The sequence below is a fragment of the Erythrolamprus reginae genome, chromosome 10 (genome assembly GCF_031021105.1).
Source record: "Erythrolamprus reginae isolate rEryReg1 chromosome 10, rEryReg1.hap1, whole genome shotgun sequence".
NCBI classification, from domain to species: Eukaryota; Metazoa; Chordata; class Lepidosauria; order Squamata; family Dipsadidae; genus Erythrolamprus; species Erythrolamprus reginae.
In genome coordinates this window covers 9,922,605-9,991,931 of record NC_091959.1, presented here as the reverse complement: position 1 = coordinate 9,991,931, position 69,327 = coordinate 9,922,605, and the positions used below count along the sequence as shown (strand labels likewise).

Genomic DNA, 69,327 nt, shown 5'->3' with positions numbered 1-69,327 from the left:
AAGGCGGTCCGGAGATATTCTAGCCCGATGCCATGAAGGGCTTAAAAGGTCATAACCAACACTTTGAATTGTGACCGGAAATGGATCAGCAGCCAATGCAGACTGCAGAGTGTTGGTGTAGCATGGGCATACCTAGGGAAGCCCATGATTGCTCTTGCAGCTGCATATTGCTCTTGGCTCCCTTTTTAAAAAACAACAACACTGCACATTGACAAAAACCAGCAGTCCCCATAAAGCCAATAAGCCCATTGCAATTCCACTCGACAGCAGGGAAATGTTTAATTTACACTGCTCAAAATAAAGGAAACGCTTTAAACAACACAATGTAACTCCAAGTGAATCAAACTTCTATGAAATCAAACCTAGGAAGCAACACTAATGACAATCAATTTCACCTGCTGTTGTGCGCATTCAACCTTGTACAGAACAAAGTACAGTGATCCCTCGAGGTTTCGCGATCTCGATCTTCGCGAAACGCTATATCGCGATTTAAAAAAAATATTAATTAAAAAAAAACCACTTCCGCGTTTGGCTTCGGGAGTCAGCTGGGAAGCGGCGTGGCTGTTTTAAAAGGTCGCAGCCGGCCTGGGGGGCTTCCCAGCACCCCCCCGAACCCCCAACCTGGGTCTTCCCGGCCGCCCACGCAAAGGGGAAACCTCGGCTCCTCGCTGATGCCCACCGCTCGCCGCCCGCCAGCAAGAGGGGGAAGACCCAGGGAAGGTTCCTTCGGCCGCCCAGCAGCTGATCTGCTCGGTAGCGCAGCAGCAGCGAGGAGCCGAATCGGGGTTTCCCCTTTGCGTGGGCGGCGGGGAACGCAAACTCCACCATCTACGCATGCGCGGCCATAGAAAAAAAGGGCGCGCATGCGCAGATGGTGTTTTTACTTCCGCAACCCTACATCGCGAAAAATCGATTATCGCGAGGGGTCTTGGAACGGAACCCTCGCGATAATAGAGGGATCACTGTATTCAATGAGAATATTTCATTCATTCAGCCCTACGATGTGTTCTTTGAGTGTTCCCTTTATTTTATTTTTATTTTGAGCAGTATATGTATGTTCCCTATCAGGAATCCGCCCTTCTGGTTTGAGCAGGCAACCGGAATCTTAAATGTGATCCCGGTCTCCTGCCTTGAGCACACCCCTAGGTGGTGACAGACGCACATGCCTCCTGATTTCTCCGTCCGCCCCTCACTCACAAGGCAGCAAATGTGACTGCGGTGCCTCTCACCCACACGCGGAGAATTAACATGAGAAAAATGCATGTGATGGGGAGGGCAATCCACATTTCCTGGGGGGAGAGAGAGAGAGAGAGAGGTCGGAGAAACCTTGTTCTTGCACGGTGCAAACAAAACACACACTCCCGCTAGTTTTTGCAGAGTTGTGTTTTCACAGCTTGTTTGGAAATCTATCTATTTGTCAAACAATTATAGTATTTATTTATTTATTTATTTATTTTATTTATTCATTTGTCCCAATACACAAAATACATAGGAAGAACAAAAAATTCCTCTCTCTCTCTCTCTTCCTCCCTTTCGCTCTATTTCTCTCTCCCTCTTTCTCTCCCTTCCTCTTTTTTTCTCTATCTCTCCATCCCTCTTTCTTTCTCTCTTCCTTCTTTCCTCTTTTTTCTCTCTTTCTCTCTTTCCTCCCTACCTCCCTCTATGTCTTTCTCTCTCCCACCTTCCCTCCCTCTCTCTCTCTCTCTCTTTCTTTCTTTCTCCTCTCTTGCTTTCTTTCTCTCTTGTTCTCTTTCTCTCTCTCTTTCTTTTTTCTCTCTCTCTCGTTCTCTTTCTTTTTCTCTCTTGCTTTCTTTCTCTCTCTCTCTCTTTCTCTCTCTCTCTCTCTTGCTTGCTTGCTTTCTCTCCCTTTTGCTCTTTCTTTCTCTCTCTCTCTTGCTTTCTTTCTCTCTCTTTCTTTCTCTCTCTCTTGTTTTCTTTCTCTCTCTGAGCTTTGCGGCACACCTGACCATGTCTCACGGCACACTAGTGTGCCGCGGCACACTGGTTGAAAAAACACTGGTCTGGAGGACAGAAGGAAAAGGGGGGACATGATCGAAACATTTAAATAAGTTAAAGGGTTAAATAAGGTTCAGGAGGGAAGTGTTTTTAATACAAAAGTGAACACAGGAACAAGGGGACACAATCCTGAAGTTAGTTGGGGAAAAGATCAAAAGCAACGTGAGAAATATTATTTCACTGAAAGAGTAGTAGATCCTTGGAACAAACTTCCAGCAGACGTGGTTGGTAAATCCACAGTAACTGAATTTAAACATGCCTGGGATAAACATATATCCAGTCCTAAGATAAAACACAGGAAATAGTATAAAGGCAGACTAGGTGGACCATGAGGTCTTTTTCTGCCGTCAGTCTTCTATGTTTCTATGTTTCTATATGATAGGTGAAAGAGAGGAAAGACAATTGGACAGGGGAGGAAAGGCACACCAGTGCACTTATGTACGCCCCTTACTGGCCTCTTAGGAACCTGGAGAGGTCAATCATAGAGAGTCTAAGGGAGAAGTGTTGGGGGTTAGGGGTTGACACAATTGAGTCCAGTAATGAGTTCCACGCTTCGATAACTCGATTGTTGAAATCATATTTTTTACAGTCACGTTTGGAGCGGTTCGTATTAAGTTTGAATCTGTTGCGTGCTCTTGTGTTATTGCGGTTGAAGCTGAAATAGTCATTGACCGGTAGGACGTTGCAGCATATGATCTTGTGGGCAATACTCAAATCGTGGTTTAGGCGACGTAGTTCTAAGCTTTCTAGGCCCAGGATTGTTAGTCTATTTTCGTAGGGTATTCTGTTTCGAGTGGAGGAGTGAAGGGCTCTTCTGGTGAAATATCTTTGGACATTTTCAAGGGTGTTGATGTCTGAGATGTGGTATGGGTTCCAGACAGATGAGCAGTAGTCTAGGACGGGTTATAGAAGTAGTTATAGGATGGTAATTTGTACAAATAAAACATTAGATAAGTAATGATAAAAAAGAAATGATAGCAGACAGTAGGACAGGGATGGTAGGCACAATGATGCGCTTATGCCCCCAGGAGTTCCTGAGTACGCTGATGATACCCAGCTTTACATCTCCACCCCATGTCCAGTCAACGAAGGCAGTGGAAGTGATGTGCTTAGTTCTAAGTTGCTTCTCTCCTTGTTTAGTTTCCACCCATTGCTTCTTGTTCTACCCTCAGGTGCTTTGGAGAATAGTCATAGAAATGACTCCCTCTTGTTTGGGGGGAAACCCCTGAGATACTGAGATTCATCAGGAAAGACTTAATGAACTCAATCTGTATAGTCTGGAGGACAGAAGGAAAAGGGGGGACATGATCGAAACATTTAAATATGTTAAAGGGTTAAATAAGGTCCAGGAGGGAAGAGTGTTTTTAATAGGAAAGTGAACACAAGAACAAGGGGACACAATCTGAAGTTAGTTGGGGAAAAGATCAAAAGCAACGTGAGAAAATATTATTTCACTGAAAGAGTAGTAGATCCTTGGAACAAACTTCCAGCGGACGTGGTTGGTAAATCCACAGTAACTGAATTTAAACATGCCTGGGATAAACATAGATCCATCCTATGATAAAATACAGGAAATACAGTAGTATAAGGGCAGACTAGATGGACCATGAGGTCTTTTTCTACCGTCAGTCTTCTACGTTTCTATGGAAGACTGCTATCCTGTCTCCCCTGGTCCTTCTTTTCATTAAACTAGCCATGCCCAGTTCCTGCAACCATGCTTCATATGTTTTAGCCGTCCAGTCCCCTAATCATCTTTGTTGTTCTTCTCTGCATCTCAATATCCTTTTTGCATCGTGGTGACCACGCTGTGTGACCTTACCCAGGCCTTATAAAGTGGTCTTAACACTCCGTGTGATCTCGATTCTTCCCCTCTTTTTATGCAGCCTAGAACTGAAAGGCTTTTTTTAAAAAAAAAAATCCCTCTTCCTTTCACATGTGTAGCACCCTGTGACTTAGAAAACAGTGTGTTATTATTAAGTATCTCCTCCCACACCCCAAGCCCACTCACTGGTGCCTCTAGCTAGGTAAGTGAGTTTCCTTTGATGTTTCTGCTTCTTTCCCTTTCAAAGGAGAGAATAGGAGACCTTTTTAGCGGAAGAAATTGCTTGCCTTCAAGTAAAACCTGAACGGGTTTTTTTTCTGGGATCATGTGAAGCTTCGCAGGGTATTTATTTTATTTTGTTTTTATTTTACATAATGAAGGTTAATGAGATTAACCATGTCGAATATACAGGGGGTGGACCAAAAAATGGAAACACTTGACTTTTTGGCATCATAATGTTTGAACATGTTCAAATCAATCAAAACGTGACACATTTTAATGTTTTTTTGATTCTGTTATTTGATATGTTTTTTTTTTAAACCACCATAAATTTAAGGAAATTGGTTATCACCTTCTAGAAATGGCAGACCTCTCAGACTTTCAAAGAGGCCAAATTGTTGGTGCTCGAATGGCAGGCGCTCGTGTAACAGAAAGTGCCCGAATGTTTGGCGTTTCAAGAGGTCATGTCTCAAAAGTAGTGACTGCTTTGGAAAGAGAAGGGAAAACGTCCTCAGTCAAGCACAGGTCTGGTCAAAAGTCGAAGTTGCCTGAGAGAGACTGTCGGACGCTAAAGCGAGTCTTCGGAGAGGGGTGGCATACAAATCTAATACATTGAAAATTGAATTGAATTGAATTGTTAGAGCGGATCGCAAGACCGCAGCTCCTAAAATCACTGCAGAGCTCAATAGACATGTACAGAACCCAGTTTCCACAAAAACTGTTCGAAGGGAGGTTCACAAATCTGGATTCCACGGAAGAGCTGCAAGGAGTTTCCATTTATTTATCCACCCCCTGTATATCAAAGAAAGGAAAGGAAAGGAAAGGAAAAGAAGGAAGGAAGGAAGGAAGGAAGGAAGGATGGATGGAAGGAAGGAAGGAAGGAAGGATGGATGGAAGGAAGGAAGGATGGAAGGAAGGAAAGAAGGAAGGATAGGAGTGAAGATATAAGAATAAAATGCAATACATCAATGGAGGATAGAGAAAGAGATATATGAGTGGAAGAAAAGAAATATGAGATATAGGAGAGACAATTGGACAGGGGACGGAAAGCACCCTGGTGCACTTATGCACGCCCCTTACTGACCTCTTAGAAATCTGGAGAGGTCAACCGTGGATAGTCTAAGGGGAAAATGTTGGGGGTCAGGGCAGGGTTGCCACTGTGGAGTCCGTTAGTGAGTTCCACACTTTGACAACTCGATTGCTAAAGTCATATTTTTTACAGGCCAGTTTGGAGCGGTTAATATTAAGTTTGTATCTGCTGCGTGCTCTTGTGTTGTTGTGGTTGAGGCTGAAGTAGTCGTTGACAGGCAGGACGTTGCAGGGTAGGAGTAACCTGTCATGTTAAAAAGCGTCCCCTTTAATTCCAGAGCCACTGGGGATCCCGAATCTGAGCTTCAAACCCAGTTGAACGTTCACATCCCTTGTCCCCCACCCGCCCACAACCTTGTCACGTTGCCCACTCAGGTTGTGCCAGCATGGCAACTCCTTCCGCTTCCGTCCAGGTAGTAGACATAGGATAGCCTTGAACTTCTGGAAAGAATGCTTAGTGGCTGCACCTGCTCTCTCCTGAAAATCACCCCTCCCACGTTCCCATAAACATCAGGTCTTCTAGACTAGAGCAGTGTTTCCCAACCTTGGCAACTTGGAGATATTTGGACTTCAACTCCCGGAATTCCCCAGCCAGCAAACGCTGGCTGGGGAATTCTGGGAGTTGAAGTCCAGATATCTTCAAGTTGCCACGGTTGGGAAACACTGTTCTAGAGATAGTATGACAACCTGTTAATTTATCGCCAACTTCTGCACTTCTGGCTTGACAACAATGTTGTCCCCCCCCCTCACCCCAAGGTTTTCTACTAAGGACTAAATTGGGTTTTGAAAGGAGAAAGGCTTAAAGGGGCCGTTGTTGCCTTGAATCATCCCTCTGCGGGCTTTTGCTGGGAAAGATCCCAAGTTCAACGTCTTTCATATTTTTAGATTTGAAGACAGAAGGTGACAGATGCTGGCGGGTGGGGGTGGGAAGAGACACCTTCCATTAGCTCTGCGACCTTCCTAGATAGAGAGGGGTGGCTGTTTCAAGCAGTCTCAATCTTCTGGCTGCTTTCCCCATCACAAAAAGAAGAAGAGGAAGAAAGAGGAGGAGGAGGAGGAAGAAGAAGAAGAAAAGGAGGGAGGAGGAAGAAGGAAAAAGGAGGAGGAGGAAGAAGAAGGATAAGAAAAGGAGAAGGAGGAAGAGGAAGAGGAAGAGGAGGAGGAGGAAAAGAAGAAGAAGAAGATGATGAATAAGTAGAAGAAGAGGAAGAAAGAGGAGGAGGAGGAAGAAGAAGAAAAGGAGGGAGGAGGAAGAAGGAGGAAGAAGGAGAATAGGAGGGAGGAGGAACGAGGAGGGAGGAGGAAGAAGGAATAAGGAGAAGGAGGAAGAGGAGGAGGAGGAGGAGGAAAAGAAGAAGAAGAAGATGATGAATAAGTAGAAGAAGAGGAAGAAAGAGGAGGAGGAGGAGGAAGAAGAAGAAAAGGAGGGAGGAGGAAGAAGGAGGAAGAAGAAGAATAGGAGGGAGGAGGAACGAGGAGGGAGGAGGAAGAAGGAAAAAGGAGGAGGAGGAAGAAGAAGGATAAGAAAAGGAGAAGGAGGAAGAGGAAGAGGAGGAGGAGGAGGAGGAAAAGAAGAAGAAGAAGATGATGAATAAGTAGAAGAAGAAGAAAAAGAAAGAGGAGGAGGAGGAAGAAGGATAAGAAAAGGAGAAGGAGGAAGAGGAGGAGGAAGAAGATGAGGAGGAAAAGAAGATGATGAATAAGTAGAAGAAGAAGAAAGAGGAAGAGGAGGAGGAAGAAGGAGGAAGAAGAAGAAAAGGAGGGAGGAGGAAGGAGGAAGGAGGAAGGAAAAAGGAGGAGGAGGAAGAAGAAGGATAAGAAAAGGAGAAGGAGGAAGAGGAGGAGGAGGAGGAAAAGAAGAAGATGAATAAGTAGAAGAAGAAGAAAGAGGAAGAGGAGGAGGAAGAAGGAGGAAGAAGAAGAAGTAAAGGAGGGGGGAGGAAGGAGGAAGGAAAAAGGAGGAGGAGGAGGAAGAAGAAGAATAAGAAAAGGAGAAGGAGGAGGAGGAAGAGGAGGAGGAGGAGAAGAAGAGGAGGAGGAGGACAAAAGGATAAAAGGAGGAGGAGGAGGAAGAAATTCCAACCATTATTATCTACTCCTTCCAGCTTTGATCACGCTCCAAACAGAGTCCTTTATTTTATTTTATTTTGGGGGGGGGGGGTGGAAATATAAAATCATGCCGATAACCCCTGGGATAAAGCTGCAGGGTTCCTCCTTCTCCTCCCCTCCCCTCTCATTGTACCCTCCCCTTCCCCCTCTCTTTTCTCTCCCCAGGTGCCCTTCCGTCTCCCTCCCTAATGCCTGCCCTGGGTTGCCGTTTCCGAGGATGCGATTGTGCTTTATTGAATCCCCAGCTCAGGTCGTTGGGCTTCCTGTGCGTCGTTGTTGTTGCTGTGTTGTGTCTAATCTTGCTTTTCCCAGTAAATTTGATCGGCGCAGGAAGTGGCATCCTAGATGGAATGGAAAGTCGATTGAAAGGAGCTCTGTTTCCTTAAAGAGAGAGAGAGAGACAGAGAGAGGGAAAGAGGGAAAGAGAGAGAGAGAAAGAGAGAGAAAGAGAGGGAAGGAGGGAGAGAGAGAAGGGGGGGGAGAGAGAGGGAGGGAGGAAGAGAGAGAGAAAGAGGGAAGGAGGGAGAGAGAAAGAGGGAAGGAGGGAGAGAGAGAGAGGGAGGGATGGAGGGAGAGAGAGAGAAAGAGAGAGAGAGGGAGGGAGAGAGAAAGAGAGGGAAGGAGGGAGGGAGAGAGAGAGAGAGAAAGAGGGAAGGAGAGAGAGGGAGGGAGGGATGGAGGGAGAGAGAGGGAGGGATGGAGGGAGAGAGAAAGAGAGAGAGAGGGAGGGAGAGAGAAAGAGAGGGAAGGAGGGAGAGAGAGAGAGAAAGAGGGAAGGAGAGAGAGAGGGATGGAGGGAGAGAGAGGGAGGGATGGAGGGAGAGAGAGAGAAAGAGAGAGAGAGGGAGGGAGAGAGAAAGAGAGGGAAGGAGGGAGGGAGAGAGAGAGAGAAAGAGGGAAGGAGAGAGAGAGAGGGAGGGAGAGAGAAAGAGAGGGAAGGAGGGAGGGAGAGAAAGAGAGAGAGAGAGAGAGAAGAAACACAAAAAACCCCTCCTCCAGTTCATCGTTATTCTCCTCCTCCACCCCCTCCCTCCATCTTCCCCCCAAGGGCTTCATATGCTATGAATTAATGCCTTTTCTTTATGCTGAGCTCCAGTTACTGCATTGCAGAAACGGCAAACTCTCTCCCTTTCTTCTCCAGCAAAATATCTATATCTCTCTCTCTCTATATATATATATCTGAATTGCATCTCGTGCCAAGGATGCCTTCTCTCCATCACCACCACCGCCCGCCCCGCTAGCTACCTCCGGCACAGTGAAAAGCTGCCCCTTTGCCAAAAGTCACATTTTGGATGGCTACTAGTTTCGCGTATTTATGGTGCCTGAGTCATCAGCTCCCCTTCCGATTGGCTGCGGACTCAACACCCCGGGGACTGCCAGTCAGTTACAGCCATTCTCCGCTTCATTCACAGGTTTCTTTAGCTTGTGCACAGTGAGATCCATTCAGAAAACTTCATTCATAAAAAGAAGAAGAAGGAGAAGAAGGAGACGGGGAGGAAAAAGCCACGTTCTTTCTCTAACATTGCTGCCCTAACCGGGAAGGTGGGAAAAGAGCAAAGAGATGGCTCCAGGGAATGATGGAGAGACTTTTCTCTAATGCTTCCATTGATGGATGGTTGTTGCGAAGATCCGAAGTCCTGCTGTGACAGACTATCAATCTCTGCGGAGTATTCGAGGGTGACTATGCTACTGAGGGGTCTTTAAGGATGAGCGAGGGGGGGGGGGGTTTGTGGACAGAAATGGAGTTTTGTTCATAGAACACGTTAACCTGGACTTTTATTTCCTCCCCTTTTGAGCTGCCTTTTGTTGGATTTTATTTTAATTTCAGAAAAGTGCTTTTTCCCCACCTCAAGTCATTGATAACAATGAACTCGGAACAAGGCTACTGTCAGCGTTCCAAATAACATCAGGGAAATAAAGTCATCCTTTCGAGTTAGAGACTTTGGCCTGCCAGCTACTTTCTTTTCTTTTTTAAAAATATCTTGCTGTTGTTTTTCAAGAAGGAGATTTCTCGCTGGGTCTTTGTCCTAAATACTTAAAATATATTTTTAAGGTCTTTAACCCAGAATCATGGCATTGAAGGCTGAAAAGCTAAGAAGAATTTGGAGTTTGCTTGCTTGAGATTATTCAGATTAAACAGACGCAGCTTTGGGATCTGGGCTTCGTCTGTGTTTCTACTTTGATTTAATTTCGAATGATCAAATGACCGGACAAACTGAAACGGCGTTTATGAAGAGGAAAAAACATTCCGGAGATGTTTTGAGAGCACCTACAGTGACCAGAAACCGTGTTTTCTTATTTTTTCTATTCAAAATTATTTTGATCTTCCTGGTTCCGTATTTGTTTTGGTCATTCCTAAGAAGGCAGCTAGGTTAAGGGTGGAGTGGGGGTGGTAGGGGACGAGGAGATTGAGTGTCAAAACTTTGCGGGCTATGAGAGAACCTACTCTCTGTTGCTTGAGTGCACAACTACTGGATGTAGGATTCTTAAGAGGACCAGGGATGCTCCACAGGACTAAATATAGTCGTTTCAGAAATGAATCCCTCAGCTCACTGGAGGAAGACACGTCGAGTGACCTTCTTCGTCTGAAGGCCTCGTCGGCTTCTCCTTCCACTACATCTAACACACTCACTGAAGATGTCCCAGTTGGTACCTCGGACAGCTCCGTTTCTTTGTGCACTTTGGTACCCCGCATGGCCAACGTTAAACTGGCCAACCCATCCGCCTTGCCAACCTTGAAGAACTTCTGCTTACGGACCAAAGAGGTGCCAAGGTTTAAACTCACGGAATGCGTCACTGTCCAGGCCAGCCCCACCGTGCCCGAAATCAGCAGCTCCTTGTCTTCTGCTTATTCCCTGGGGGGCCCAGACAAGACGTTTCGACCCAAGCCAAACACCCAAGAGAACTGTGTTTTGTTAGCCGTGGGAGACTCTGCCTTCCTGTCGAAACCAAGCAAGGATGTTGGACAAAAGGGCGAATCCAGCTTGGAGACTGGGATATCCTACGCTGCCCGGGTAAGTAGCTTTCCTTCATCTTTTTTCCTCGTTCCGATTTGATCATCTGAATGAATACATTTAACACGATGTCTGTAAGAAGCTCCTTTGGAATTCATGCAATGTATTATCAGAGGCAATCCTTAATGCAGTCTTAATGGTTTATCAACTATGCAATACGTACCGATTCCTCGTCAACGGGAGAAGCTGGTTTTGCTTAACAACCGTGGAGAGCTTTATGAGATAAGTGGTCAAAGCAATGGAAACTGCAGTTAAATGTTTCCAAATGTAAAATGATGCACTTGGGGAAAAGGAATCCTCAGTCTGAGTATTGTATTGGCAGTTCTGTGTTAGCACAAACTTCAGAAGAGAAGGATTTAGGGGGAATTGATTTCTGACAGTCTCAAAATGGGTGAACAGTGCGGTCAGGTGGTAGGGAAAGCAAGTAGAATGCTTGGTTGCATAGCTAGTGCTAAAGCAAGCCGGAAGATATATTTTATATTTTATGTTTGGTATGTATGTATGTGTTGTTTGGTTTTAAGTATGATAGGGTTTTATAAGCTTCTTTTTTAATATTATATTTGTTTTGCTGTAATATTGTTTTTATTATTGTTGTGAGCTTCCCCGAGTCTTCGGAGAGGGGCGGCATACAAATCTAATACATTATTATTATTATTATTATTATTATTATTATTATTATTATTATTAAGAGGGAGATTGTGATCCCATTGTATACAGCACTGGTGAGACCCCATTTGGAATATTGTGTTCAGTTCTGGAGACCTCACCTACAAAAAGAGATTGATAAAATTGAACGGGTCCAAAAACAGGCTATAAAAATGGTGGAAGGTCTTAAGCATAAAACTTATCCAGAAAGACTTCATGAACTCAATCTGTATAGTCTGAAGGACAGAAGGGAAAGGGGGGGGGGGACATGATCGAAACATTTAAATATGTTAAAGTGTTAAATAGGGTTCAGGAGGGAAGTATTTTTAATAGGGACGTGAATGCAGGAACAAGGGGGCACAATCTGAGGTTAGTTGGGGCAAAGATCAGAAGCAATGTGAAAAAATATTATTTGGCTGAAAGAGTAGTAGATGTTCTCTTATTTGATGTGTGACACCCTATCTGAACTACCTTGTAAAAAACGTGGCGCATGATGTGTAGAGACAGCATGAAGAAAATACGATATCTAGCTAAGTCTTTAGCATGTTGAGGAAATGATTCTTTATTATTATTATTTATTAAATTTGTATGCCACCCCTCTCCGTAAACTCGGGGCGGCTCACAACAATAACAAAGACAATGTAAGAACAAATCTAATAATTTAAAAAACACTAAAAAACCCATTATTAAAAGCAAGCATACACACAAACATACCATGTATAAACTGTATAGGCCCGGGGGAGATGTCTCAGTTCCCCCATGCCTGACGGCAGAGATGGGTCTTAAGAACTTTTACGAAAGGCAAGGAGGGTGGGGGGCAGTTCTGATCTCCGGGGGGAGCTGGTTCCAGAGGGTCGGGGCCGCCACAGAGAAGGCTCTTCTCCTTGGTCCCGCCAAACAACATTGTTTAGTCGACAGGACCTGGAGAAGGCCAACTCTGTGGGACCTAACCGGTCACTGGGATTCGTGCAGCAGAAGGTGGTCCTGGAGATATTCTGGTCTGATGCCATGAAGGGCTTTATAGGTCATTTAAAAAAAAAAACACCCAAAGAGACTTGTGCAACACACTGAATACAAACTAGCGATCCTTAGGTTAGCCTAACTATCATTCGAACGCAGTCCATGTGCTTTCAGTTCATTGGGCAGTGCATAATGCAAACCTGTTAAAATTGGGTCAATGAGAAAAAAACAACAATGCTTCAGTTAATCATGGGTAGAAAGCATTTCATAAAACATGCAGGGCTGCCACTGGCCTACGCAAATTTTTCCACTCACAAGTTTTTAAAAGAACCAAAAACACCCCAAGAAGATTCATTCCAGGATACAAAAGGCAACCTGAATGACTAGGATAATATAGAAAACAAAGTTAAATTTGTTTAAACGAGGACTGAGTAGCTTTTGGGGTTTTTTTTCAAAGGGACCTTACATTATAGGGAAGAGAGGCAGAGATGTCACTGGACAGAATAAAACTGAATTTTGGGGGCCTTTGTGTTTAGAAGTCTATGGAGAAGTTGTAGAAAATAGGTATATGAAAAAAAGCTTAGCGTGAGATTGTGTTGCTTCTATTGAAAAAAAGAAAGAGAGGTGAAAGAAAGAAAGAAAGAAAAAAAGAAAGATATGAAAGAAAGAAAAAAGAAAGAGAGATGAAAGAAAGAAAGAAAGAAAAAAAGAGAGATGAAGGAAAGAGAAAGAAAGAAAGAAACTGAAAGAAAGAAAGAAAGAAAGAAAGAAAGAAAGAAAATTGCCCCATGGAAACCTGTCCCTGTATTATACCATAACAACAGGAACATTTCTTTATTTCTTTATTTATTTTGTCCAATATACAATGAGGGTTTTAGTGGGTATATATCTATGTACACATAGTAAAATACATGATGAAGGTTATAGAGATACTCATAGTAAAATATATCTAAGAAATAATAGAAAAGATGATATAGTAATAGAACATATCAATGAAAGAATAGAAGAAGACATATAGGAATAGAAGAATGGTATAGGAGATATAGGAGAGCAATAGGACAGGGGACGGAAGGCACTCTAGTGCACTTGTACTCACCCCTTACTGACCTCTTAGGAATCTGGATAGGTCAACCGTAGATAATCTAAGGGTAAAGTGTTGGGGGTTTGGGGATGACACTATGAAGTCCGGTAATGAGTTCCACGCTTCGACAACTCAGTTACTGAAGTCATATTTTTTACAGTCAAGTTTGGAGCGGTTAATATTAAATTTAAATCTGTTGTATGCTCTTGTGTTGTTGAGGTTGAAGCTGAAGTAGTTGCCCACAGGCAGGACGTTGCAGCATATGATCTTGTGGGCAATACTTAGATCTTGTTTAAGGCGTCTTAGTCCTAAATTTTCTAGGCCCAGGATTGAAAGTCTAGTCTCGTAGGGTATTCTATTTCGAGTGGAGGAGTGAAGGGCTCTTCTGGTGAAGTATCTTTGGACATTTTCATTTGGACATGGACAATCACATCTTAGTGCTTCCTTGATGGCGCAGTGGTTAGAATGCGGTATTGCAGGCCAATTCTGCCCAATGCCAGCAGTTCAATCCTGATTGACTTAAGGTTGACAAAGCCTTCCATCCTTCCGAGGTGGGTAAAATAAGGACCCAGATTGTTGGGGGAAATATACTGATTCTATAAACTGCTTAGGGAGACTGTAAAGCAGTTGAAACAGTATATGAGTCTAAGCGCTATTGCTATTCCTTGCTGCAGGGAGATAGTTTGTGATTTTATTATCTATTTTTGGCTAAATTGATGTTTGCAATTCCTCCTCGCCTCTCCTCTTTCCCCATCCTCTGGAAGAAACGTATCAACCACTTTGGCACTCCTACCAGCAATGATCTTATTTCTCATATCCAAATTAATCTGATTCAAATAATAATTAAAAAAAAAAAAAGGATTGGGCATCTCACTTAGAAAAAGGTTAGATTGATGATGTGTTATTGCCGGTACAAAATAACCTGAGTTAGGTAGCAGGTGAGACGGCTTTTCCTAGGCTATATCTGCACAAAACAAGCCAAAGCTATTGTGCTTAATGTGTTGTGAAGTCAACAGCGATGAGCTATTCAGTAAAAGCAGTTTTAAGCAAACATGGAATTTCTTGCCTGTGCAATGCCATCTCAAATGTGCATCATACAAGATTCCAGCTTATATTCTTATGTGTTAGAAGACGGATTCATGTGGAAATGCAGGGATCCATTATTACGCCCCTCTAGCCTTTGTTTTAAACATGCACTATCCTTTTTCTGTACCAGAAATATTACAGGCTAGGAATTCTTACCTTTTATTTTACTTGTGGTAGGTCATTCAGGGTTATTGAGAACTGGACAACATTTATTTATTTATTCATTCATTCATTCATTCATTCATTCATTCATTCATTCATTTATTGGATTTGTATGCCGCCCCTCTCCGGAGACTCGGGGCGGCTAACAGCAACAATAAAACAGTGCACAATAGTAATTCAATACTAAGAACGATTAAAAACCCATTAATATAAAAACCAAACATACATACATATATACATACCATGCATAGAATTGTAAAGGCCTAGGGGGAAAGAGGATCTCAATTCCCCCATGCCTGACGGCAGAGGTGGGTTTTAAGTAGCTTACGAAAGGCAAGGAGGGTGGGGGCGATTCTAATCTTTGGGGGGAGTTGGTTCCAGAGGGCCGGGGCCGCCACAAAGAAGGCTCTTCCCCTGGGTCCCGCCAACATCCAAGTTTAATACAGGAAACTATTACATGCTAAACATGGCAAACCCAATCTGTATTTCAGCTGATTTTTCTCTGCAAAAAGTGTAATAATATAACCCATATTGAATTTCTTATGGTTCTGATCTCTAAACGTAAAATATTTTTCTTTAGCCCAGGGGCAGCATGTTCATTAAATATCATTTTGTTTAATTAAAAGCAAATAGCAAACATGATGGGTTTTTGTTAGGGACACTAATGCTTTCTTCTTTCTATCATATTACAAAAAGAAGTGTGATTTTTTTTTTTAAAAACCCCATTTACTGTATATAAACAGTGAGAAATTGCTAGTGGAATTCCCCATTTCAACACCACCACTACCCCCCCAAAAAAACCTCAGCACCTGCTGATTTGGCCAACTTTATTTATATGCAAACACTCACTTTCACTTCCTGGTAAAAGAAAGATTTTTGTTGCATGGGTGATATTTGTCTCTTTTTCTTGAAAACCGCATTTTCCACACCTTACCGGTGTATTTTGACACTTCCTGCTTGCTTTGAGTTCTTTCTGTCCTAAACCCCCAAACGCATCCTTCAAGGCTTTTAAAACGGTGTGGGTTGTAGTTGGTGGAAACATTCAACTATGTGCAATTTTTAAAAATAGTAATCCACCTATGTACTTTTGATTGATTGATTGATTGGACTTCTATGCCCGAGGAACCGGGGCGTCTCACAACATATAATAAAAACAATACATAACATTTCAGGTCCAATTAATTAAATATAAAATCTAAAGAAAAAAAGAGCATAAAAAACCAGTCATTCCCATTCAATCTATTTCTCTCAATCCATTCGTCGGCCAGGGGGCAAGAATCTAATGGCCCCAAGCCTGGTGGCATAAGTGAGTATTAAGCCCTACATGGCATTGGACCAGATTACCTACAAGATCATCTTATGCCTCATGTATCCCAGTGACCGGTTAGGCCCCACAGAGTTGGCCTTCTCCAGGTCCCGTCAGCTGGACAATGTTGACTGGCACGGCCTAGGGGAAGAGCCTTCTCTGTGGTGGCCCCGGCCCTCCCTCCAGAGATCCATACTGCCCCCCCTCTCCCCACCTTCTGCAAGGCCTTAAAGACCCGCCTTTGCCGACAGGTTTGGAACCACTAACTTAACATTCTTTTCTTTCTTTATTCTTTTCTTAGATTTGTATGCCACCCCTCTCCAAAGACTCGGGGCGGCTCACAACAACAATAAAAACAGTATAACAATGGAACAAATCTAATAATAAAATTACATTAAAAAAACCCCCACAGTTTAAAAACCATACAACACATACATACCAAACATAAAATATAAGAAAGCCTGGGGGAGATGTCTTAATTCCCCCATGCCTGGCGATATAGGTGGGTCTTGAGTAACTTGCGAAAGACAAGGAGGGTGGGGGCCGTTTTAATCGCCGGGGGGAGTTGATTCCAGAGGGCCGGTGCCGCCACAGAGAAGGCTCTTCCCCTGTGGCCCGCCAAACGACATTGTTTGGTCGACGGGACCCAGAGAAGGCCAACTCTGTGGGACCTTATCGGCCACTGGGATTCGTGCGGTAGAAGGCGGTTCCAGAGGTATTCTGGTCCAATGCTATGAAGGGCTTAAAAGGTCATTACCAACACTTTGAATTGTGACATCTAGCCCCAGCCGATGAATGAACTTATACATTTGATTGGGTGAATGCGAGCGACTGGTTTTAAGTAAATGAGGGCTTAGGGTGTTTTTAGATTTAGATTTCTAGATGTTGTATTTTTTCTTGATGTGAGCCGCCCTGAGTCTGAAGAGAAGGGTGGCATAGAAATCTAATTAATAAATATTTTCAGGATCTTCTCCAACATCTGTGGCCGAAAGCATCAGTATTCCTACCCTGCTTTTCCAATCTTTCATTCTTGTATCCTAAAATTTTTCTTAATATTGCTTCTTCATTGCTTATTTGACAATCATTAAGTGTTGCACCTCATGATTCTTGACAAATGTCTCTTTTCTTTTATGTACACTGAGAGCATCTGCACCAAAGACAAATTCCTTGTGTGTCCAATCACACTTGGCCAATAAAGAATTCTATTCTATTCTATTCTACTCTATTCTATTCTATTCTATTCTATTCTAGGTGTGTCGTGGATCATACATCACAGATTTAACTATATTTTATTTGACTATAAATGCCGTCTGGCGGGGCCCAGGGGAAGAGCCTTCTCTGTGGCGGCCCCGACCCTCTGGAATCAGCTCCCCCCGGAGATTAGGACTGCCCCCACCCTCCTTGCCTTTCGTAAACTCCTCAAAACCCATCTCTGTCGTCAAGCTTGGGGGAACTGAGACACTTTCCCCTTGCCTATGTAGTTTCTGTACACAATATGACTGTATGTATGCTTTTGTTATTGGGGTTTCTCTTTTAGATTTTTTATATGTATAATTACTATTTTAGATTCTAATTATTAGATTTGTCATTATGTATTTTTTTATCACTGTTGTGAGCCGCCCCAAGTCTACGGAGAGGGGCGGCATACAAATCTAAATAATAATAATAATAATAATAATAATAATAATAATAATAATAATAATAATAATAATATTTTGTAACTTGCAGGACATAGAAACATAGAAGTCTGACGGCAGAAAAAGACCTTATGGTCCATCTAGTCTGCCCTTATACTATTTTCTGTATTTTATCTTAGGATGGATATATGTTTATCCCAGGCATGTTTAAATTCAGTTACTGTGGATTTATCTACCACGTCTGCTGGAAGTTTGTTCCAAGGATCTACTACTCTTTCAGTAAAATAATATTTTCTCATGTTGCTTTTTATCTTTCCCCCAACTAACTTCAGATTGTGTCCCCTTGTTCTTGTGTTCACTTTCCTATTAAAAACACTTCTCTCCTGGACCTTATTTAACCCTTTAATATATTTAAATGTTTCGATCATGTCCCCCCTTTTCCTTCTGTCCTCCAGACTATACAGATTGCTTTCATGAAGTCTTTCCTGATACGTTTTATGCTTAAGACCTTCCACCATTCTTGTAGCCCGTCTTTGGACCCGTTCATTTTTGTCAATCTCTTTTTGTAGGTGAGGTCTCCAGAACTGAACACAGTATTCCAAATGTGGTCTCACCAGCACTCTATACAGCGGGATCATAATCTCCCTCTTCCTGCTTGTTGTACCTCTGGCTATGCAGCCAAGCATCCTACTTGCTTTCCCTACCGCCTGACTGTACTGTTCACCCATTTTGAGACTGTCAGAAATCACGACCCCTAAATCCTTCTCTTCTGAAGTTTTTGCTAACACAGAACTGCCAATACAATACTCAGATTGAGGATTCCTCTTCCCCAAGTGCATTATTTTACATTTGGAAACATTAAACTGCAGTTTCCATTGCTTTGACCATTTATCTAGGACTTATGGCTGCTCTCAAAAGTACAACTCGGTGGTGAATTTCTTGACTACTTCTTCTCTAAAAATGTTGCCTTCCGCTTGCCTTCGCTCTTGCCCAGCCAAAAATGCCGACACCCATACGAAATAGGCCCTAATCCAGAGTGCACAACTGCTCTGAGGGATTGTTCTGCATGCGAATGAGTCAATATGCAAAACTTCCTACACCTGTTTTCCACAACCTTCCCACAAACATCTAAAAATAAAGGTCAGAGAGATGTTTCAGCCTCACAAACCCTCAGGGGGTTCTCCTTTCCTCCCGCTGGTGGTTCTTAGACTGAAAAATAAATAATGTCTGAAAATGAAGAGCTGGGACCTTGGGAAGAAAAAAGGGTGATCTTAGCTTCCTTTAGAACAGAACAGAACAGAACAGAATAGAATAGAATTTTTATTGGCCAAGTGTGATTGGACACACAAGGAATTTGTCTTGGTGCATATGCTCTCAGTGTACATAAAATAAAAATACAGTGTTCCCTCGATTTTCACAGGGATTGCGTTCCGAGACCGCCCGTGAAAGTCGAATTTCCGCGAAGTAGAGATGCAGAAGTAAATACACTATTTTTGGCTATGAACAGTATCCCAAGCCTTCCCTTAACACTTTAAACCCCTAAATTACAATTTCCCATTCTCTTAGCAACCATTTAGATTATTACTCACCATGTTTATTTATTAAAGTTTATTTAAAAAATGTTTTTTAGAGGCAGACGAAAGTTTGGCAACAACATATGACGTTATTGGTTGGGAAAAACCATGGCATAGGGGAAAAAACCGCGAAGTATTTTTTAATTAATATTTTTGAAAAACCGTGATATAGACGTTCCGCGAAGTTCGAACCCGCGAAAATCGAGGGAACACTGTATACATTTGTCAAGAATCATGTGGTACGACACTTAATGATTGTCATAGGGGTCAAATAAGCAATGAAAAAGCAATATTAATAAAAAAATCTTAGGATATAAGCAACAAGTTACAGTCATACAGTCAACATGGGAGGAAATGGGTGATAGGAATGATGAGAAAAACTAGTAGAATAGAAGTGCAGATTTAGTAGAAAGTCTGACAGTGTTGAGGGAATTATTTGTTTAGTAGAGTGATGGCGTTCGGGGAAAAACTGTTCTTGTGTCTAGTTGTCCTGGTGTGCAGTGCTCTGTAGCGATGTTTTGAGGGTAGGAGTTGAAACAGTTTGTGTCCAGGATGTGAGGGGTCAGTAAATATTTTCCCCACCCTCTTTTTGACTCGTGCAGTGTACAGGTCCTCAATGGAAGGCAGGTTGGCAGCAATAGTTTTTTCTTTAGTTCTGATTCTCTTCTGAAGTCTGTGTCGGTCTTGTTGGGTGTCAGAACCAAACCAGGCAGTTATAGTTCCAAGTTCCAAGTTCCTAAGAGGTCAGTAACGGGCATACATAAGTGCACCAGAGTGCCTACCGTCCCCTGTCCTATTGTCTCTCCTATATCTCATATATATTCTCTTCTATCCCTATATCTTTTTCTGCTATTCTCTCATAGTTATATTTTATTCCTTTATTTTCTCCTCTATTCTCCCTTTAATTCATTCTTCCTGATTATATCATCTATAACCCTCATTGTGTATTATTATGTATTGGACTAACTAACACTGTTGTGGTTAGCTCTGGCCCAGCTTCTGCCCCAAGGAATGTGCAGGTGGATGTGGGGGAAACATCCACATGCCGCAGGCCTGTTTTGCTCCCGATGGAATCTGCCGACGAAGCCTCCTCTGACCAAGAAAGCATGAGTGACAGGGAAGAGGGGAGTTTGGCAGACAGCTCAGAAGGAGATCAATCATCTGTATCATCCTTGGATTCTGAACAAGAATTAATGACACATCCATGCATGTGTAGAATGATGCATAGGAGACAACAACTGAAGGATTATTACAAGAGAAAATGAGGCCACCTGTGGTTGGGTGGGGCTGTTGTAATTAGTGCTACAAATAAAAAGAACAACGTGCTGGTTTAGCCTTGTGGCAGTTTATCTGATTCATTGCTTCGTCAAGATCATGGTTTTTGTGCTGTTCAAGATTGTGTGTGGACTCTCTGGACTTTAGAATTGGACTCAATTTCCCAGTTATTGGGTGAGCAATTGGATTGCATTTAACCTGTGCCTTGTGTGTACCAGAAAATCCCTTTGACATTTAAAAAGGGAGCTGTTTCTGTTTTTCTGTTTATAAAAACTTTTGGGGTTTCCTTTTATCGTGTGGTGTGTGTCTTCCTGGACAAATTACCCTGTAATTACGGGCGGTTGAAACACGCAGGCAGAACATTAACTAACTAACTAACTATCTAACTAACTAACTAACTAACTAACTAACTAACTAACTAACTAACTAACTAACTAACTAACTAGATGAATGGATATTTATTTATTTATTTATTTATTTATTTATTAGATTTGTATGCCGCCCCTCTCCGTCCGTAACAGTTCCTGACAAATCTAATAATTTACAATTTAAAATTTAAAATAGTTAAAAAAACCCATTTTTAAGCAGACATACCTACAAACATACCATACATAAATTATATAGGCCCGGGGGAGATATCTCAGTTCCCCCATGCCTGACGACAAAGGTGGGTTTTAAGGACTTTGCGAAAGGCAAGGAGGGTAGGGGCAGTTCTAATCTCTGGGGGGAGCTGGTTCCAGAGAGCCGGGGCCGCCACAGAGAAGGCTGTTCCACTGGGGCCCGCCAACCGACATTGTTTAGTTGACGGGACCAGGAGAAGGCCCACTCTGTGGGACCTAATCGGTCGCTGGGATTCGTGCAGCAGAAGGCGGTCTCGGAGATATTCTGGTCCGATGCCATGAAGGGCTTTATAGGTCATAACCAACACTTTGAATTGTGATCGGAAATTGATCGACAACCAATGCAGACTGCAGAGTGTTGGTGTAACATGGGCATACCTGGGGAAGCCCATGACTGCTCTCGCAGCTGCATTCTGCACGATCTGAAGTTTCCGAACACTTTTCAAAAGTAGCCCCGTGTAGAGAGCATTACAGTAGTCGAACCTCGAGGTGATGAGGGCATGAGTGACTGTGAGCAGTGTGTCCCGGTCCAAATAGGGCCGCAACTGGTGCACCAGGCGAACCTGGGCAAACGCCCCCCTCGCCACAGCTGAAAGATGTTTCTCTAATGTGAGCTGTGGATCGAGGAGGACGCCCAAGTTGCGGACCCTCTCTGAGGGGGTCAATAATCCCCCCCCCCCAGGGTGATGGACGGACAGATGGAATTGTCCTTGGGAGGCAAAACCCACAGCCACTCCGTCTTATCCGGGTTGAGTTTGAGTCTGTTGACACCCATCCAGGCCCCAACAGCCTCCAGACACCGGCACATCACTTCCACTGCTTCGTTGATTGGACATGGGGTGGAGATGTAAAGCTGGGTATCATCAGTGTACTAATGATACCTCACACCATGCCCTTGGATGATCTCACCCAGCGGTTTCATGTAGATATTGAATAGATAGATAGATAGATAGATAGATAGATAGATAGATAGATAGATAGATAGATAGATAGATTTGTATGCCGCCCCTCTCCGTAACAGTTCCTGACAAATCTAATAATTTCCTAAGAGGTCAGTAACGGGCGTACATAAGTGCACCAGAGTGCCTACCGTCCCCTGTCCTATTGTCTCTCCTATATCTCATATATATTCTCTTCTATCCCTATATCTTTTTCTGCTATTCTCTCATAGTTATATTTTATTCCTTTATTTTCTCCTCTATTCTCCCTTTAATTCATTCTACCTGATTATATAATCTATAACCCTCATTGTGTATTATTATGTATTGGATGAGCTAACACTGTTGTGGTTAGCTCTGGCCCAGCTTCTGCCCCAAGGAATGTGCAGGTGGATGTGGGGGAAACATCCACATGCCGCAGGCCTGTTTTGCTCCCGATGGAATCTGCCGACGAAGCCTCCTCTGACCAAGGAAGCATGAGTGACAGGGAAGAGGGGAGTTTGGCAGACAGCTCAGAAGGAGATCAATCATCTGTATCATCCTTGGATTCTGAACAAGAATTAATGACACATCCACGCATGTGTAGATTGATGCATAGGAGACAACATAGATAGATAGATAAAAGGATGCTGATTTCTCTCCTGGAGCATCCAACGAACTTCTATGAGTCAGAGCTTCTTGGACTCATCTATGAAGCAGGAAGCAAGAAAGTGGCCTTTTCTGCATCTCCCCCTAGATTTGCTCGCCTGTGTTGGATGCAAAGGTTTAATTATAACAGTGGAGAGTTGGGGAGGCAGTAGGACCGGATTATTTGTGTTTTCCTCAGAGACCTTGGCAGCTCTGAGTCTTATGGTGGAGGGGGGAGAAGGGGGAGGAAGGGGGGAGGTTAGCTGCTCCCTCCACTTCCTTTGTAATTACTCTCCATGAGTCATGAGGCCTGACCTCTGTGCAAAAGGACTGGCAGTTGTGTTGAGAACCGGGCTTTCTGACTAAGCAACCAGCCTGCAGAACAGCTGTGGGAACTCTGAATAGTTTCCCCCGGAGATATTTTATTGCCCACAGTAACTGAACATCCTTTTGTCACTCTCAGCAAACATAGGGATGCATTTCGTCTTTCTCAAAATCCCGATTTAGGGAGCAGAACGGAACTCCTGAGGACACCTCCCCCCAAAAAGAGTTTAACCCTTTTTTGCTCGCTACGATGCAAAAAGGATGTTGAGACTCTAGAAAGAGTGCAGAGAAGAGCAACAAAGGTGATTAGGGCAGTGTTTCCCAACCTTGGCAACTTGAAGATATTTGGACTTCAACTCCCAGAATTCCCCAGCCAGCTGGCTGAGGAATTCTGGGAGTTGAAGTCCAAATATATTCAAAACACCTTGTTCCGACCTTTTTATTCATTCATTTTTTTATTTATTTAATTTTGTGCAATACACAGTAATACACAAGGAAGGCAGTAGAGGACACCTCCAAGGGGGGGGAAAAGAAAAGAAAATTAAAGAGGGAATAGAAGAGAGAGTATAGGATAAGATAAATTAAAGAGAGAATAAAAGAAAGATAAAGGGATTGAAGAGAAGATATATGGGATATAGGAGAGACAATAGGACAGGAGTCGGAAGGCACTCTAGTCCCCTTTTACTCGCCCCTTACTGACCTCTTAGGAATCGGGAGAGGTCAACCGTGGACAGTCTAAGGGTACAATGTTGGGGGTTAAGGGATGATACTACGGAGTCCGGTAATGAGTTCCACACTTCAACAACTCAATTACTAAAGTTGTATTTTTTACAGTCAAATTTGGAGCGGTTAATATTGAGCTTGAATCTGCTATGTGCTCTTGCGTTGTTGTAGTTGAAGCTGAAGTAGTCGTTGACAGGCAGGACGTTGCAGCATATGATCTTGTAGGCAATACTTAGATCATGCTTAAGGCGGCGTAGTTCTAAGCTTTCTAGGCCCAGGAGTGTAAGTCTAGTTTCGAGTGGAGGAGTGAAGGGCTCTTCTGGTGAAGTCTCTCTTCTTCCACATCAAAGCGTGGGACTCATTACCGGACTTAGTAGTGTCAACCCCTAACCCCCAACATTTTTTCCTTAGACTATCCAGGATTGACCTCTCCGGGTTCCTAAGAGGTCAGTAAGGGGCGTACATAAGTGCACCAGTGTGCCTTTCGTCCCCTGTCCAATTCTCTCTCCTTTATCTCATATATCTTTTCTTCCTTTCATATATCTTTTCCTCTATTTTTATATCTTTTTTTCTATCCTTTTCTTTATATACATTACTACATGTCTATTCTCTTCAATATGTATTGTGTATTGGATAAATAATAAAAATAAATAAATAAATAAATAAATAAAATAAATAAATAAAATAAATAAATAAATAAATAAAATAAAATAAAATAAAATAAAATAATTTTTTGAGGGTGTTAATGTCTGAGATGCAGTATGGGTTCCATAGAAACAGAAGACTGACAACAGAAAAAGACCTCATTATTATTATTATTTATTGGATTTGTATGCCGCCCCTCTCCGCAGACTCGGGGCAGCTAACAACAGTAACAAAACAGTATACAATCCAATACTAAAAACAGTTAAAACCCATTATATGGTCCATCTAGTCTGCCCTTATACTATTTCCTGTATTTTATCTTAGGATGGATCTATGTTTATCCTAGGCGTGTTTCAATTCAGTGACTGTGGATTGACCGACCACGTCTGCTGGAAGTTTGTTCCAAGCATCTACGACTCTTTCAGCGAAATAATATTTTCTCACGCTGCTTCTGACCTTTTCTCCCTCCACTAACCTCACATTGTGTCCCCTTGTTCTTGTGTTCACTTTCCTATTAAAAACACCTCCCTCTCCTGAACTTTCCCTTCCAAACAGATGAGCTATATTCCAGCTTTTCTGGCCTTAACGGAGCGTCCGATAAAATGAACCTCCAGTCGGGGCCATTGATGGCAACTCTTCCGTATTGATTTCTCTCCTCTCTCCCTACTTTCCCTCCTCTCCCCCCCCCACCCCACCCCGCAAGGCTCTGCTCAATTGAGCCTCCCACGCAGATGCTGAGGAGGGAAGCTTATTCACAGTCATATGATCTCAGCCTGTGACTCACCTCCTCCTCCAAATCTTTGCCTTCATCAAGGGTGGCAAAAACCACAGCCAGCCGGTTGCAAGATTACTGTTCTTCAGAGGAAGACGAGGGGGGGAGAAGAAGGCCTGAAAAGCCCCCAGGCGTTTGCAAAAAATACAGCTATGCACCCTCCCTTTTCCAAGCGGAGACCCGTAAACGCTGATTAATGGATATCTAACCTTGAAAGGGATTTTCAAAGACTTGATTTGCAACCTACATAGAAACATAGAAACATAGAAGACTGACGGCAGAAAAAGACCCCATGGTCCATCTAGTCTGCCCTTTTACTATTTCCTGTATTTTATCTTACAATGGATATATGTTTATCCCAGGCATGTTTAAATTCGGTTACTGTGGATTTACCAACCACGTCTGCTGGAAGTTTGTTCCAAGGATCTACTACTCTTTCAGTAAAATAATACTTTCTCATGTTGCCTTTGATCTTTCCCCCAACTAACTACATAAACCTTCAAGCCATTATCTTCCCCCCCCCTCTCTTGTAATTGACTACTAATGGTTGGCCGAGACTTATGGTAACTACCGTGTTGGTCATTAAATACCGGGTAATATATACTGCACAAAAAATAAAATAAAGAACACATCTTAGATCTGAATGAATGAAATATTCTGATGGAATACTTTCTTAAATGTGCACAACAGCATGTAAAATTGATCGTCAATCAGTGTTGCTTCCTAAGTGGACAGTTTGATTTCACAGAAGTTTGATTTACTTGGAGTTATATTGTGTTGTTTAAGTGTTCCCTTTATTTATTTATTTTTGAGCAGTATTTTATTTTATTTATTTATTTATTTATTGGATTTGTATGCCGCCCCTTTCCGGAGACTCGGGGCGACTAACAGCAATAATAAGACAGCATATAATAATAATCCAATACTAAAAACAATTAAAAACCCATTATAATAAAAACCAAACATACATACAGACATACCATGCATAAAATTGTAAAGGCCTAGGGGGAAAAGGTATCTCAATTCCCCCATGCCTGGCGGCACAGGTGGGTTTTAAGTAGCTTACGAAAGGCAAGGAGGGTGGGGGCAATTCTAATCTCTGGGGGGAGTTGGTTCCATAGGGCCGGGGCCGCCACAGAGAAGGCTCTTCCCCTGGGTCCCGCCAAGCGGCATTGTTTAGTTGACGGGACCCGGAGAAGACCCACTCTGTGGGACCTAACTGGTCACTGGGATTCGTGCAGCAGAAGGCGGTCCCTGAGATAATCTGGTCCGGTGCCATAAAGGGCTTTATAGGTCATAACCAACACTTTGAATTGTGACCGGAAACTGATCGGCAACCAATGCAGACTGCGGAGTGTTGGTGTAACATGGGCATATTTGGAAAAGCCCATGATTGCTCTCACAGCTGCATTCTGCACGATCTGAAGTTTCCAAACACTTTTCAAAGGTAGCCCCATGTACAGAGCGTTACAGTAGTCGAGCCTCGAGGTGATGAGGGCATGAGTGACTGTGAGTATATATATATATATATATGTTCTGCTTGCGTGTCCCAACCGCCCGTAATTACAGGGTAATTAGTCCAGAAAGACACCACACCACACGATAGAAGGAAAACCAAAAGTCTTTATCAACAGAAAAGCAGAAAAAACTCAATTTTTAAATGTCAAAGGGATTTTCTGGTACACACAAGGCACAGGTTAAATGCAATCCAATTTCTCACCCAGTAACTGGGAAATTGAGTCCAAATTCCAAAGTCCAGAAAGTCCACACACAGTCTTGAACAGGGAACAGCAAAACCACGATCTTGACGAACTATGAATCAGATAAACTTCCACAAGGCTAAACCAGCACGCTGTTCTTTTTATCTGTAGCACTAATTACAGCAGCCCCACCCAACCACAGGTGGCCTCACTTATCTCCTGTAATAATCCTTCAGTTGTTCTCTCCTATGCATCACTCTACGCATGCGTGGATCTGTCATAAGTTCTTGTTCAGAATCCAGGGATGATAAGGATGATTGATCTCCTCCTGGGCTGTCTGCCAAACTCCCCCCTTCCCTGCTACTCACGCTTCCTTCGTCAGAGGAGCCTTCATCGGGAGATTCTATCGGGAGCAAAACAGGCCTGTGGCATGTGGATGTTTCCCCCACATCCCCCTCCACATTCCTTGGGGCAGGAGCTGGGCCAGAGCCAACCGCAACATATATATATGATCATCTTTCAAATAATTACTATGCAATTGTCTGCAAAAATTAGACCCGATTATTCTTATTGCTATCAGAAGTACCAATTGCTATTATATTGTAGCCTTTACATTATTAGGAAATAGCGACCGCTATCGTAATTCCTCAGAATGGATATTCAAAAGTCCTTCACCTGCAGTCTTGTAGGAGAGAGGGAAAGAACTTTAAATGTAATCACACAGATGGAAATATATATTTTTTTCAATTTGTGCCTTACTGGGTCCAGTGACTGGTCAATTTATGGCTTATATGTCCTTGCAATCTTTTACCCCAGGAAAAAAAAAAGCCCAGTTCTTGTTCTCAATAATTCATTGTAGGGATGTGAGGACTTTATGGCAGTGTATAGCAAAAGCAATAGCATTTAGACTTATTTTACAGTATCCAATATATTGCCTCCAACAATTTGGGTCCTCATTTTACCCACCTTGGAAGGCTGGAAGGCTGAATCAACCTTGAGCTGATGGTGAGATTTGAACTGCTGAACCCCAGCTTTTGATAGACAGATAGATAGATAGATAGATAGATAGATAGATAGATAGATAGATAGATGGAGGAAAGAGAGAGAGAGAAAGAGAGAGAGAGAGAGAGAGAGAGATGGTATCATTTAGACTTATATACCGCTTCATAATGCTTTTACAGCCTTCTCCAAGCGGCTTATAGAATCAGCATATTTTATTTTATTTTATTTTATTTATTTATTCATTCATTGATTCATTCATTCGATTTTTATGCCGCCCTTCTCCTTAGACTCAGGGCGGCTTACAACATGTTAGCAATAGCACTTTTTAACAGAGCTAGGCTATTGCCCCCACAATCCGGGTCCTCATTTTACCCACCTCGGAAGGATGGAAGGCTGAGTCAACCTTGAGCTGGTGATGAGATTTGAACCGCTGACCTTCAGATCTATAGTCAGCTTCAGTGGCCTGCAGTACAGCACTCTACCTGCTGCGCCACCCCGGCTCTCTATATTGCCCCCCCCCCCCAACAATCTGGCTCCTCATTTTACCCATCTGGGAAAGATGGAAGGCTGAGTCAACCTTGAGCCGGTGGTGAGATTTGAACTGCTGAACTACAGCTAGCAGTTAGCTGAAGTAGCCTGCAGTCCTGTGCTCTAGCCACTTGGTATCTCAATCTTGGTGACTTTAATATACGTGGACTTCAATTCCCAGCGTTCCCCTGCCAGCGTGCTGGGAATTGAAATCCATGCATCTTAAAACTCTCAAAAGTTAACAATGGCCTCTCTGTGGTTTACATGAGCGCTAGGAGGCAGATTATTTTAAAAGAATCATCGGATAAGATTTTATGGGCCGGATCCACCATCTTTTAAATGAAGCTTATTAATTTCTGTCTATTTTCATTTCGCATTTGTATGGTGGTAGTATGTTTTATCTCTGCTACTGTAAGTCACATGGAGTCTCTAGTGGTGCATCAGTTTCAGTAAATATATTATGTCCCGATTAAACAGCTGGGAGATTGTTCCAGTAGTCCATGAAAGATTTATCGTTTGGCCCTTCCATCTTATCAAGGAAGTGATAAAAAAATATTCCCAGTTTCGTGATGGAATGAAACTCCAGTTTTCTCAATCTAGGTTGAATTCTCCAGGTCTCATTGACAATGTCGTCTGGCGGACCTTCAGGGGAGGGCCTTCTCTGTGGTTGCCCCGGCCTTTTGGAACCAACTACCCCCGCCCTACCCTGATGTCCGTACTACTCCCACCCTATTGGCCTTCCGAAAGGCTGTGAAGACCTGGCTTTGCCCGGAGGCCAGGGGGTCGTGAATGTTAACACCTAGGCACCGCTGAATGGCGATTGACTGCTATCTATGTGTGTTTTTGACTGGATAATTTGTCAGGTTTTTTTAATTGTTTTTATTATCTATATATGACGTCTACATCTTTGTATTGTTTCATTTGCTGTTGTAAGCTGCCTTGAGTCCCGTGGGATTGGGCGGCATAGAAGTCTAATAAATTAAATTGAATTAAATCTTGTCCATTTGTAGGAATAATTGAAAGTTATAAAAATCAGGAAGTACCGAAAGGCTTGAAAACTATCATTTTAAACAGCGAGGTCTTCCCATTAGGGCATCATTCTCTTTGTTTTTGTAATTTTTCAACGCCTGCGATTAATTCTCATAGAAACATAGAAGTCTGACGTCAGAAAAAGACCTCATGGTCCATCTAGTCTGCCCTTCTACTATTTTCTGCATTTTATCTTAGGATGGATATATGTTTATCCCAGGCATGTTTAAATTCAGTTACTGTGGATTTATCTACCACGTCTGCTGGAAGTTTGTTCCAAGGATCTACTACTCTTTCAGTAAAATAATATTTTATCACGTTGCTTTTGATCATTCCCCCAACTAACTTCAGATTGTGTCCCCTTGTTCTTGTGTTCACTTTCCTATTAAAAACACTTCCCTTCTGGACCTTATTTAACCCTTTAACATATTTAAATGTTTCGATCATGTCCCCCCTTTCCCTTCTGTCCTCCAGACTATACAGATTGAGTCCATAAAGTCTTTCCTGATAAGTTTTATGCTTAAGACCTTCCACCATTTTTGTAGCCCGTCTTTGGACCCGTTCAATTTTGTCAATATCTTTTTGTAGGTGAGGTCTCCAGAACTGAACACAGTATTCCAAATGTGGTCTCACCAGCACTCTATATAAGGGGATCATAATCTCCCTCTTCCTGCTTGTTATACCTCTAGCTATGCAGCCAAGCATCCTACTTGCTTTCCCTACTGCCTGACTGCACTGTTCACCCATTTTGAGACTGTCTGAAATCACTACCCCTAAATCCTTTTCTTCTGAAGTTTTTGCTAACACAGAACTGCCAATACGATACTCAGATTGAGGATTCCTTTTCCCCAAGTGCATTATTTTACATTTGGAAACATTAAACTGCAGTTTCCATTGCTTTGACCAATTATCTAGTAAAGCTAAATCATTTACCATATTACAGATGCCTCCAGGAATATCAACCCTGTTGCACACTTTAGAGTCATCGGCAAATAGGCAAACCTTCCCTACCAAACCTTCCCCTATTATTGAATTATTCTCTCTCTCTCTTTCAATATTTAGTATATGGGCTGCATTGAAGTCCTGCAATCAATGAGGTCTTTGGATTTCGGCACTCGGACTCAAGTAACCAGGTAAGTTACACCATCCTATTCAAACCTCCTATATCTCTACGCAGACAGAAATATAGTTTATTTGCTTCTTCCTCTCCCGATTTTAAACATCAGATCTTTCTGGATTGATTTTCTTGGCTTTGTTCTGCTTGGAGTTGCAGGTCATCAGTCAATCAATGAGGTTTTTCTATTGATCAGTTTGAATGGATGGTTTCCCTTTGTAGGGTTTTTTGCTGGTTGAGGATGTTCGGAAACTTCAGATCGTGCAGAACGCGGCCGCGAATGCAATCATGGGCTTTCCCAGATATGCCCATGTCTTGTCAGCACTCCACGGCCTGCATTGGCTGCCGATTAGTTTCCGGTCAGAATTCAAAGTGTTGGTAATGACCTATAAAGCCCTACATGGCATCGGACCAGAATACCTATGGGACCGTCTTCTGCCGCACGAATGCCAGCGGCCGATTAGGTCCCATAGAGTTGGCCTTCTCTGGGTCCCGTCGGCTAAACGATGTCATCTGGTGGGACCCAGGGGCAGAGCCTTCTCTGTGGCGGCCCCGGCCCTCTGGAATCAACTCCCCCCGGAGATTTGAACTGCCCCTGCCCTCCTTGCCTTCCGTAAAATGTTGAAGGCTCACCTTTGTCGCCAGGCGTGGGGGGATTAATCTCCCCCCTCCTTTTTTCGCTGATGTTTATTATGTCCATGTTCAGTCGGACTGAGTGTGTATGATTGTGTAACAGATAAGTTTTTATAACAATGTATTTTAAATTAGTTTTTTAAAAAGTTTTTAACATTAGATTTAGATTGTAATGCTGTTATGTTGTGAGCTGCCCCGAGTCTTCAGAGAGGGGCGGCATACAAATCTAATAAATTATTATTATTATTATTATTATTATTATTATTATTATTATTATTATTATTATTATTGAATTATGGGCATGGGCACTCGCGCAGGCGTGATAGCGTGTACGCACACTCTTTTATTGAAACCCACCTATGCCGCCAGGCTTGGGGGACATAACTGACCCTTAGCTGATGGTATGACTGTTTTTACAATGGATTTTTATAATTGTTTTTAATAGTAGATTTGTGCTTTGTATTTTGTTGTGAGCCCTTCCGAGTCTTCGGAGAGGGGTGGCATACAAGTCTAATAAATTATTATTATTATTATTTTGGCACCCGAGGAAAAAAAGGTTCGCCATCACTGTTTTATAGACAGACAGACATACCTGTATGCAAAATTATATTCATTATATATTGTTTTTAATTGGTATATCCCTGCTTGAGGACTGAATTGTTAATGAAAAGTTAGAAGTTATATGTAGGTAAATAAGTAAATAAATATAAATTCTTATACACAAAAATAAAATTTTTCTCCAGCTTTCTGCTGAGGAGAAATTTATTGATTTCTCCCCCTGGATAATCTTCTATTGTATTGCAATTAGTGATGGGTGAACCCAACAGTGTTCGGGTTCGGCAAGCTCGGATGAACTTTACGCAAAATTTGGCCGAACCCGAACCAAACCCGAACTCAAACCCGAACGGGGAATCCCTCCCACGAAGAGATTCCGGGGGCGGAGCTTTGACGTCACCGGCAGGTTGCTAAGGATGCCAAGGTGATCATTTCCTGGATTCCACCGTTGGGTTCGCCCATCACTAATTACAATACATTAGAAGATTATCCGGGGGGAGAAATCAATAACCCTAACCCTAACTCTAATATTTATATTTATTTACTTATTTACCTACATATAACTTCTAACTTTTCATTAACAATTCCATGGAATCCAGGAAGTGATCACCTTGGCGTCCTTAGTAACCTGCCGGTGACGTCAAAGCTCCGCCCCCGGAATCTCTTCGTGGGAGGGATTCCCCAGCTCCTTCAAAGGGAGGTCTTCACGTAAAAATAAACATTGTTATTTTTATGAAAAAGGACACCGCAGCGGCGCTGCAAGCAAAGGGCGGTCCTTTCACGTAAAAATAAACATGTTCACTAATTGTAATGCATTTATGTATAGAATATTATGAACGAGTCTTCTCTTTTTTTCTAATTTAAAGATTTCCTTTTTCTCGGGACATTCACAAATGTAGCCCCATCTGTGCTCGGTATTAGACTAATAACACATCACACACAAAACCCCCCAGAAAAGAATGTAATCAGTTGTTTTTCGTTTTACATAAAACATGTTGGTTTAATTATAACTGTGTCTCATGTTTTATTAAATTGCTCTCGGGCTGAAAAAGCAGCTTTCTGGAACTAATTGTCAATTTATCAATGTCATGACAGATAATATAAATAGAACCCCATCCCTGTCCTTATCTCAGTTCAGGCTAATAAATATCTAATAGTTAGGAAAATAAACGATTGCATTGCCCGGTTATATGAAGCAGAACATGTACTGTATATATTATTATTTTTATTATTATTTATTGGATTTGTATGCCGCCCCTCTCCGTAGACTCGGGGTGGCTAACAACAGTAGTACAAAACAGCATGTAAATCCAATACTAAAACAGTTAAAAAACCCTTATTTGTAAAAACCAAACATACATACAAACAAACAAACATACCATGCATAAATTGTAAAGGCCTAGGGGGAAAGAAGGCTGAGTCAACCTTGAGCCGGTGTTGAGATTTGAACCGCTGACCTTCAGATCTACAGTCAGCTTCAGTGGCCTGCAGTACAACACTCTACCTGCTGCGCCATCCTGGCTCTCTTTATTTATTTGTTTGTTTGTTTGTTTGTTTGTTTGTTTGTTTGTTCGTTCGTTCGTTCGTTCATTTATTTATTATTTATTTATTTATTTATTTATACATTCATTTATTCATACATTCATTCATTCATTCATTCATTCATTCATTCATTCATTCATTCATTTATTTGGCGGCAGAGGTGGGTTTTAAGGAGCTTACGAAAGGTGAGGAGGGTGGGGGCAATTCTAATCTCTGGGGGGAGTTGGTTCCAGAGGGCCGGGGCCACCACAGAGAAGGCTCTTCCCTTGGGCCCCGCCAAACGACATTGTTTTGTTGACGGGACCCGGAGAAGGCTCACTCTGTGGGACTTAACCGGTCGCTGGGATTTGTGCGGCAGAAGGCGGTCTCGTAGATACCCTGGTCTGGTGCCATGAAGCAGTGATAGCGAACCTATGGCACAGGTGCCACAGGTGGCACGCGGAGTCATATCTGCTGGTACGGGAGCCGTTCCCCTAGCTCATCTCCTGTGTGCATGTATGTGCTGGTCAGCTGATTTTTGGCTTGCACAGAGGCTCTGGGAGAGCGTTTTTGGCTTCCAGAGAGCCTCCAGGGGGATGGGGGAAAGCGTTTGTACCCTCTCCTGGCAGTGCAAAAACGGGCGCTTCGCTGGCAACAGAAGTCCGGAGGCGGGGCATCCCAGTGGCGGCGGCTTGGGTTTGCAAGGTGAAAATAGTTTGGAAGAAGAGGCAAAAAAAATCTTAAACCCCGGGTTTGTATCTCGAAAAGTTTGTATGACGAGGGGTTTGTAAGACGAGGTATCACTGTATATCCATCCTAAGATAAAATACAGGAAATAGTATAAGTGCTCACAGTCACTCATGCTCTCATCACCTCAAGGCTCGACTACTGTAATGCTCTCTACATGGGGCTACCTTTGAAAAGTGTTCGGAAACTTCAGATCGTGCAGAATGCAGCTGCGAGAGCTATCATGGGCTTTCCCAAAAATGCCCATGTCACACCAACACTCCGCAGTCTGCATTGGTTGCCGATCAGTTTCCGGTCACAATTCAAAGTGTTGGTCATCACCTATAAAGCCCTTCATGGCACCGGGCCAGGGTATCTACGAGACCGCCTTCTGCCGCATGAATCCCAGTGACCGGTTAGGTCCCACAGAGTGGGCCTTCTCCGGGTCCCATCAACAAAACAATGTCGTTTGGCGGGGCCCAGGGGAAAAGCCTTCTCTGTGGTGGCCCCGGCCCTCTGGAACCAACTCCCCCCGGAGATTAGAATTGCCCCCACCCTCCTTGCCTTTCGTAAGCTCCTTAAAACCCACCTCCGCCATCAGGCATGGGGGAACTGAGATATTCTTTCTCCCTAGGCCTTTACAATTTATGCATGTTATGTTTGTTTGTAGGGATGTTTGGTTTTACAATAAGGGTTTTTTAGTTGTTAAGAATTGGATTTATATGATGTTTTTTATTACTGTTGTTAGCCGCCCTGAGTTTACGGAGAGGGGCGGCATACAAATCCAATAAATAAGTAGGTAGGTAGGTAGGTAGGTAGGTAAGTAAGTAAGTAAATAAATAAGTAAATAAGTAAATAAGTAAATAAGTAAATAAGTAAGTAAGTAAGTAAGTAAGTAAGTAGATAGATAGATAGATAGATAGATAGATAGATAGATAGATAGATAGATAAATAAATAAATAAATAAATAAATAAATAATGCAGACTAGGTGGACCATGAGGTCTTTTTCTGTCGTCAGTCTTCTTCTATGAGCATCTTTTAATACAAAGAATTCAAATTATTCTTTGCATGAGAATTTGAACATTGGCCTATTTATTTTATCTTTTCATCATGTCCCTGTTTTATCTCCACGCTAGTGACTGAATTGTTATCAGATGGAGACTGGGATTTGATGGTTGGCATTAAGTAAATGTCATATTCTGGTGCCCCACCAGTTTCAGACTTCAATTCAGCAGCCAGCACATAGCCCGAGGCTGGAAATTATTCCACTAATATACTGGTCATTGTTAATATCGTGTCTGCCGCATGAATATTCCAAAACCACAGCAGGAAGCAGTCAAGACAACTCATAGTTGCCCCAGGGCTATTTAAGCAAAAAACTATATTGTGTTGAGATCTCATCTGGAGAACTATGAGTTTCCTCGAATTATGTACTGGCAAAGGGAATATTTGACATTTTAGGCTTTACAGAAAGCTGGGTGACTAAGTTGTTTCCTTATTACACTCAGGGTTGTTTGGAGTTGCGCTTGTGTTTCATGCCATTGCCTTTAGGGAAGAATCTTCTGCATAATTCAATTGGCTGAGTTGCTTCATTGCTCAACCGTAGCACGTCTTGACCACGGTTTGCTGAATAAACCAGGATAGCTAGAACCGTGCAACATTAAAACAGAAACCAGATGTGCACTGGGCTACCCTGTAAGCTTGAGGGAGCAAGAAAGTAAACAAGATGGAAACAAGATAAGATAGAAATAATTAAAATGATGAGTGGAACAGCTTTCCTCCAGAAGTTGTGAATGCCCGAACACTGGAAGTTTTTAAGCAGATGTTGGATAACAAACAGAGCTTTAAGCTGATTGGCAGGGAGGTCAGAGGGATGCCCCCACCGTAAATGCCTGATTGGTCAGATTGTAAGCCCCACAAGCCATCGTGGGGCTTCCCAGATTCGCACACGTTTCTACAACACTCCGTGGCCTGCACTGGCTGCCGATCAGTTTCCGGTCACAATTCAAAGTGTTGGTTATGACCTTTAAAGCGCTACATGGCATTGGACCAGAATACCTCCAGAACCGCTTGCTACCGCTCGAATCCCAGCGACCGATAAGGTCCCACAGAGTTGGCCTTCTCCGGGTCCCGTCGACTAAACAATGTTGTTTGGCGGGCCCCAGGGAAAGAGCCTTCCCTGTGGCGGCCCCGGCCCTCTGGAATCAACTCCCCCTGGAGACTAGAACTGCCCCCACCCTCCTTGTCTTTCGTAAACTACTCAAGACCCACCTATACCGCCAGGCATGGGGGAGTTGAGACACCTTTCCCCCAGGCTCTTTATATTTTATGTTTGGTATGTATGTGTTGTTTGGTTTTTAAATATGATAGGGTTTTATTGCTTCTTTTTTAATATTAGATTTGTTCGCTATAATATTGTTTTTATTATTGTTGTGAGCCGCCCCGAGTCTTCGGAGAGGGGCGGCATACAAATCTAATAAATTATTATTATTATTGTTGTTGTTGTTGTTGTTGTTGTTGTTATTATATTATTATTATTATTATTATTATTATTATTATTATTATTATTATTATTATTATTATATGTTCCAAGGCGCCAGAATAGAAGCTTTAGTTCTCAACATCCTGGGAAATTTGTCTTTTCCCATGGTTTTAAGTGACCCCTGTGAAACAGTCATTCGACCCCAAAAGGGGTCCCGAGTCCCGACCCCCCAAGTTGAGAACCACTAATCTAGAGGCTGTAACCTCTGGATGTACTTGGACTCCATGTCCCATTGTACATCATATGGCCTTGCAGGCAAGGGCTGTGGTTGTAGCCATAATCCAACTGTATTACGGACGACCACTGCATGAATAAATTGGAGGGTTTCATGTATTCCATGTGATTTATGGGCCCAGAATTGGCTGTGTTTGTATAACCTGTTAGGCTATAACAGTCATTATAAATCACCGTGGCTCGGTGCATGCCTTCTGTTAAAGCATAAGCCGCAGTTCCCAATGCATAATGGTTGGGTAGCCAAGCATAATGTGTGGAATAAGTTATTATGGGATTGCTGTTGGCCTGTTCACTCCTAGGTATATGATGGAGCAATGCAGTGATGGGCTCCTACAGGTACGGTCAGGTTCGCAGAACCGGTAGAAAAAGTTTGAATTTTTTTTCTTTTTTTCCCTTCTGGGCTCTGGGTATTTTTTCCCCCTATCTCAGTAAATGAGGTTGAATGTGTATAATTTTAGAAGAGCTGTGTGTGCGTGTTTGTGTGTGTACATATACACTTTACATAGTGGATAATGTATATTTTTGTGTGCCTGTGTGTAATATGTATGTACACATATGGCTTATATACATAGAATTAAATAGTAGATTTTGGATGTTCAATAATAGTAAATAGATAGGGAATTTTTTTTTATTTATTTATCTATCTATCTATCTATCTATCTATCTATCTATCTATCTATTTATCTATTTATCTATTTAGTTAGTTAGTTAGTCCAATACACAATACATATTGAAGAGAATAGACATGAAGTATTATATATAAAGAAAAGATATAAAAATAGAGGAGAAGATATATGAAAGGAAGAAAAGATATATGAGATAAGGAGAGACAATTGGACAGGGGACGAAAGGCAGGCTAGTGCACTTATGTACGCCCCTTACTGACCTCTTAGGAACCTGGAGAGGTCAATCGTGGATAGTCTAAGGGAGAAATGTTGGGGGTTAGGGGTTGTCACTACTGAGTCCGGTAATGAGTTCCATGCTTCGACAACTCGATTGCTAAAGTCATATTTTTTACAGTCAAGCGATTAATATTAAGTTTGAATTTGTTGCGTGCTCTTGTGTCGTTGGGGTTGAAGCTGAAGTAGTCACTGACAGGCAGGATGTTGCAGCATATGATTTTGTGGGCAATACTTTAGATTGTGTTTTAGGCGTTGTAGTTCTAAGCTTTCTAGACCTAGGATTAATAGTCTGCTTTCGTAGGGCATTCTGTTTCGAGTGGAGGAGTGAAGGGCTCTTCTGGTGAAGTATCTTTGGACATTTTCTAGGGTGTTGATGTCCGAGATGTGGTATGGGTTCCAGACAGATGAACTGTATTCAAGGATGGGTCTGGCAAAAGTTTTGTAGGCTCTGGTGAGTATACAAGGAAATTGTATCTCCTTGAAGCGAGGAGAGGCTAGGCACAAGTTGAAAACAACCCCTGTGACAAAAATTGCTTTGTGAGTGTCCCCAATCTTGCCTTAATATGATGCGTGAGCCCAGTTCTAAATCTTGGAAATGGCCAGAGGAGTTCACTTGAGATAGGAGCCGTCTGAAATTGCAGAAACGATTTGTCTCAAAGGCTAAACATTTCAACTTTGTTATTGCGTACAATCGCTTTCTGTTCCATGGGGTAAAAGGCAAGGACTTCTGGGCCCTTAAAAGCCCAACTTCAAGGGGATTCTTCTTTCTTGACATCAGCCCACGTTTTCTGCTCTCGACTGAACTTGGCAAAACAATAAACAAAGTCAAGCAGTGTTGTTGCCCAGTTGCTGTTTCTCCTGGGAACAAAGCTGGACTCTCCACTGTCTAGAGGCACACAATCTTGGAAAAGTGGGGGTGGGGAGGCATTAATTCCTTGACCTCCAGGAGGGATCCAATGGTTTTTTAGTTTTTTGGGACAAAGAAGGTACCACTTCCAAAAATATGGATTAGAACTACAGTGATACCTCGTCTTACAAACCCCTCGTCATACAAACTTTTCGAGATACAAACCCGGGGTTTAAGATTTTTTTGCCTCTTCTTACAAACTATTTTCACCTTACAAACCCACCACCACCGCTGGGATGCCCCGCTTCCGGACTTCCAATGCCAGCGAAGCACCCGTTTTTGCACTGCTGGGATTCCCCTGAGGCTCCCCTCCATGGGAAACACCACCTCCGGACTTCCGTGTTTTTGCGGTGCTGCAGGGGAATCCCAGCAGCGCAAAACTGGGCACTTCGCTAGCAACGGAAGTCCGGAGGTGGGGTTTCCCAGCGAGGGGAGCCTCAGCGAAATCGCAGCATCACAAAAACACGGAAGTCCGGAGGTGGAGTTTCGAGGACTGTTTTTGCGATGCTGCAATTTCGCTGAGGCTCCCTTCACTGGGAGTTTCCGGTCACAATTCAAAGTGTTGGTTATGACCTATAAAGTCCTGGCATCAGACCAGAATATCTCCGAGACCGCCTTCTGCCGCATGAATCCAAGCAATCGGTTAGGTCCCACAGAGTTGGTCTTCTCCGGGTCCCTTCGACGAAACAATGTCACCTGGCGGGACCCAGGGGAAGAGCCTTCTCTGTGGCAGCCCCAAACCTCTGGAACCAACTCCCCCTGGAGATTAGGGCTGCCCCCACCCTCCTTGCCTTTCGCAAACTTCTTAAAGCCAACTTCTGTCGTCAGGCATGGGGAAATTGATTCCCCTGGGCCCTCACTGCTTCATGTAGGGTTTGTAGGAGATGTATGATTGTTTTTTATATTAAGGGTTTTTAAATTGTCTTTTTAAACTATTGGATTTGTATTGTTTTGTTGTTGTAAGCCGCTCCGAGTCTCTGGAGAGGGGCGGCATACAAATCTAATGAATGAATGAATGAATGAATGAATGAATGAATGAATGAATGAATGAATAAGGTAAGAGGTCATGTGGTTAGTAGAATTCGAGACCAAGGTATAAAGAATAAATTAGAATTACTTTATAGATACAGTGGTACCTCTACTTAAGAACGCCTCTACTTAAGAACTTTTCTAGATAAGAACCGGGTGTTCAATATTTTTTTGCCTCTACTTAAGAACCATTTTCTATTTACGAACCCAAGCCTGGAAAAAATTCCCAGGAAATTTGAGAGTGGCACAAAGGCCCGGCCAGTTTCTTGCCATTCCCTCTGGGTTTCTCTCTCTGGCGCAGTGTATGAGAGGCAGCCTCGCGCCGGGTGTATAGGAGACACCACCTCAGAGTCCCTCTTTTTGTTTTAAGCCTTAAAGATTTGGATTTTTTTGATTCCTCTCACCTCACCTTCTTCCTTTGGCAGCGACTGTCCTCCTCCTCTTCTTCTTCCTCCTCCTCCCACCCAAATTCCGATCTTTTATTTCTTTCCTAATGGGTTTGCACGCATTATTTGCCTTTATATTGATTCCTATGGGAAAAATTGCTTCTACTTACAAACGTTTCTACTTAAGAACCTGGTCACGGAACGAATTAAGTTCTTAAGTAGAGGCACCACTGTATACTACTCTTAAGTTAAAATGGTATATAGAAAATATTTATTTATTTATTTATTTATTAGATTTGTATGCCGCCCCTCTCCGTAGACTCGGGGCGGCTCACAACAATAACAAAGACAATGTAAGAACAAATCTAATAATTTAAAAAGCACTAAAAACCCCATTATTAAAAGCACACATACGCACAAACATACCATGTATAAACTGTATACGCCCGGGGGAGATGTCTCAGTTCCCCCATGCCTGATGGCAGAGATGGGTCTTAAGAACTTTACGAAAGGCAAGGAGGGTGGGGGCAGTTCTGATCTCCGGGGGGAGCTGGTTCCAGAGGGTCGGGGCCGCCACAGAGAAGGCTCTTCTCCTGGGTCCCGCCATATGTCCCCATTTTGGTGGAGTGGTATGAATGTTGTTCGGTGGCGGGCACTTTGAACATTGAGCACATTGTTATTGTGTTGTGTGAATGTTTTACTGTTATCCTGTTATTATAAAAATCAATAAAAATTATTTTAAAAAAACAAAAAAAAGAAAGACACTATTGTTGTGAAAGATTGAAGGCAAAAGGAGAAGGGGACAGCGTGAGGAGGATGGCAGGGTCAGATAATGCTATCCCGCTAAGTAATTTTCCCCTCTGGCCAGGCCTGCTATGGTCCATGGGGTCACAGAGAGTTAGGCACGACTTAGTGACTGAACAACAACACAACAGCAACAAAGATCCCTTAGTGCTTAGCAAGCAATGTTCTTTTGGAAAAGCAATGTTCTGTTGGACAATAGTGAGAACCATTGGGGAGCCATTTTTTTTTTTACACAGAGTGGAAAATTACCGAGCGGGATAGCAGTTTCCAAAAATCCTGATATTTTTCTCCTCTCAAGAATGAGAATCCTTGTTAATGGGGTTACTTGGGCCTTACTCATTCCACCCAGTGGGTTTTGGAGGAAGTAATTGAGTATTCATCCTTTGCCAAAAGTTAGTTGCCTCCACTTTCCCCTTATTTCATTCAGCCTTTCTCCGTTCCGTTCACTCCTGGGCTCCTGGATGGCTTTCATGAAGTTTTTTTTATTTAAAAAAAATCTTAATAAAGGCCAATTTAATTGCTGAGGAATCTGGCAAGGCTTTTTCTCTCTCATTAGCTGTTTATAGGATGGGAGTAAAGCTGAGCTCCATTACAATGAATACATTTATTTACATCCTGCTAGTTCCCTAAGAGCACCCAAGAGATTAGCGGTAATAATAAAACCCATATAATTGCACCAGTTTTAAAAAAAATAAAAGGCAAGGATATAATCTTGTTTTCAAAGCAGTAGGAAAATATATTCCGTGTTTGAAAAGTCTGGACACCGGTAGTCTTAAATCAAACTGGTTTATTCATGGCAAGAGAGAATACAAACACTGGAACGGTAGAATTGCCGGAATGAGGGCAACGGCTAACCCGTTGCCCTTTTATACTCTTTTTAACGCGGGCTTTTACCAACTGACACACATTTAACTTTCGCGGCTATTTTCTGAATAGCCGCGTCTTAACCAATCGCAGATTTTCTGCGAATATTTTTAAACAAACACAACACCCCTCCCTCTTCGGCTGAGACCATGATTACGTGTTAATCCACGTCACATAGTCCTGCAAGCGGATTGGTGGTTTCACAGATCTCTGGGACCTGCGCAGTTCATTTTGCTGGGAGCTGCTTGCCTGGACGGCTGGCTCCGTTGCTCCGCTAAGGCTAGTTTCTGACGGGCCTGGTTGCGATGATGCATTTTGATCTTCGCCGGCCGCCAGGGGCAACAAGCAGCCATCGCTGGAGTCTCGAGGTGGTTCTGGTAAGTCCTCTATTGGTTTGTCTACAGTAGGTAAAATGTCTGGGTTAGTCTTCATTCTTTTGCGTAGTTGGTCGACATGCCGATGCCAACTGCGCCCATCTGTTAATATTACAACGTATGTTTTTAAACCTGTTTTATCCAATACTGTGCCATCTTTCCATTTATCGTTTGAATCATAGTCTTTGGCATAAATTAAATCCCCGATGTTAAACTGTCTCTCACTTTGCATTTTTATTTCTTTTTGGTCATTCTGGTAATTTGGGTGAATTCTGTCTAATTTAGAACGAAGGTTTCTGCCCATTAAAAGTTCTGCCGGGCTTTTGTTTGTTGACGCTGACGGCGTAATATGCTGAATGGTTAAAAATTCATCAATTTGTTGTTGCCAATCTCCTAGTGGTGCTTTGTTTAATGCTTCCTTTGTGGTTCTAACCATTCGTTCTGCTTGCCCATTAGCTTGGGCAAAATGAGGTGGAGTGAGCACATGTTTTATGCCCTGGTCTGCAAGAAATAGTTCCATTTGACGGGCTGTTAACTGAGGCCCGTTGTCAGATACCAAAATGTCTGGGATACCATGTGTGGCAAACATTTTCCTTAATGCCTTTATAGTTGCACTAGTAGTTGTGGATGCCATGAGTTCAATTTCCAGCCACTTGGAGTATGCATCCACAACCAGTAAAAAGGATTGGCCCCTGATTGGTCCTGCAAAGTCAATATGTATTCTAGACCAGGGCCCTCTTGGTGTTGGCCACTCTGATGGTGTAACTTTTGGTGGGTTGGGTCTTGTTCTCTGGCAGGGTATACAACCACCCACCCATGACTCTATGTCCTTGTCCAACCCTGGCCACCATAAATGACTTCTGGCAATAGTTTTCATTTTGACTATTCCTGGGTGACCTATATGCAATAACTGCAATGCTTGCTTCTGTAAGGCTTTTGGAATAACAACCCTGTCTCCCCACAATATACAATCTTTTAACACATTTAATTCAAACTGTCTATTCTTAAAAGGTTGAAATTGGTTTGGTTGTTGTTCAATTGGCCATCCCTTTAATATCCATTGTTTAATATATTTCAAAATTGGATCTGCTTGTGTCTGATTGGCTATTTCTGTTGCTGTTAATAACGTTTGTTTACTAGATTCAATTAATAAAACGCTTGAGGCAGGGGCTGGATCATTGACTAATTCTGTTTGGGGGCACCTGCTTAATGCATCAGCATTTCCTATGTCTTTCCCCCCCCTGTGGATTAATGTATAATTGTAAGCGGCTAGAAAAATAGTCCAGCGAGTCATGCGAGGAGAAAGAAAGGCGGGAGTTTGTTTGTTTCCCGCCAAAATGCCTAAAAGCGGTTTATGGTCGGTGATTAACGTAAAGGGCCGACCACAAAGGTAATAATGAAAACGTTTAACTCCAGCGACAAGGGCTAACGCCTCCTTGTCGAGCTGGGAGTAATTCCTTTCAGCTGCCGAAAGAGTTTTAGAATAATAGGCTATTGGGGCTTCTGTGCCGTCCGGAAAGGTATGGCTGAGGACGGCTCCTATGCCGAACGGTGAAGCGTCGCAGGTTAGGGATAAGGGCATAGCTACATTATATTGCACTAGGACACTATTGGAGGAAAGTAAATTTTTTACTGCTTGGAAAGCGGCTTGTTCTTTTGGTCCCCACGTCCAGGCAGAGTCTTTCTTTAGGAGGTTATGAAGCGGTTCTGCTACCGTCGCTTTCTGTTTAAGAAAGACGGAATAAAAGTTAAGGAGTCCTAGGAATGCTTGTAAGTCTGTCTTATCTGAAGGGGTGGGGGCATTTCTTATGGCATCAACTTTGTCATTTGTGGGGTGAATCCCAAAACGATCTATTGTAAACCCCAAGAATTCAACTTTGGGCACAGCCCAAGAACATTTGTCTGCTTTCAAATGGAGTCCTGTTTCTTTAAATTTGGTTAAAACGCGCCTGATTCTGTCCCATAACTCAGATTTGGATGTGGCAGATATTAATACATCGTCGAAATATGGAACGACCCCAGGAATATTATTTAAAATGCGTTCCATCAAACCCTGAAAGATACCTGGGGCGGTAGAGACTCCAAACTGGAGCCGGGTGCATTTAAAGGCACCTCTATGAGTTACGATTGTCTGGGCTTCAGAGGTGTCTTGATCTACGGTGAGCTGTTGATATGCCTGTGCCAGGTCCAACTTCGCGAAGATGGACCCATTTCCTAAGGTGTGCAAGAGTTGTTGCACTACTGGGATTGGATAGGCATTATGCTGTAGTGCTTTATTAATCGTGGCTTTATAATCTGCGCAAATTCTAATAGAGCCATCCGGCTTAACGGGCGTTACAATAGGAGTTTCCCATTTAGCGTGGTCAGTGGGAACTAAAATGCCCTGAGCTATTAATTTGTCCAATTGTTCATCCACTTTAGGCAAAAGTGGAATGGGGATTCTGCGGGGCTTTAATCGGATGGGCGAAATATTTGGGTCCAAATTAAACGAAATGGGGCTGCCTGTATATTTACCCAGAGCGCTAGAGAAAACTTCGGGAAATTCTTTCAATAAATCATTTGGGTCAAAAGAGTCACATACATTGTTAACCCCTGAAATTTCAATACCTAAAGGTTGTAACCATCGAAGTCCCAGTAATGAGTGTTTAGGACCGTCAACCACTAACAGAGGTAAAAACCCTTGAAATTTTTTAAACGCAATAGGAACATTTAAGCATCCTAACACTGGAATTGAATGGCCCTGAAAATCACTCAAACCCGGTTCCCACGGTTGCAAGTCAGTTTGTTTTACACGAGGTAAATATAATTTAAGTTTTTCCCAAGGCATTATGGAATGTCTGGACCCGGTGTCTAATTCCATTTGGCAGGGGTGGCCGTTGAGGAAAAGAGAAACAAATAGCTTGTTTTCCGCAGCGGGAAAATTGCAGTTTACGGAAGAAGGGGAGTTACCTCGTTGGTTAGAAGAGGGCGAGTTGTCAGCCGGGCGGGAAACGTTGCGCGAAAACGGTGGTCGTCGATTCCTCGGTGAAAAATAGGGTCGTTGGTTTTGTTGAGTTGCTGGAGTTGGGTTGGCGGCGCGGCAGACTTCGGCGATGTGGCCGCGGCGCTGGCAACGGCGGCAGTAGGCGTCCTTGAAATGGCAGCGAAAACGAGGGTGGTTTCCGTTGCAGCCGGCACATCTGTCTGCACGGGAGGCTTCTTTGGCGTCGTGGTCGGAGGCTCTTCGGATTTGGAGACAGGTGTCGTCTGGAGTAGCGGATTCTGAGTGTTTTTCATCAGAAGGGCAGGCGTGCCAAGGTGATTCATCAGGAATGTGATGAACGGTTGAGGTTGCGCGTTTAATTTCGGCAACAGATGTTTCAGATACCTCGGAGGCTTTTGCTGCCTTAAGAATGTCTTGGAGAGAGGCATCCTCATCAACTAAGTATTTCTTCTGGAGCGTGATATTGGTTAGACCGAAAATAAGGCGGTCCATGAGCTGTTCCTCTGGATCCTTGTATTTGCACTTCGGGAGGAGTGCGCGTAGGCGAGTTATAAAATCGTTGGTGGATTCTCCGTCCGCTTGCCTCATCTGAGCGAATTGATGGCGGTATACGCGGACAGGAGTCGTCGGCTGATAATGGGCGGCAAGTTTTGCTTGTAGAGTTGACCATGCGACGGTTTCCAGGGTGTCTGGGTCAACGAGTGTAGAGGCTAGGCTGTAGACTTCTGTGCCGCAATAAGCGAGGAATATAGCTTTCTTCCTCTCGTCATCGGCGTCATGTAGATTGCTCGCTTTCAAGAAAAATGTAAATTTGGACATATACGAGGTCCAAGCTTCCGTCTCGGAGTTGAATACGGGCGGCGGTGGAGCCATGGCCGAGTTCATGGCTGCGTTAGCGGGAGTTCGACCTCTTCGTCGCCACTGAAAAGTCTGGACACCGGTAGTCTTAAATCAAACTGGTTTATTCATGGCAAGAGAGAATACAAACACTGGAACGGTAGAATTGCCGGAATGAGGGCAACGGCTAACCCGTTGCCCTTTTATACTCTTTTTAACGCGGGCTTTTACCAACTGACACACATTTAACTTTCGCGGCTATTTTCTGAATAGCCGCGTCTTAACCAATCGCAGATTTTCTGCGAATATTTTTAAACAAACACAACAGTGTTTAAACCTATTAGCCTAGTAAGGTTGTCCAGATAAGAAGTACTTATTCTGTGGTTTACATTCCATTCCTGAAAGCGCCCCTCTTTTCCTTCAATTTTTTGTTGCCCAGAAGGATGGACGAGACACATTTGACAGTCCTTCTCCTTCAGACTCACATTTCTTTGGTCAGACCATTGTCCATTCTTAGGCTCTTCCTTCTATCTCCTGTTGTGGTTGGCTCTGGCCCAGCTCCTGCCCCAGGGAATGGGGAGGTGGATGCAGGGGAAAATTCACCATGTCACAGGTCTGTGTTATTGCCGACAGAATCAGTTCAGAGTTTAGCTTCCTCGGACGAAGAAGAAGGTGGGAGTGACTTGGCAGAGGAGGGCTTGGCACACAGCCCAGACAGTCAATCTTCCTTATCTTCTAGCTTCAGATGAGGACATTTTGGACCCACGCAAGCAAAGAATTATGGAAAGTGGGTTGATGGGATTAGAAGGATAGGATAGATGGGTAGAGAGGGATAAATGGGGATGGGTGAGTTGATGGGATGGAATGGAGGGATAATGGGTGAGGATGGATGGATGGATGTGAAGAAGATAAGTAGAGATGGTTGAATGGGGATGGATGAGAGGTGGCTTGATGGGATTGGATGGATGGATAATGGGTAGGGGTGGATGGAGGGATGGATGGATGGATGAGTGAATGAGTGAGGTAGATGGGTAGACATGGTTGAATAGGATGGATGGAAGGGTGGGTTGATGGTATTGGGTGGATAGATGATGGTGAAGATGGGTGGATGGATGGATGGATGAGTGAGGTAGATGGTAGAGATGGTTGAATGGGGATGGGTGGGTGGGTTGATGGGATTAGATTGATGGATGGGAATGAATGGGATAGATTGCAGATAAATAGATGGTAAATCGATAGGTAGCTGATAACTATCTGGATTGATTGATTGACTGAGTTGGCCTTCTCCCGGTCCTGTTGACTAAACAATGTCGTTTGGCGAGCCCCAGGGGAAGAGCCTTCTCTGTGGCAGCCTCGGCTCTCTGCAACCAACTCCCCCCGGAGATTAGAATTCCCCCCACCCTTCCTGTCTTTCGTAAACTACTCAGGACTCACTTATACCACCAGGCATGGGGGACTTGAGACACCTTTCCCCCAGGCTTTTTTATATTTTGTTTTATGTTTGGTATGAATGTGCTGTTTGGTTTTTAAAATAATGACAGGGTTTTATATGTTTTTAATATTAGATTTGTTCCACTGCTATATTGTTTTTATTGCTGTTGTGAGCCGCCCTGAGTCTTCGGAGAGGGACGGCATACAAATCTAATAAATAAAAAAAAATAAAATAAACTAAGCTTAGGCCAGTTACTCTTTCTTTCACATCCAAACCTACCTCGTAGGATGATTTGGGGACAGAATTGGAAGAAGTGTTGTCTATATTGCTTTCAGCTCTTAGACAAAAGATGGTCCAAACATCTGGAAGCACCAAGCTGGGGAATCCCATGCAACATCAGTAGTGGAGGAAGCCCCTAATGAGACCCCGCATACAAAGTATTATTCTAAAACCACAAATAATTTAAATCTCAGAAAGAAAGATGGATCTCAAGTTCTATTCAATGCAGCATGGATCCTTGATTGATGGTTTCTCTCTCCTCCGTTTTTGAAGTAAATCTTTCCCCATTTTGGGGGGTTGTTGTTTTCTTCCAGGGAAGCAATAAGTCGCCTGTGTGAAGCGGTGCCAGGAATACACGGGAACACAAAGAAACGGAAGGTAAATTTATCTTTGATGCTTGACTAGTTTTTTGAAGGGAAAAAACCTCCCTCAAGGGTAAACCTTAAGAGGCTTACCTTTTACTTGAATTATCAAAAAATATATCTGAATGTCTTTGGGACCCCTCATATAATGCGCTGCCATTCAATCTAATGAGAAACCTTGCAAATATGTTTGGTTTTCTGACATTGTCAACTTGCCTTCCATTGAGGACCTGTATACTGGATTGGGAGTCATTGCTCACAGTCACTCATGCCCTCATCACCTCGAGGCTCGACTACTGTAATGCTCTCTACATGGGGCTGCCTTTGAAAAGTGTTCGGAAACTTCAGATCGTGCAGAATGCAGCTGTGAGAGTAATCATGGACTTCCCCAAAAATGCCCATGTTACACCAACACTCCGCAGTCTGCATTGGTTGCCGGTCAGTTTCCAGTCACAATTCAAAGTGTTGGTTATGACCTATAAAGCCCTTCATGGCACCGGACCAGATTATCTCCGGGACCGCCTTCTACCGCACGAATCCCAGCGACCAGTTAGGTCCCACAGAATGGGCCTTCTCCAAGTCCCGTCAACTAAACAATGTCGTTTGGCGGGACCCAGGGGAAGAACCTTCTCTGTGGCAGCCCCGGCCCTCTGGAACCAGCTCCCCCCCGAGATTAGAATAGCCCCCACCCTCCTTGCCTTTCGTAAGCTCCTTAAAACCCACCTCTGCCATCAGGCATGGGGGAACTGAGATATTCTTTCCCCCTAGGCTTCTACAATTTATGCATGGTATGTTTGTATGTATGATTGGTTTTTATAATAATGGGTTTTTAGTTGTTTTAGTATTGGATTGTTACATGCTGTTTTTTATCACTGTTGTTAGCCGCCCCGAGTCCACGGAGAGGGGCGGCATACAAATCCAATAAATAAAATAAATAAATAAATAAATAAATACTGCAGGAGTCAAAAAGAGGACTGTGAAAATATTTACTGACCCATCGCATCCTGGATACAAACTGTTTCAACTCCTACCCTCAAAACGTCGCTACAGAGCACTGCACACCAAGACAACTAGACACAAGAACAGGGTTTTTTTCCTGAACGCCATCACTCTGCTAAACAAATAATTCCCTCAACACTATCAAACTATTTACTATGTCTGCACTATTATTACTACTAGTTTTTTCTCATCATTCCTATCAACCATTTCTTCCTACTTATGACTGTATGACTGTAACTTGTTGCTTGTATCCTTAAGATTTTTATGATGATCATTTCTTAGTTGTTTATTTCACCCCTATGACAATCATTAAGTGTTGTACCTCATGATAGAATAGAATAGAATAGAATAGAATTTTATTGGCCAAGTGTGATTGGACACACAAAGAATTTGTCTTGGTGCATATGCTCTCAGCGTACATAAAATAAAATATACATTTGTCAAGAATCATGTGGTACAACACTTAATGATTGTCATAGGGGTCAAATAAGCAATGAAGAAGCAATATTAATAAAAATCTTAGGATATAAGCAACAAGTTACAGTCATACAGTCAACATGGGAGGAAATGGGTGATAGGAATAATGAGAAAACTGGTAGAATAGAAATGCAGATTTAGTAGAAATTCTTGAGGAATGTAACTTTTCTTTTATGTACACTGAGAGCATCTGCACCAAAGACAAATTCTTTGTGTGTCCAATCACACTTGGCCAATAAAAAATTCTAAGGTGTCCCACGATACTTCTGGCAAGAACCTTGCAACAAACATCAAGCAAGTGAAACCCTTGACTGCTGTTAGGTGAAATATGAAATAAGAAATCAAGATTCTGCTTGTCTTTCCAGCCTCCGGCTAAATTTCTTTCTCCTGTGCTTGGCAAAAGCAATCTTCAGTTTTCTGGCACCCATATAAAATTGACCATCTCAACAACCAGTCTTACTTTATTGAACACCGACAGCCAGCAGGTAAGGGGTTGGTCCTCCAGGCTCCGATGCAAGCAGGACTAATGTTTTGCTATACCTTGTCATGAATTATTTTGCTTTTGAATGAACTCCATTGCAATACCTTAACACAGTGATGGTGAACCTATGGCAGATGGAGACTTTGGGTTTCATACAATAGCCCGAAGCTATGGGTTTATATGGCCACTGGAAGAATTTGTCTGTTCTAAGCATTTGGTCTTTCTTCTCTGCTTTTGGGTGCTTTTATCTGACTATCTCTGGTGGTCTGTAAGCAGAATTTATCAATTCTCAATACGGTGAGTTTTTGCAGAGATAATTTTCCGATCATTTCTGGCTAAGCCATACTTTTCTTCTTTTTCCTTCCCAGATTATTGCAAACCATCATATGCAGTCCATTTCATTTGCCTCCGGAGGGGATCCAGTAAGTATGGAGCAGTGGTTCCCAACCTTTTTTTGGCCATGCCCTGCCTAAGTGTTACACCAACACACCGCAGTCTGCATTGGTTGCCGATCAATTTCCGGTCACAATTCAAAGTGTTGGTTATGACCTATAAAGCCCTTCATGGCATCGGACCAGAATATCTCCGGGACTGCCTTCTGCTGCACGAATCCCAGCGACCGGTTAGGTCCCACAGAGTTGGCCTTCTCCGGGTCCTGGCGACTAAACGATGTCATTTGACGGGACCCAGGGGAAGAGCCTTCTCTCTGGCAGCCACGACCCTCTGGAACCAGCTCCCCCCGGAGATCAGAACTGCACCCACCCTCCTTGCCTTTCGTAAAGTTCTTAAGACCCATCTCTGCCGTCAGGCATGGGGGAACTGAGACATCTCCCCCGGGCCTATACAGTTTATACATGGTATGTTTGTTTGTGTGTATGTTTGCTTTTAATAATGGGGTTTTTAGTGTTTTTTAAATTATTAGATTTGTTCTTACATTGTCTTTGTTATTGTTGTGAGCCGCCCCGAGTCTACGGACAGGGGCGGCATACAAATCTAAATAATAATAATAATAATAATAATAATAATAATAATAATAATAATAAGCATCTGTAAAATCCTAATGCCTCCCCCTTCCCCGGTATCATATAATCCTTACTATTCAAAAAGTGAACTCCTAGTCATGCGTAAGGAAGCCTAAACGGCTTTTAACTTGGTTTAAACAAGGTTCCAGTTGCCCCCATTAAAAATCAAATTGCCGCCCTGTGATTTGTGGGCCAGTAATGGGCTGTTCCCATTGCGGACCACTCTATAGAGTGGAAGAAAATTCTGGAATGTGTGCGCCGCTGTGTGCTCCGGTGGGCAGACGCGCCCCACTGTGCATGCGCCCGCACCCAAATCTCCTATGAGGATGTTCGCGCAAGTGAGATTTCGGTGGTTTTCGCTGTACTTTTGCTTCTGCGCGTAAGCAAGAATATCAGCGAAAATCAGCAATATCTCACTCTCGCATGCGTCCTCATAGGAGATTTGGCTTCTGCGCATGTGCAGGATGTGTGCGTGCCGACACATGATGCCAGGAGCACATTGGTAGTGCCGACAGCAGGTAACTGTCCACTGGCGTGGGCCACGCATTAGGAACTACTAGTATAGAGGTTTCAATTGAAGAACATGCTGGAAATGCAATGCAATTATGCATGAGAGATAACAGAATCAGTGTCAGAGCAGAATTTGGCATACATTTCAATGATAGAAGACAGCATATTGAGGATATTAAATGATTCAATTCAATTCAATTCAATTTATTAGATTTGTATGCTGCCCCTCTCCGAAGACTTGGTGCGGCTCACAACAATAATAAAAACAATATTATAGTAGAACAAATCTAATATTAAAAAAAGCATATTAAACCCTATCATATTTAAAAAACCAAAACAACACATTCATACCAAACATAAAACAAAGTATAAAAAAGCCTGGGGGAAAGGTGTCTCAACTCCCCCATGCTTAGCGGTATAAGTGAGTCTTGAGTAGTTTATGAAAGACAGGGAGGGTGGGGGCAGTTCTAATCTCCGGGGGGGAGTTGATTCCAGAGGGCCAGGGCCGCCACAGAGAAGGCTCTTCCCCTGGGGCCCGCCAAACGACATTGTTTAGTTGATGGGACCCGGAGAAGACCAACTCTGTGGGACCTTATCGGTCGCTGGGATTCGTGCGGTAGCAGACGGTTCTGGAGGTACTCTGGTCCAATGCCATGTAGGGCTTTAAAGGTCATAAACAACACTTTGAATTGTGATTGGAAATCGGTCAGTCTTCCCCTTGTTTTAATTTTTTTATTATCTTTTTAAAAAAACCTTCCTTTCTTTGACCATCGAAACCTAGTAGATATAGACCGGCCATTTAGAAACATAACATGCCTATTAAAAATACTTATTGCTTTTGTTTTATGTTTATTTTAGGATACTACAGATTATGTCGCTTACGTTGCTAAAGATCCTGTTAATCAAAGAGGTAAACACAATAATTTCTTGAGGAAAATCTGGGGACGAGGGTATCTTTTCTTTCTTTTTAAAAAAAAAAATAATTTATTGATTTATTGAAAGGGGAACGGGGAACAGGGAGTACAAAAAATAAGGATGGCAAAAGGAAAAGTACACATATCCAATTAGCATCTGTAGTATATACAGTGTTCCCTCGATTTTCGCAGGTTCAAACTTCGCGAAAAGTCTATACCACGGGTTTTCAAAAATATTAATTAAAAAATACTTCGCGGGTTTTTTCCCTATACCACGGTTTTCCCCACCCAATGACGTCATATGTCATCACCAAACTTTCGTCTGCCTGTAATAAATATTTTTTTTAATAAACTTTAATAAATAAATATAATAATCTGAATGGTTGCTAAGGGAATGGAAAATTGCAATTTAGGGGTTTAAAGTGTTAACGGAAGGCTTGTGAAACTGTTCGTAGCCAAAAATAGTGTATTTACTTCCGCATCTCTACTTCGCGGAAATTCGACTTTCGTGGGCGGTCTCGAAACGCATCCCCCGCAAAAAGCGAGGGAACACTGTATAACTTAGTGTATATCAGTTCATAATATTAGACTAATCCTAGTCGTATTAAATTCAAGATTTACAATTGGAATGAGAAAAGACATATGTCCAAATAAAATCCATAACTTATATTACTTATTGTTTGTCGATTCAAAGTAATGGACTATAAATAGCCATATTACATTCAAAGTTTTAAACTGTATAATTCTTTATCTAATACATATAATGATTTGAAGGTGAGATTAGTAAAGTATTATAGTTATTAGTAGATATGTGAAGAGGTGAGATTTGGGGTGGGGAAGGGACGGGTAGTGGACGAGGAAGGGCATATAAATCCAATAAATCTAATCTAATCTAGTACCTGCAGAATAGCAGGCATTGGTGTATAGCGACTTGTTGTTTGTGGTGTGTGGTGAATATAAGAGATAAAGATAGATCGGAGTTAATTTGTTAGTATTTGTGCATGAGTATCAGTAGGATTAAACCCAGTGTATGGAAATCAATATTTTCGATTGTATGTTAGTGTTTATGGCTATCCAAAATTAACAACAACAAAACAAAAAAACAACGACTAAATTACTCACCTTTCATCCAATACTTGACAACAAAATCCTAAATTAAACACCAAAAAAAGAAGACGAGGGTATCTTTTCATTAGGAAAATTATTTTTTAAAAAATATTTAATTTCTCTATTAACTCAATATTTATCTCCTGAGTATGAATTCAGTGGGAAAGTTTCTTATTTAAAAAATAAGAATGAAAATGCAAAGCTCTTTGCAGTCGTTCTTCCTAATTTATCGTTATAAAAGTGCCCTCTGATGGTTAAGATAAGGAAGTGTGGCTAAGAAGGAATGAAATCTCCATCAAATTTCATCACAACCTTTTTCATAGGCCAGGAATTAGCACAACTATCGAAATGTGATTTATTTTTTGCAAGCCAAAGGCATGGCACAGTATCTGGAACATTTTGTGCTGTAGCCTTTTCAAACAGCTGCCCTTCATATGGATTAGATTTTAATCACCCTGATCCTACAAGCCATGCTTTTAATCCAAAATTCAGTAAATAAAACAAAAGGAAAAAGCGAAAGGCTTGAGACTGTTGGGTTGTAATTCTAAAAATACAGGTAGTCCCTTGTACTACCTGTATTTTTTTTAAAAAAATTAATTGATCCCAGCATTATGGCTGGAAGTCATAGTAGCTGTTAGACAGATCTCCTTGTGTGACCAGAATTTTATAACTTTTTTTTTTTGGTGGTTATTAAGCAGACACCAGAGTTTTATTTATTTTTATTTATCTATTTTATTTATTTGTGTTGTCAAGTACATTTTGGAGGTATGTAAAAATATAATAATATTCATACACATGATACAAGTAAAAAAAAGAAACATTAGATATATTAATATTCATATACATGATACTAGTAAAAAAATTAAAAGAAACATTAGTACAGGGGACGGAAGGCACACTGATGCACTTATGCATGCCCCTTACTGACCTCTTAGGAATCGGGAGAGGTCAACAGTAGATAGTCTAAGAGTAAAGTTTTGGGGGTTAGGAGATGATACTACAGTGTCTGGTAGTAAGTTCCATGCATCAACTACTCGGTTACTAAAGTCGTATTGCCTGCAGTCCAGTTTGGAGTGGTTTACATTAACTTTGTATCTGTTGTGTGCTCGTGTGTTGTTGTGGTTGAAGCTGAAGTAGTCGTTGACAGGAAGGACATTGTAGCAGATGATTTTACGGGCTATGCTTAAGGCGACGTTACCCAATCAGTGTTTTTTTGTCAAAAATGGCGGGAAATGGCCAACAACACCCTCAAAAATCATGGTCCTGTGACAATGAGATAGCCGAAGCATTTGTAAAAGTGATGGCCAGTTGCCAAGTACTCAAAAAGTGATCACTCCAGGGTTCTGCCATGTTTCAACTGCCCGTAATTACAGGGTAATTAGTCCAGGAAGCCACACACCACACCATAAAAGGACAACCCAAAAGTTTTTATCAACAGAAAAACAGAAACAGCTCCCTTTTTAAATGTCAAAGGGATTTTCTGGTACACACAAGGCACAGGTGAAATGCAATCCAATTGCTCACCCAATAACTGGGAAATTGAGTCCAATTCTAAAGTCCAGAGAGTCCACACACAATCTTGAACAGCACAAAAACCACGATCTTGACAAAACAATGAATCAGATAAACTGCCATGAGGCTAAACCAGCACGTTGTTCTTTTTATTTGTAGCACTAATTACAGCAGCCCCACCCAACCACAGGTGGCCTCATTTTCTCTTGTAATAATCCTTCAGTTGTTGTCTCCTATGCATCACTCTACGCATGCGTGGATGTGTCATTAATTCTTGTTCAGAATCCAGGGATGATACAGATGATTGATCTCCTCCTGGGCTGTCTGCCAAACTCCCCTCTTCCCTGTCACTCAGGCTTCCTTGGTCAGAGGAGGCTTCGTCGGCAGATTACATTGGGAGCAAAACAGGCCTGTGGCTTGTGGATGTTTCCCCCACATCCACCTGCACATTCCTTGGGGCAGGAGCTGGGCCAGAGCTAACCACAACACCCCAGTGTCCTTTTTTGTGACTTTCCATGCGGAAGTCAGAATCACATAACGACCGTTTAATTTAACTTTAAGAACGGTAGCAAATCACTTTTAACGACAGCGGCAAGGAAGCTCATAAAATAGAGCGAAAATCACTTTTAACAAATGTCTTGCTTAGTGACATAAATTTTGGAGCCCCATCGTGTGGTCGTAAGTCGAGGACTACCCATGTTTGTTTCACATCCCTTTCCCTTGTGGCTGTTTTTTTTTGTTTTTCTCAGCATGCCATATTTTGGAATGTCCCTCTGGAATCGCTCAAGAAATCATCAATACTATCGGACAAGCTTTTGAGCTCCGGTTCAAACAATACTTGAAAACTACTCCTGCTTTGATTGCTTCCAAACAAAGGTAAGCAAACGCTTTCAGCAGGCAGCTGGAATGGCACAGGTATAGTTCTTCTGTTCTTTTTAGCAACCGTTCAAAATTACAAAGATGGCCCTTTAAAAAGTGACTCGTGATCCGTGGTGGCCGCCATCTTGTATTTATTTTTGGCTTCTGTGCATGCGCAGAAGCTGTTTTTGCTGCTTTTTTTGTTTCTGAGCATGAGCAGAAGCCGAATTTTTGGCAGGCCCACAGGGAAGGGCTGCCTGTCGCTGGTGTAGGGGTGTGTGCATCTGGCACACATGCACACTGGCATAACCCAGTTCTGTTGGGTTTCAGCATTCATACGGTCTGAGCAGTAAAGTTCTTTGGTATGTTGAAACCTAAGACAATTGGAGGGCACCAGGCTGGAGAAGACAAATAAAACTTGTATATTCAGCGTTGATCCCTCTGCCCTGGGAGATGAACAGATGGAAAATGTCTTTTTCAGTTCCTGTGAATCACATAATTAAATTCTTGAGTCATGTTCTCCTAATCAAACTGTATGGCCCCCATATTTCTTTCCTGTTCCTGTCTGTTCATCAAATTACGCTCTTATAAATTAAAAATCAAGACTCAACACAAGTTGTTCTTTTCAGAAGACAAACTATAAAGGGTGGGGTGGGGTAGGAAGAGACATTTTTATCCTTACCCTACTCCTCACCCTTGTGCCATAGGATTGGGTGGCATATAAATCAAATTAAATTAATTTAAATTGTTTTCCCACCCCCAAATTTAATAATATTATTATTATTTATTAGATTTGTATGCCGCCCCTCTCCGTAGACTCGGGGTGGCTCACAGCAATGATAAAAACAATATACAATGACAAATCTAATAGTTAGAATCTAAAATAACAATAATACATTTTAAAAAGTCTAAAAAACAAGAAACCCCAATATATAAAAAACATACATACAGTCATATCATACACACACTAATAATAATAATAATAATAATAATAATAATAATAATAATAACGACAACAATAACAATAACAATAACAACAACAACAACAACATCAACAACAACAACAACAACAACAACAATAATAATAATAATTTATTAGATTTGTATGCCGCCCCTCTCCGAGGACTCAGAACGGGTCACAACAACAGAATCGCTCCTCCAGTATTCTCCCAGCAGCTTTTAAGAAACAGCTCATAGATCGACAATTTTTGTGTCATTGGGAGAAGATGCGAAGGACCTCAGGTTTTTTTAGGATCAGGTTTAGACTTCTTGGCAGTTCCAAAGAAGGAGAAAGCTTTTCGTAGTTCACTGTGCTGACTAGCTTCCTTATTTTACCCAGCTACTTTTTCAAAATCTGAGTTTAGTTTTTACAATTCGAATATTCCTTTTCCTGTTGTATTTTTCTGGTCATTGTCTAGACCAGGGGTAGGCAAAACTGGCTCTTCTATGACATGTGGACTTCAACTCCCAGGATTCCTGAGCCAGCATGATAGGCTCAGGGATTCTGGGAGTTGAAGTCCACAAATCATAGAAAAGCCACCTTTGCCTACCCCTGGCCTAGATCAGTGATGGTGAAACCTTTTTGGTTTGCATGCCAAAAGGGTGTATGCGCGGGGTGCACACACCCATTCCCTCCCCCACATGCATGCGCACCCCCCTGTGCTGTCCCTGGCCAATGCACACAATCCCCCCATCCTCGCGCACAGGCCTCACTGAAGCCTGGAACGGTGAAAAAACGGGCAAATGGCCAAACCGGAAGTTCAGAAAAACGGACTTCCGGTTTGCCCAGGGGGCTGTTTTCCACACTACGGAGCCTTCAGGGAAGCTTTCTGAAGCCTCAGAGTGTGAAAAACAGCACAACGGGCAAACAGGAAGTCTGTTTTTCTGTACTTCCGGTTTGCCCATTGGGTGGTTTTTTTGCACTCCAGGTCTTCAGGAAGCTTCCCTGAAGGCTCCGGAGTGCGAAAAACAGCCCCCTGGGCAAACCGGAAGTCCGTTTGTCCAAATGGCTTTCGCCCAAGGCCAAAAATCAGCTGGCTAACATGCACATGTGTGATGGAGCTAAGACAACGCCCCTCTCCGAAGACTCGGGGCCGCTAACAACAATAAAAAAGACAATGTGAACAAATCTAATATTAAAAATAATCTAAAAAACCCCAATTTAAAGAACCAATCATAAATACAAGCATACCATGTATAAATTCTATAAGGCTAGGGAGAAGGGAAAATTTCAATTCCCCCATGCCTGACGACAGAGGTGGGTTTTAAGGAGCTTGCGAAAGGCAAGGAGGGTGGGGGCAACTCTGATATCTGGTGGGACCTGGTTCCAGAGGGTCGGGGCCGCCACAGAGAAGGCTCTTCTCCTGGGTCCCGCCAAACGACATTGTTTAGTCGACGGGACCCGGAGAAGGCCAACATGTGCCATATGTTTGCTGTCACGGGTCTTGATTGTTCTTTTCTTTTTCGAGCGGGCCCTTGTATTGGTAATGGAGAACAGAAATAATAAAAGAAAATATTTGTAGCTCAGGGTTGATATGAGGGATCCTTGGTTCTCTCTCTGAGCTTGGTTGCTTCCGGGCGCTAGTTTGGGTCATGTAATGTCATCAAAAAGACAACCAGGTTCAGAGACCACCGAAGACCCTTCAGAAATAATAAAACACCCACTGACTTAATGTGGTGCTGCCAAAATTGTATATTTCAGCTGTTGCTTGTGGGGTTTTTTGTGCAGAGAAGGGGTGAGTCTTGATGGATCCGCCTGGAACATTGAAGAGAAGGCGGACTGTGGATATTATAATGAAATTCCCGGGAAGGAGCCTCCCGTAGGTGGCCTGTCAGATGTCAGACTGAAGATAATCCCAGAAGAAAGGATCAACCGTCCGTCTCCTTCTGAGCAGCAACAATGTGGAGTAAGCATACGTGTGGTCAGCATCATTGAGCATTACACAAGGTTTACATTAGGTTGGATTTTATGTCTTCTGAAATAATCAGCCTGAACTCCGAGTTACCCATCTACCTACCTACCTACCTACTGTTGTACATACTCCTGATCAGTTGGAGGATAGTGAAGATATTCAGATAGTGTTTATGAATTAGTGGGGGGCCCGGGGTTAGAGGTAGTAGAACAGGTGGGAGGCCAGCCACAGGATGGGGCTATGAGTTCAGGATCTAGTGAGGGAGAATCAGACGCTCGCTGGGTTAACCCTAAATTCAGAAGGGCCCAAAAACGTAGAGAACAGAGGTCTGGAAGAAGATATTAAGGAGAGGAATGGGTTAAATACTGTAGTGATGTATTTGGCATGTCCGGGGGTCAGTGGAGAAGAAGGGTGAAGTTTCAATGTTGCCAAAGGGAAAATGGATGTGTTTTTTGCCGCGCTAAAGTAAGCAAAAGTATTTTGTGTTGTTAACAGTCAGTTCTGCTGTTTTTCAAAGTTATGCTGTTAGGAAAATAAATCTTGTTAAATAGAGCAGGAGAAGGAATGTGAGGAATGTAGCTAAGAGAGATAACGGACCGAGTGCCTGTATGGAATGTGTTTGAATTACAGGAGAGCAGAGAAATAAATGGAGTTTCTTTATTCATGAAATGATGCATTTAATAAGAGTTATTTGTAATTGCTAAATTTCTACCAGAAACCAGAACACCTACCCATCCATCCATCCATCCATCCATCCATCCATCCATCCATCCATCTAGACCTATGCCAAGCTACTGTCAGAGGATTCTGGGCGCCTTACAAACAAATTCACATTAAATGCAACATAAAACCCCCTAAATACAGTGCAAAACAATTTAAATCCAGCAATTTAAATTCCTGGTTGGATCCCGATGGCATGCCACCTGACCAACGATTATAGGCCTGCTGGAAAAACCAGTCTTTACGGCTTTTCAGAAGGCCAGTAGGGTGGGGGCAGTCCGGATCTCGGGAGGTAGCTGGTTCCCAAGAGATGGAGCAGCCACAGAGAAGGCCCTCCCTCGCAGGCCCACCAGCCGACACTGTTTATCTAACGGGACCGGGAGAAGATCCTTAACCTGGAGTTAATCCCCTACCACTGTTGAGAGTCTGAATCTGCCGAGAATGCCTCGTAGTAATTTGCTCCTCTATTTCTTTTCTTTTTTTAAGGATGATGGTCCCAGCTCTAAGCAGCTTTATGAAAACTGCCCAGATGAACACAGAGCGCTAGGTGGGTTTAAGACAGACAGCATGTTAGATATAGTGTTTTTGTAAACATTACAACTAGGATACTAAGAAATGAGACATCCTTATCTTTTCTTGGTGGGACAACTTGCATTAATTTGTGCTGTTGAATAAGCTTCTGAGTGGTTTGGGTTTGGGGTGGTTTTTTTTGGAAAAGCTAAAGAAAGATCTCCTTGTGATAATTAATTGCAGATATCAGCAAACCAATTCAGGCACCAAATCAAGAGGCACCATTGCTGAAAAGGAGCAGCAAAGTGGATCTTTTTGATGACCCTCGATACATCAACACTCAAAACTTACAAGCTGCATCAGGTATGAGTGGAAGCCTCCCTCCAGGGCAGAGTTCCAGAAGTTCTGTTCTGTTCTATTCTATTCTATTCTACTCTATTCTACTCTACTCTACTATTTTATTCTATTCCACTTTATTCTCTACTCTATTCTTCTACTTTACTCTAATTATTCTATTCTATTCTCATCAGTGCTAGTGACTGACTGATGGCTGGTTGAGGAATTCTGGAGTTGAAGTCTTAAAGTTTCCAAATTTGGAGACTCCTGGGCTAAAAGACTATGATGCAAATAGATAGATAGAATTCTTTATTGGCCAAGTGTGATTGGACACACAAGGAATTTGTCTTTGGTGCATATGCTCTCAGTGTACATAACAGAAAAAGAGACATTTGTCAAGAATCATGGGGTACAACACTTAATGATTGTCATAGGGGTCAAATAAGCAATGAGGAAACAATCAATGTTAATAAAAATCTTAAGGATACAAGCAACAAGTTACAGTCATAGTCATAAGTGGGATGAAATGGATGATAGGAATGATGGAAAAAAACTAGTAGTAATAGTAGCGCAGAGTTAGTAAATAGTTTGGCAGTATTGAGGGAATTATTTGTTTAGCAGAGTGATGCCGTTTGGGAAAAACCAGTTGTCTTGGTGTGCAGTGCTTTATAGCGACATTTTGAGGGTAGGAGTTGAAACAGTTTATGTCCAGGATGCGAGGGGTCAGTAAATATTTTCACTGCCCTCTTTTTGAGTCGTGCAGTCTACAGGTCCTCAATGGAAGGCAGGTTGGCAGCAATTGCTTTTTCTGCAGTTCTGATTCTCCTCTGAAGTCTGTGTCGGTCTTGTTGGGTTGCAGAACCAAACCAGACAGTTATAGAGGTGCAGATGACAGACTTAATGATTCCTCTGCTCTTTTTAGCTGTGTGGGCACAGTCTGTACATTGTGACAGTTGAGGTTTATTCAAGACATAAACCCCACTCACTTAGGACGGGTGAACTGATACACTGGAAATAGCCAGTCTACATTTTTTTTGTGTTCGTTTTCAGAAGCGTTGGAAACCGTAGAGCAGAAAGGATCCTCCGCTGACTTGGCAGGCCTTGGAGGTTTCACAGATGGAAAGACCCCTCTTTGGAATGAAGAATGTTATCACGGGAAGATATCTAGGAGACAAGCCGAGAATCTCTTAAGAAACAACGGAGACTTCCTGGTACGGGAGAGCACTACGTCACCTGGCCAATACGTCCTGAGTGGATTGCAAGGAGGGCAAATGAAGCATCTGTTGTTGGTGGATCCTGAAGGCAAGGTAGGAACAGTTGAGATGATGATCCCAACAAAGGCGAATAGTTGTAGCTTGGGGTTGAAATGAAGGGGTCCTTGCAGTGAAGGGCTGCAAAATTTACTACCACACTCTGGGCCTGGCTTATCGAAGCGTGGAACTCATTACCGGAGTCAATTGTGTCAACCCCTAACCCCCAACATTTCTCCCTTAGACTCTCCACGAATGACCTCTCCAGGTTCCTAAGAGGCCAGTAAGGGGCGTACATAAGTGCACTGGTGTGCCTTTCGTCCCCTGTCCAATTGCCTTTCCTTTCTCTCACTTATCATATATATTTTCTTTCTTTCATATATCCTCTCCTCTAAGTTCACTTTTACCCTTATATATATTACTACATGTCTATTTTTCTTCCTATGTATTTGTGTATTGGACAAATGAATAAATGAATAAATAAATAAATAATAAATAAATGTTTGGGGTGTGGCTTGCCGGCCATATAGCCAGGTGGGAGTGGCTTGATGATCATGTGGCCGGGGTGGCTTAAAGGTCATGTGACTGGCTCAACGGTGGCCAGCTTGATGTCACTCACGTCAAGGGCTTGGGTTAAGGTGGCCTGGCCTCTCCTCGCCTCAAAGAGAGACAATTTCCCCATCTATTTACTATTACTGAACATCCAAAGTATACTATTTAATTCTATGTATATATGTCCTATGTGTACCTACATATATTACACACAGGCACACAAAAATACTACTATATAAACTATATGTGTATGTACATGCACAAACAGCTCTTCTAAAATTATACACATTCAACCTCATTTACTGCGATAGAAAAAACATACCCAGAAAGCCAGCTTTCTGGAAGACCGGTAGGGTGGAGATAATGCAGATCTCTGGAGCCAGTTGGTTCCAAAGGCTCTTCCCCAAGGTACCACCAACCGACATTGTTTGGCGGATGGGACCTGGAGAAAGCCAACTCTGTAGGCCCGTACTGGCCGCAGTGAGGCATGAGGGAGGAGGGGGTCCCCTAAATAGTCTGGCCCTGAGCCATTTAGGGCTTCAAAGGTGATAATCAACATCTTTCTTTCTTTCTTTCTTTCTTTCTTTCTTTCTTTCTTTCTTTCTTGTTTGTTTATTTATTTATTTATTTATTTATTTATTTATTTATCAGATTTGTATGCCGCCCCTCTCGGTAGATTCGGGGCGGCTAACAACAATAGTAATACAATGTAAACAAATCTAATATTTAAAGTTAATTTAAAAACCCCAATTTAAGAACCAATCATACATACAGACATACCATGCATAAATTTTATAAGCCTAGGGGGAAGCGAAAGTCTCAATTCCCCCATGCCTGACGACAGAGGTGGGTATTAAGGAGCTGACGAAAGGCAAGAAGGGTGGGGGCAACTCTGATATCTGGGGGGAGTTGGTTCCAAAGCGTTGGGGCCGCCACAGAGAAGGCTCTTCTCCTGGGTCCGGCCAAACGACATTGTTTAGTTGACGGGACCCGGAGAAGGCCAACTCTGTGAGACCTAACTGGTCGCTGGGATTCGTGCGGCAGAAGGCGGTCCTGGAGATATTCTGGTCCGATGCCATGAAGGGATTTGTAGGTCATAACCATAACTTGAATTGCGTTTGGAGACCGACTGGCAACCAATGCAGCGCGCATAAAGTTGGAGTAATACGGGCGTACCTTGCTTAAGGGGATCACAATGTTGCAGAACCTGAAGACGTCTTGCTTACTAAATTCTTGGATGTTCTTTTTCCTCCCCAGGTTAGAACCAAAGATCATACATTCGATAGCGTGGATCATCTTATCCGCTATCATATGGAGAACAAACTGCCAATCATCTCCTCTGGAAGCGAACTTAGACTCTGCCAGCCTGTAAGGAGAGCGTTGGGGCAGCTGTACCCTAAGGAGTAATTTTGTTGACTCACATTCTTTTCAGGACAATTCTTTCATCACAGTCTTCTCCACAACATCTTTTAATGACCATTCCGGACTCATTTCCGGCACACGAAATTCGACAAAGAGCAGGAGACACAGCCCCTTGATGAGGTTTCAGATGAATTGTTTGTGCGTTTGTGTATGTCTCTCAGTCCAATGCCTTTGTCTAATCGGTATTCCTCAACCTCTACAACAGCTTTAAGTTGCGTGGACTTCAATTCCCAGAATTCCCGAGTCAACATGGCTGACTGGGGAATGCTGGGAATTGAAGTCCAAACATTCTCGGAGTGGCTGAGATTGAGAAACATGAAGCTAATCACACCTCTACATTTCATCTGACCAGCGACAGCAATTTTACTTTTGCAAAACATATGTCTAAAGAGACCAAGAGCCTGGGGAGAAATCATGAACCAGAGGTACTCACAAAACTTTTTGAAGAGCTCAGAAACAGATGTCAAAGCACAAGCCAATCTTCCCGAAGGAAAACTTACTTGAAGATGTGCCTTTTAATGTAAGAGATTTTGGGGGGAAATGACTCATATTTTTTTTAGCTGATAAATTAATCCGAGTCGTTCCTGGGCTGATTTCGAGGGGCTTGAGAAAGACTGAACTTGATTTGCAAATGGATGAGACACCACGAGGAAATCTCAGCACTGTAGCTCAGACCGGGAACTCAAAAAACACTCTGAAAAGGACCACAGAAACCATGTCTCTCTTGCGGCCAAGGAAATGACATTTGTGTGCTCATGACATCAACAGGCATCAAAAGCTCAGTTCATTTTGTAAAATGTACTTTTATTAAAGATGTTAAGAGTAGAAGATTAATAGAAATGAATATAGAGTGATAAAAAGAAGAGAAATTGAAGAACCAGCTAAAAGTGCATGAAAGAGAAAAACAGAATAGAACAGAAAGAAAAAAAATCACTTCCAATATTTGAAGCACCTATAAGTACAATTATAAATTTACCTCCTGCTCTGGCGGTTACAATATAACTCACCCCTCCCCTATAATTTATTCTGTCTAATCATCTAAACCATAAATCACCATTTTTCTTTCTGTTTCATGCAACACTGTCTAAGGCAGTGATTTTCAACCTTTTTTGAGCCATGGCACATTTTTTACATGTACAAAACCATGGGGCACATTGAGTGGGGAGGGGGGGGCGGCTAAAAAAAGTTTGGACAAAAAAATTATATCTCTCTCTCTTCCTCCCTTTCGCTCTTTTTCTCTCTCCCTCCCCCCCTCTTTCTCTCTCTTTCTGTTTTTTCTCTCTCTCCATCCCTTTCTTTCTCTCTTCCTTCCTCTTTTTTGCTTTCTCCCTCCCTACCTCCCTCTATATCTTTCTCTCTCCCACCTTCCTTCTCTCTCTCTCTCTCTCTTTCTTTCTCTCTCTTGCTCTCTCCCTTGCTTTCTTTCTCTCTTGTTCTCTTTCTCTCTCTTTCTTTCTTTCTCTCTCTTGTTCTCTTTCTTTTTCTCTCTCTTGATTTCTCTCTCTCTCTTGCTTGCTTTCTATCTCTTGCTCTTTCTCTCTTTCTTTCTCTCTCTCTCTCTTGCTTTCTCTCTCTCTCTTTCTTTCTTTCTCTCTTGTTTTCTTTCTCTGAGCTTCGCGGCACACCTGCCCATGTCTCAGGCACGCTAGTGTGCCGCGGCACACTGGTTGAAAAACACGTCTAAGGGATTTGCAGTCAGCAATAAACAGATTATTTTATTATTAAAATGATAATTATTATTCCTGATGGAATACTGATGCTAGCTGCTAATTGGTTGCTGGTTTTTTAAATGAGGCAGCAATGCTTACTAAATTTATAGATGGAAATTAGTTATCATTTTGAAGCAGACGCTAACAATGTGGTGGATTTAGCCACCTTATGTAATCCTAGAGGTGGGTTTCTGCCGGTTTGGACTGGTTCTATAGAACTAGTAGCAGCAATTTCCCCCACGAACTGAATCGCCAGTGATAGCCAGCTGGACACCCCCTTGAGCTGGCTCTGTCTTGTTTTTCACTTCTGCGCATGGAGAAGTCAGAACCCACCCCAGATCCTATCATATAATGCAGTTCTACCAGGATGCCAAAGGGTTACCAAAAACGTAATCTGCAAAACGTTTGCCTACTGACCTGTAGATACTGGAACTGAACCAGCAAAAATAAAAAATGATAAATGCAAATAATCTGGGGAGTTTGAGGCAAAAGAAAGCAATCATATATTATATTATATTTCAGGGTTAAGCGAATACATTGTTTTGTTTAGAAGCTATTTCATTTTTTAAAAGTTGCATGGTTTCTATTTTCCTTCATTCTATATTTTTGGGGATTGGGTTTCTATTTCTTCCTATAGTTAAGAAAAGATTTTTTTTTTTAAAAAAAATAAACATTCATGCCGCATTATCCCTGTATGTGTTTTCAACTGGAAATATTCTGTAAATCAATATGCCTGGGGTTGTTCTGTTATTTATATGTCTCATGGAGGGAAAGAGATTTCTGCAAATCTATTCCTTGCAGCTTTGAAAAGAAATATGAACATTATCAAGGAATCCAACATTGTTTGAAGCAATGTTAAACTTTTTCCTCTTAAGGGCAGATTAAAAAAAAATCACAGAATAGAATCAAGAAAGTTGGAAGAGATCTTAGGGTCTTCTAATCCAACCCTGTTCTGTCGGGCTCTCTGGTAGAATCCTCCCAAAAATTCACAGGTACAAATTTCAGACACACACACGTTTGAAAATTCAAAACAATGTTCTTTATAATGAAAATTCACTTAAACCAAGCCCTCTTTTGGTATAGCAAAGAGCACTCGTCTCCAAACAAACTGGTAATTTGTACAAGTCCCTTATCAGTTCTGTGATACTTATCTTGCAGCTGTGAGGCAATTCACAGTCCTTTTTTCACAAAGTGAAACACACTTTGCCCTGGTTTAGTTTCAAAACGGGGAAAAATCAGCACACAAAAAGTCGAAGTCAGCAAAGCAGTCACGAAACACAAGGTCAGATAATCCTCCACAATGGCCAAACCCACAGGCTGCTATTTATAGCAGCCGCACTAATGACCACAGCCCCACCCAACCACAGGTGGCCTCATTTTCTTTGATAATAATCTCTCAGTTGTTTTTGCCTATGCATCACTCTCCGCATGCGTGGCTGTATCATTAACTCTTGTTCTGAATCCAAGGAGGAGCTAGATAATTGATCTCCTTCTGAGCTGTCTGCTCCACTCTCCTCCTCCCTGTCACTCATGTCTTCTTGATCAGAGGAGCCTTCATCAGCAGATTCCACCGGGGGCAAAACAGGCCTGCAGCATGTGGATGTCTCCCCCACATCCACAGTCCTTGGGGCAGGAGCAGGGCCAGAGCTAACCACAACAAACCCCATACCAAGAGCAGGTGTCCAAGACCAGTGCTTGAATTTCTGAAGTGAACCCTCACCTTGGATGGGTGTTACTAATCTCAAGGGCCATTTTTGCATGCCAGTTTAAGCCAGGAATCCTGGCTTCATAAATCGGGATGCTATCAAGCGTAGAGCAGAGAGGCGTGATGCTGAAAGTTAGAATTAGGGCCAACTTCTAGATTTTAAGCCAACCACAAGCACTTGCATGGAGTTGAAAATAATAGTAAATTCAGGCATCATATAAAGATATCCTTTCTTAGCTTGTTTAACTGCTTGAAAGCAAGCAGTTAAGTACTGGTACGTTGTAGTTCATTAAGCTGTAGCAGGAATTCACATCTTTAATATTGCATTGCACATGATACAGATGGACACAAAATAGTTTTCTCAGGGTATCTTCAAATTTATATCTGTTCACACAAACACACGCACATACACCCCATCAAATTCATATATATATATGCTCAATGTCATCAAATTCATATTTATAAAAGTTGGCCAAGCAATAGACTTGTAATTCTCTTCTTCAATTCTTCAATTTGAATGTTGTCCATACAGCATCAGTTCCTCTTTACAATCTTAACGTATGCAAATAAATTTTGTCTGTGGATATGTTTTCAGAGGCATGGTTTCTGTCCCACTTGCAATGCATGGCTTGCCAAGCAAATAATGATCAATGTGTAATAGGTTGAGGGATCAGTAATATCAGCAGTAGGGGAGATATAATATAGCGGTGGATTAAAAGAGGAAGGATCAAACAAATAGATGCTTTTGTATTAAGTTGTAATTTTTGGCTTAATTTGTGAGTGAAGTCAGCTATTAGGTTTTATAAACAATAGATTTTTGCCTTCATCTTTTTTTACCAGTTAATTTAAAAAAAAATCCAACCCAGAGGGTGACTTGCTTTCTCTATCCCTGGACAGGATCTTATATGGGTGTCAAACATTTTCTTAAGATTGTCACTTTTGCAAAAAAGATGCATTCTTGTTTGGGTTTAACACCGCTGTTGCAGTTAAAAGGCAATATTTAGCCCAAAGGAGGGTTTTATAGTTAAAAATGTTATTTAACTCAGCACATGAAACATCCCTGAAGGATATATGTACAAACATTGCTTTTAAAGTCCATTTAACCAGAAGCAATTTTAATTTTAGAATAGAATAGAATTCTTTATTGGCCAAGTGTGATTGGACATGCAAGGGGTTTGTCTTTGGTGCATCTGCTCTCAGTGTACATAAAAAAAAAAGATGCATTTGTCAAGGATTATGAGGTACAAATAGGGGTCAAATAAGCAATGAAGAAACAATCAATATTAATAAAAAATACCATCAGCGGAGAGGGACAGAATTCAGCATGTCATCTGATTGTCACAATAGCATCACAAAGAAGCCTAGACAGGTAGTCCAGACAGGAATATAAAGTTTTGGTGCTATTACATGCATTTTTATTTTTATGATGGTTCATGACTATAATCAAATATTTTATTAATAGCTTTCCAATTCAAATAGTTGTCCATTTGTAAAATACATTATATTATCATTCTCTCTCTCTCTCTCTCTCATATCTATCTATCTATCTATCTGTCTATCTGTCTATCTGTCTATCTGTCTATCTGTCTATCTATCTATCTATCTATCTATCTATCTATCTATCTATCTATCTATCTATCTATCTATCTATCTATCTATCTATCTATCTATCTATCTATCTATCTATCTATCTCAATTATAGGATGGTAATTTGTACAAATAAAACATTAGATAAGTAATTACATTCCGGGAATCTATTAGCATGTTTAAAACGGGTGGTAGGCAAAATGTTTATTGATAGACCTATGAATAAATCTGCAGGCACTTTAGCAAGAGTTTAAGCATTATTCTGTTCACCCTTATTAAATAATAGCATTTAATTTAAAGACCTTTAAGTAATTCTGCCCTCCCCTCGATCTCCCGATTGGGTGAACCTCCTAGCCAATCGCCGATCCGCTTTCCCTTCCCGCCAGCGCCCGCGCCAGCTTTCAAAAGCAATAGAGCGGCGCGAGGCAACCGAACTTGCTTACGGGAGGGGGAGGGCAGATGCGTAAAATCCCACCTTCCTCTCCTCGCCGACTCCCGACTTGACGAGATGACGTTTCGTCCCATTGGGTGGATGCGCCGTCCGTAAGCGCATGACCCTCCCCCCCGAAGGAACGGAAGGGTTAGGTTGTCACACGAAAGGACAGGAAAACAGGGGTCCTCCAGCGGGGATGCGAAGCGCCGAGGAGAAGGTGAGGCGTCCGGATTGCTGTTGTGGGGTCGTCTGGGGACGAGGGGAGTGAGGCCCGCCTCCTGGGGAACGTGGACGGCTGGGCCCCCGGGGGAAGCCCCCCCCCGGTGACGGTTACCGGTGGTTGCTATGGAAACGAGGCCTCGGCCTTCCCTTCTCCCGCGGCGCTTCGTAGTTTCCTTGACGACCCATCTTCGGAGGGACTTTTCAAAAGTTCCTCGCAGAGGCAGTTTTTGGCCCCCCCCAAAAAACGTTTACACACACACACACACACGCCGGTTCCTCACTGCGGACTAGAACCTTGACTGCCGTGAGAACGCACGCGCTTTCTTAAATTGGGGGGGGGGGGAGGACGGGGGATTGGAGAAGCGTGGATTATCTGTAATAGATGCTGGTAGAAGTGGCCGTAGTGTAAAAGGTAGTTATTGATCCGGGAATACATATAATATATCCCATGTGTGTGCATGTATATGTGTGTGTGTGTGTGTCTGTCTGTCTGACACTCTGTCTAGTTATTGATCCTGGAATACGTATAATATAATATATTAATATATCCTCTCTCTCTCTCTCTGTGTGTATGTATGTATTCTAAGCCAGAAGGATTTGGTTAACCTGTGGCTTGACACAAGAAACACTATTTGTATTTTATTTCACAAATAAGGTAATAACATATGCCACTTTTAGTCCGTTAGAACTGGTTATTGATA

The 69,327-nt window shown here is 42.5% G+C and overlaps 2 protein-coding genes across 4 annotated transcripts in view; both read left to right on the top strand.

Annotated features, from left to right (window-relative positions):
• Window positions 1-8,710: 8,710 nt before the first annotated feature.
• Window positions 8,711-65,354, top strand: SHC4 (SHC adaptor protein 4). Its single transcript, XM_070762083.1, has 12 exons — window positions 8,711-10,269; window positions 29,966-30,036; window positions 47,341-47,404; window positions 49,230-49,349; window positions 49,714-49,767; window positions 51,736-51,787; window positions 55,160-55,286; window positions 57,997-58,174; window positions 59,387-59,447; window positions 59,654-59,773; window positions 60,797-61,053; window positions 62,806-65,354. The coding sequence occupies exons 1-12, from the start codon at window positions 9,688-9,690 to the stop codon at window positions 62,953-62,955; spliced, it is 1,836 nt and encodes a 611-aa protein (XP_070618184.1). The 5' UTR covers window positions 8,711-9,687; the 3' UTR covers window positions 62,956-65,354.
• Window positions 65,355-68,465: 3,111 nt separating this feature from the next.
• Window positions 68,466-69,327, top strand: part of CEP152 (centrosomal protein 152) — a 49,533-nt gene continuing 48,671 nt past the window's right edge. For 2 of the 3 annotated variants that reach the window (XM_070762348.1, XM_070762350.1), the window contains exon 1: window positions 68,466-68,621. The gene's annotated coding sequence lies outside the window, so the exon portion shown is untranslated. The remainder of the gene's footprint in view (window positions 68,622-69,327) is intronic. The other variant, XM_070762349.1, reaches the window with a different exon arrangement.

Bases quoted from the DNA above. Each gene is read 5' to 3' on its own strand.
- SHC4 (XM_070762083.1), top strand. From the start codon at position 9,688: ATGAGAGAACCTACTCTCTGTTGCTTGAGTGCACAACTACTGGATGTA. The intron at 10,270-29,965 runs GTAAGTAGCTTT...TTCAATATTTAG, and splicing joins GGATATCCTACGCTGCCCGG to TATATGGGCTGCATTGAAGT. The intron at 55,287-57,996 runs GTAAGCAAACGC...TTTTTTGTGCAG, and splicing joins TTGATTGCTTCCAAACAAAG to AGAAGGGGTGAGTCTTGATG.